Here is a 72,089-nt window from a genome sequence, read left to right as displayed (position 1 = left end):
TCTGTGCCTTCTCTGGTTCTTTGATTCCTTAGATTTAAAGTGAGATAACATCACCTAACTTACAGAGTTGTTTTGAGGATTAGATTAGATGTACATTAATACAGTGCTATCTACAGAATAAAACCCCAGGCTTATTGTAATTTCTTCTGCAGCTTCAGACCCTCCCTGGGTTCCCTCCTGGGAGTGCCCTTCACCTCCCGAAGCTCTTCTTTTTAAATATTCGTAACAGGGGCAAGTCCTTATGCTCTGAGGCCTTCACTTTTGAAAATGGAAGCTAAGTAGGATAAATAAAATGGGTGATTAAGCTAAGCAATATGGTTTTGGGTTACAATGAAGGCATGTTGATGACTTTGTGCAATGGTTACTTTCTTTGTGACTTCTCGCTTGAAACTCACTCCCAAAGAAGAGATTAGATCTGGTTGGATGATGATCTTTTGATTCTTGGAAAGCATGATTTTAAAAGAAAATTCTAAAAAGCTATGGGGTTTTTTTTGGCATTTTATTTGCAGAGTGCCTTATAAATTGAGTGTAGGGACATCTTCTCCTTGTATGAAACACTCCCTCCCTGCTCCCCAACCCATACTCTGCTGAGATAATTCCAACTCGTATTTCAGGTTTCAGTTTAAGCATCACTTCCTCAGGCAGGACATGTAACAGACTTTGATCCCTGTACTTCTTTTGTAACATTTACTGCCTTATAATCACTTATTAAATGTATGCTTCCACAACAAACTCTAAAGCCCCATAACATGAACAATTCCAAAGAACTGAATCCTCAGAAACTTGTCTGTTCCTCATGTGGGCAAGATATCCTCAGGACAAAAGAACTGCGGGAAGAATCTTAAACTATTTACAGTAATCCTGTTGGTGGTTATCAGATTATGAGATTGTTGTGTATATTTGGGGGAAATAAAACAAATTAGTAATTAAGAGTTTTGTAATTCTATCATTTCTGGAGTTTTTGAAAACTGGGACTATCAGTGTGGGAGAAATGAACAAAACTTTCGTAGTTTAAATTAAAGTATCAATGGGAAATCATAATTAATTTTATTGTGGGAACTTCAACTCTATCCAGTGAAAAGTCCTAGAAACAATGACCAACACAGAAACACTGAGCACCCCTAGTACTAGATTGTGGTGCTGAAATACCATCACTCACTAAAAGGAACCAAGGCTCCTTAGAGAAATAGCTGATTCCAAGTTCGGGACAAGGAATGTTCAACGTGTGCTTGTCAGAACTTCTATTAGGTGGCAAGGAGGTGATCAGAACCTATTGGGGTTTGGTGAAAAGGATTCAGGAGCCAGGTTGAAGAGGCTCCTGGCTAAAAATGGGACAATTTAAGCATCCATAAAGGTAATAACAGTAATTGATTAAAACCCATCAGGTATAATTAAAAATCATAAATTCACAATGATAGCAAAAAAGAAAAAGAAAGAGAGTAAAGGGAAGGGAGAAAGAGGAAGGAGCAGCAAAAAGGAAGAGAGGGAGAAAGCAAGCAGTGGATCACCATGAAAAGATGCCAGTGGACCAATATGCTGTCTGAAAACTGAAAATAAAAGGAAAGAATGAAGCATTTGGCTTGCCTTTTCTATGTGAATTATACAACTGGATAACCAAATTGAAGATGAAGGAAAGCTTCTTTTTGTAAATGTATTCCAGCTAATAAAGACAGAAAGATAGAAGGAGAATATCAACATTTTGCAACCTCTAATGAATGAATGGATTGAGGCATTAATTCAGCTACTAACATCACAAAAGAGAGACACTGATATTATGTCTCCTGACGAAAGGACACACTTTGCCAAAAAGAAAAAAAAAAGAAAAATCAAACTGGAAAATATAAAACAAATCCCTGTCTAGGCCTCACCTCGAAGGAGGAGCCTTTTCTTGCCACTCCAGGTGTAATCAAACACTACCTCCTCTATTCTGCTTTTACATCTTATCCATACATTCACTTATTTCGCAGATGTTCATCCATTTGATTATTGCATCGTTTTCTCGTTTCTCTTCTTGTCCTCGTACATGCTATGATAATATCCACTCGGCAACTAAATGATCATTTTCAAATGTAAGTCGGAGCCTGTTGCTCCTCTGATTAAAATCTGCCAGTGGCTTCTCATTAACTCTTGAGTCAAATCAAAGGTCTTTACTGTGACCACCAGATCTACAGACTCTGGTCCAAATTCTTCACCTTCTACTCTCTCCCTAGTCACTTTGCTTAGCCACACAGATCTGTCAACACAGAAGCACACTCCCATCTCAGCACCCTTGCATAGAATACTGCTCCTGCAATATCTGCACGGCTTGCTCCCTTACTACCTCAAAGTCTCTTTATAGCCTCTGACTAAAGAGGCTTTTGTTGGCTATCCTATATCAAAAACAACCTTGGCACTCTATTCCCTTTAACCAGTTAGTTTTTTTTTTTTTTTGGAGTACTTCTCATCATGACTATGTCTTATATTCATTTGTTTATTATCTCTCCCCCATTAGATGGGAAGCTCTAGAGGCAGAGACTTTGTTTATTTCATTCATTTCTATATCTCTGGTGCCTAGAACGGTACCTTGTATATAGTATGTGCTCAAAAAATACTTGTGGAATGAATGAATGGGTGCATTCATGAGTTGCTGTGTCACAGTATATTACATTGAACATTGAGTCTCCCATAAAAGTTGTTGAGGGCAAGGAGCATTTTTTTTTTTAACTTTTAAGTTAAGGGGTACATGTGCAGGTTTGTTACATAGGTAAACTTGTGTCATGAAGGTTTGTTGTACAGACTATTTTCATCACAGGTATTAAGCCTAGTACCCGCTAGTTATTTTTCATGTTCCCCTCTCTCTCCCCACACCTTCCACCCTCCAACAGGCCCCAGTGTGTGTTGTTCCCCTGTATGTGTCCATGAGTTCTCATCCTTTAGCTCCCACTTATAAGTGAGAACATGTGGTATTTGGTTTTCTATTCCTGGGTCAGTTTGCTAATGATAATGCCCTCCAGCTCCATCCATGTTCTCACAAAGGACATGATCTTGTTCTTTTTTTATGGCTGCATAATATTCCATGGTGTCTATGTACACCATTTTCTTTTTTTTTTTTTTTAGATGGAGTCTTGCTCTGTCGCCCAGGCTATGTACCCCATTTTCTTTATCCAGTTTTCCATTGATGGGCATTTAGGTTGACTCCACGTCTTTGCTATTGTGAATACTGCTGCAATGAACATACATTTGCATGTGTTTTTATAATGGAATGATTTATATTCCTCTGGGTATATACCCAGTACTGGAATTGCTGGGTTGAATGGTAGTTCTGTCTTTAGGTCTTTGAGGAATTGCCACTCTGAAGGAGCATGTTTTATTTAGCTTTTCACTGCAGCATCTTACATGATGACTGGCACTCTGTAGGTCCTCAATAAATGCTTTTTGTACTATTAAACATTTTTACCTAATGATTTTTACACCTCTAGCTATATTTCTAAAATATTAGGAGATTTGTATTGTGTATGTGCTGGTGTGTTAGAGGTCTTCTTGGATTCCTAAGTTGTATTTCTGTGAGGAAAAAGTCTTGAAATAAAAATCCCATAAGAAATAAAATCATCCCATCATGAAAAAAATAGAGTGAGTTCTAAAGACCAATAAAGGTACAGAAATAAAGCATGTCAGTAATTGGTCAGACATGAATGGAGGATACTGTGTGAATGTTGCAACCTCTCATAATCACACCTCCTATAGATGTTGATATGAAGATCTCTGAGAATGAAAATCTCTGAGACAGTGTCCACAGGATGTGGATGAGGGGAAATAAAGGATCTGCAGCCACACTCTCTGGGAAACACTAGGTGGTGCTGTCAAAGACAATGATTTTCATTTGTGGATGTGGGAGGCGGAAAATACCTTGCTTTTAAAGTGTATTACTTCTATTTTTTATTACAACATTGCATAGTTATTGTATAACACTTAGTAAATACAAATAAGCAAGACGAAGAAACATTCACCCAGAATGTTTCCAGAAAGTTCCGTGGAGTCAATAGCAGTGTGTATACTCTAATAACAGGTGACAACAATAATAATAATGACTTACATTTTAAGTGCTTACTGCATCAGATACCAGACCAATGCTTTCTACTTACCAGCCACCCAGTCTTTTTAGGAAATTTCTTTCTGTACAGTCACAAATGGGACAAAGATATAGTTATATAGTTTTATATATTGATAGGTACATCATATTGGTTTTTATTTGATAGCCCAGCATATAGTAGATGATCAACAAATCTTAGTTGAACAAATTCTTGAGAACTTAATTACATAATTCGTGAAAAGAATCTACCCCATATAGTAGATGCTTCCTTCAATAAATCGTAGCTATGTATTGCTACATGATTAACATTAATGAGTTTACAAAACAACCTTGAAAATGTTTTTTGTTGCAGTTGCCCAAAAAGACCTAAGCTTAATTGGTTGAGTGACCCAGGAACAATAAGAAGTCTAAATTCAGCTTCTCAATGGACATTTTTGCCCCTTTATCCTTCTGCACTTGGTCTCTAGGTTGCTTTGGGCTCAAGGAGTTGTGTCCCAGACTGGCAGAGGTCTGAAAAGTGAAGCCAGCATGGAATCCTAGAGTTTCCTAGTGACTGCTATCCAGGGTCACACTATTAGTGGGGCTTATAGAAACAAAACTGGGGCTGGGTTCGCTGGTTCATGCCTGTAATCCCAGCACTTTGGGAGGCTGAGATGGGTGAATCACTTGAGCCCAGGGGTTTGAGACCAGCCTGGGTAGCATGTCAAAACTCGTCTCTACAAAAAATACAAAAATTAGCCAGATGTGGTGGTGGACCTGTAGTCCAAGCTACCTGGAGTCTGAGGTGGGAGGATCACCTGAGCTGGGGGAGGTAGAGGCTGCAGTGAGCCCTGATGGTGCCACTGCACTCCAGCCTGGACCGTGTCTCAAAAAAAAAAAAAAAAAAAAAAAAAGAAAGAAAGAAAACTGGGTGCTGGGGCTGGTTCGGGGCAGCTGTGCCTAATAGAATTTCTTGGGATCACTAAATGATTAGCAGACTGTATTTTCCTTTTGCCTGTATCTCCATTTCTCTTTCTCAGCCACTTCAGTTTCTGTGTCATCTGAGCCCTCTTTAAATTTAACTTAATAAATACTTTTGAGTTACTGCGAGCAAGGTACTGTGTTAGGTGTGTGGTGAGAGAAAGAATAGAGAGATAATGATATCTCTGCCTTTAGCAGCTTTCAGACTAGTAGGGAGGATAAGGGAAGTACCTGTCTCCAAGATGAGTAACCACTTCCATGTCTTCTGACTTTCAATCAGTAAAACAGAGAGTTTCTCAATGTGTGATAAAGGGGCATCTGCATCAATTTCTCCTGGAGTGTTTGTTAGCATCTCAGATCTGTTGGATCAGAATTTCTGGGTAGAAGAGGCAGAAGTCTTTGGAATCTGTATACAATAAGCATCACAGGTGCTTTTTACACTCACCGAAGTTTGCAAACTACTGCTGTCGCTTCCCAGGGTGATTGCAGACAATAATGGAGATTGAAAGGAAGAAAGAGTGTGTGTTTAACATGCTTGCTACATGAAACTCTACTAATCACCTTTCATCTTTTGACTCCTCTTAGGTGTACCAAGAGAAGCTATTATCATCCTCATTTCTGTGTTTTAAAGATGAGGAAATTGAGGTACAGAGAGGTTAAGTAACTTGCCCAAGATCACACATAGAAAGTGGCAGAGGCAAGATTTGAATCCATGTGGTCTGATTCTAAAGTCTATGCTTTTAACCACTGTGTTCACTGCCTCTCATAGATGGTGGCTTTCAGAAAAGACTAACAAAGACTTGGAAAGGTGCAGAATTCCCAAGTGAAGAACATGGGCAAAATGATTGATTTTGAAATGTAATAACCATAAGAAACTATTGGTTCTCATTAGTCTCTTTACAATAGATTATATGGTATCGTTTTTATTCTTCCAAAGTCACATGGATAGTTTTTAAAAAGATCATAACAGCAATCTACTGAACACCTTCTCTGTATAATGCTATTGAAGGGCATTATCTCATCCTTGTGACAACTCTGATGTAATATTTGATTCAATGTAGAGATATAGAAAGTATTCTCAGAGAGTGCAAGTGATTTTTTCCCAAGTATATGCAACTATTAAATGGTAGAATGAGGTCTGTTTTTACTCAACATCTGTTGCAGCAGTGATGTGTTCAGCTCTAAGTAACAGACATCTCAATGCAAAATGACTTGAACAATACAGAAAGGTGTTCTTATATATATCTCACATGTCAGCAAGTCCTGAGGCAGGATGGGTTTCAGAGTTGGTTAATTCAGAGGCTCAGTTATGTCATCAGGGTCTTAATGTCTACTCCATCTTGGTATTTGCCCAAGTTTGAACAATTTACGGGTTGAATTGTGTCTCCCAGTAAGAAACATTGAGTCCTAACCCCCCAGTACCGTAGAATGTGACCTTATTTAGAAATAGGATCTTTATAGAGGTAATGAGGTTAAAATTAGGTCTTTAGGGTGAGCCCTAATATAATATGACTGGTGTTCTTATAAAAAGGGGAAACTTAGACACGGAGACAGAAAAATAGAGGGGAAATGATGTGAATACACACAGTGAGAAGATGGCCATATGACTGGAGTGATGCACTTTCTAAGCCAAGGAACCCAGATGCTAAAAGAGCAAGGAAAGATTCTCCTCTAGAGCCATCAGAGAGGAAGACTCAGCTGACACCTTGATTTCAGACTTCTAGTTTCCAGAACTGTGAGATTCTGTTGTTTTAAGTCTCTCAGTTATTTTGTTTTGGCAGCCCTAGGAAACTAACGCTGTGTTCTGCCATCATTGGTGTTGGTTTCATCCTATGATGGTAGTAGGATGGCTACTTCACTTTCAGAGGTCACATCCAGATATCAAAATGTCCAGCTTCTTTGGTTGGCCAGAATATTCTTCTCTGCTGTGGCCCCAGCCACCTTCCTCTCCTACTTCACTGGTCAGAGTTCCATGCCTTTCCTCAAACTCACAAATGGCAAACGGAATAGGGTTGCCTATGACCAGTCAAACCCACCTGGGGAGGACTGGACTGTCTTCCCTCCAGTCTGTATGTTGCAGCCCTATCCCTCAATATGATTGTATTTAGAGATAGGAATTTTAAGAGTAATTGAGGTTAAATGAGATCATAAGGGTGGATGGAGTTCTAATCCAAAAGATTGGTGACCTTATGAGAATAGAAATCTCTCTCTCTCTCTCTTCTCTCTCCTCTCTCTTTGTGTGCATGAACTGAGAAAAGGCCATGTGAGCACACAGCCATCTGCAAGCCAGAAAGAGAGCCCTCACCAGAAACTGACCCTGCCAGCACCTTGTTCTTGGGCTTTCAGTCTCTAGAACTGTAAGAAAATAAATTCTGCTTGTTTAAACCACTCGATCTATGATATTTGTTATGGCAGCCTAAGCTCACTAATGCACCACTCTTATAAACGAAGGGATCAGCTTCCCCTGAGATGCATGGCTGTGTATAAAAATAGGTTCTTGAACAAAATCAAGTTATGCCAGGAAAGAAGATGGTGGGGAGAAGAAATGCTGGGTAGGCCACCAACAGTTTCCACTATATTCTAAATTTTGTTTATCATGCCATAGCTTTTCTTTTCTTTTCTTTTCTGTCCTCTTCTCTTCTCTTCTCTTCTCTTCTTTCTCTTCTCTTCTCTTCTTTTCTTTTCTTTTTTTGAGGCAGAGTCTCACTCTGTCCCCCAGGCTGGAGTGCAGTGGCACGATCTAAGCCCACTGCAACTTCTGCCTCCCAAGTTCAAGGAATTCTCATGCCTCAGCATCCTGAGTAGCTGGGATTATGGCATGTGGCACCACGCCTGGCTAATTTTTTGTATTTTTAGTAGAGATGGGGTTTTGCCATGTTAGCCAGGCTGGTCTTGAACTCCTGGCCTCAAGTGATCTACCCACCTTGGCCTCCCAAGGTGCTGGGATTACAGGCATGAGCCACTGTACCCAGCTGATAGCTACCTTTTCCTTGTCCTAGTTTCTCCTCATAGGATGGGAATGATTGCTTTTGTCTTACTTGATGATGAGAGATGTGAACTTGGATTTATAAGTTAATTCAATTTAAACAAATATTGGTCATTATAGAACCTGAAGCTCAATGCTTGACTCAATGCCCAAAACACAGTAGACTCTCACATGGCAGGCAAAATTCACCATCTGCAGTCCTTGACTCTCAGAGTCCAATTTTTGTGACCGTCCTATTGAGTGGAAGGGCTCTGGAGAGGGTTCATGGTTTCTTTTGGACCTAGAATTTCAGGAGTAATTAGGAGGATACCTTCACCTCCATCCCTTATGAGGAGCTCCTGACTTCTGCTTCACTATGAGAAAGTCAGATATACAGTTGCTGTGTCTGTCACTCAGGCCTTCCGGTAGTTTCTGTCTTTTAAAGCAGATACGGTTCCTTACTGCATATATAGGAATGTGAAATCCATTAAAGGGTCCTGAATATGTTGGGGAAAAATATGACAGGATAAGTGTGATGTAATTTAAGTATTTTGGCACAGCAAATGGAAAGAAATTACATTTCCTATTATCTTCCAACAGTTATTGAAAATGAAATGAAATATATTCTATACTCCCCCAAAAAGTCAAGGGTTTTTTTTTCCCCTTAGATGCAATTTTGCCCGCAGTTTGTTCATTTGGTATGCATTCCCCTCCTTTCACGACATGGAGGCATTCTGTTATGAAACATTCAATGAAAAAAAATGAAAAAAAAAGTATACTACTTCTTTAAAATATATTGCAAGAATACTCATTTTCAGCTTTTTATTGCAGCACTAGCTGGTATTCTTGCATGCAGTTTTGTAATTTATTCTGAACATTCTACTTAAACCTTTTTTCAATAGCATGATTTTATTAGAGTCAGCTCACTGGACTTTCCCAAAAAGGTATTTAAGATCAAATAAAACCAGTGCTTGGAAAAATATCATTACAATATGGAAGCAGTTACAAAAACATTAGTACTGCAAAGTTTTATTTCAAATGGCTGAGCTTGCTGTACCCTGGGTTATGGTACTTCTACTTCTGCAGGCACACTTACTGGGGAAATGGGAAAAACTGTCATCTTAGCAGTTTTTGCGCAGGTTAGGGTGCAGTGCGGGGAGAAGAAAAGGGTATAAAAATTTAAAGTGAGGCAGCAAAATTTTTAGATGCTGGCATCAATAGGAAAAATCAATTGTCCTCCATCCCGAACCCCGCCTTCTCATCCCACACTTCCTAACCACCCTCCGCATGTCACTTGTCCCAGTGGATATGATAGGAACCTTCAAGTTAGCCTTTACTCAGAGACAAAGTGCTGTCCTTTCTAAAATATGGAAGGTACCTTTTGAAATATGAGTGGCTTGATTATTGAATTTAGATGTGTCAGAGTATTATATGCCTTTTGGGGTTTTGTTACATACCTAATAAACTCTTGTCAACATGGTGTCTTATTGGTCAACTGATGTCTTTTAGCACCTCTGTCTGGTCAGGCACAGAGAAAGTTCCTATCTGAAGGCTTAGCCTGGACACACCTTTGGCGGGGTAGGGCGAGATTTATAGACAAGCTGGTGAGTCCTCAGGCTCCCGTGGTGAGCACTCTGCAGCCCAAGTCCTTTCCCGAGTGCAGTTCCCCGAGGCCACTCCACACTCACCTTCAACCAGGCTAAGGAGCAAACCAGCACCCTCCTCTCACTCAACTTCGTTAACAGAGCACCAAGTACAAATATTTTTTCTTGTTCGCCTGGGAATGCGTCTCTCCCTTTCATGGTAACTGACAGCCAGTGTGGCTGGAACTCAGCCTCAGGTAGGGGAGAGTCAGCCCTGTCCACCCCTGCAATTTGATGGGCTTTAGGAGGTTGCTTTCAATTAAAATCTGATGTTTATGAGGAAAAACAGTGTCATTTGCCACAGGATACAAATTGCTCTTGGATCTGGTGTTTACATTTTAAAGGAAGTAATCTACTATTGGTTTTGCAGTACAAAAGGGATGCTTAGTAAAGATGAAAGAAATTCGCATTTCTAGGCATTGGTATTTTCCTGTAGGTGATTATTAATCAACACGCAATTCTCCTACCCGATATTTCTTGCAGCCCTTTTCCTGCAAGCATTAAATCCATGGCAAAACACCCACATCCCTTAAGTTTGCAGATTGGTGGTTTCTATGTGGACTTTCAAAAGCGATTTTTAAATTGCAAGTTACTATTCGTATTACTTTTCTAACGAGAAATATGCTTAAAAAGTAAAGTCTTTATTGCTTCTTAAAAGGCCCAGCACTCTGTGATAAATTCTCATATTTTGACTGTTAATATGTTTGAATGAAAATTATTTATACATTTGGGTGAGGTTGAGTGGTTTTCATTTGATTGCTGCCTCTGGAAATGAAAGCAGAGTAGCAGGAAATTTACATGTCATGCTGTGATGTATATCCAGATTATGAGATGATTGTGCGGCAGACGAACCCCAAGTAAAATCATTCCCATCAAACTGTGACAACTGCAATTCCTGACAAGGCCTCTTAGTTTTGGGGGCTATTATCATTGTACAAGAATATAATCTATTGACAGCAGGGCTGTTTAATACATTTAAAGGCAGACAGTGGAAGAAATCTTAACTGTTTTCATTCGCCACTGCACAAGGGTGCAGATCCAAAGTGAATTATATTTAAAAATATGCATGTATGATGATAAGATGCATGACATTCATCAACCTGTTTAGTCATGGTTAGGCCGAGGTGGGGAAGAGCCAATATTACTGCCATATGTAGTCTGAAATAGAGACGTGAGACCGGAAATTATATCATTGCCCAGTCAGAGCGAGCAAACGGGGAGACATTCCTTTTTAATCCCTGCTCTCTGCCTGTCTATGCGTCAAGCGCCATCCATGTCTGTAGCAGTGACTTTGGCTTACCCGGGGTAGGGTATCTGTGCCCTCCTTTTTTGTAATGTGCTCGTGTATATGACGTGCAAGCGTCATGCCAGCACTACGGGTGTTATGGAGATGACTAAATCATGAACCTTATAGAAGCTTCTAGTTGAGAGAGAGACTGGTGTGTGTGCTTACATAAGCTAATGCTGTAGGGCCTGGGGAAAAGTCTCAGAAGGGACTGAGCATAGAATTATTCAGCCTCAAGGGTCCACATTACTCGACTGGTGTGTGGCTGGAGAGGGGCTGCTTTTGTGTCCTATCGCACAGGTGTACAGGTAGCAGTGAGGGCTGTTCTCGATTTCAGGCTACAAAAGCTCACGCAGTGGGGTGGTGATATTAGTGCCCAAAGCCAAAGGACTTTCCCTTTTTATGGGAAAACTCTGGCATGATTGTGAGGAGCAGTATGGTTTTCTTTGTGATAGGCCTGAAAGTCAGCCACAGCGAGGGTTTTGAATTCCCATGCTCATCAGGACTCTGCAAACCACAGCACAGAATTCAGTCATTTATTAAAACGAAAGATGTTCAAAGCCAGTTTAAAAAAGTGAAATCAAGAGGACTGACGAATTAATGACATTTTTCCTGAAGGAAGTAGCTAATCAGCTAATATTCAGTTCACAGAATTGAAATGACTGAATGGAGACTCAGAAGGGAGAACGAAGAGGGTGGAAAAGGGTTAAAATGTCCAAATCTCAGCTCAGCTGCCAAAAACTCCTTCTGGGTCTTCTATCCCTCTCCATTGCTTTAGGAAAGCAAATACTTAAATAAGCCACACCCATCTGTCTTTCCCCTTAAAACCTGAACTGTTAAAGTGAGTGCAAAATTATTTTTAGTGCCCGTTCCAAAGGTTAGTCATGACAAGAGGCTCTTATCCTTTGAAAGGTTTTATAAGACTGTCCTGAGAGAAGCAACGATAGGTCCCCTAAAGGGCATAAAACACTGATGAGGTCTAGGTCCCATTTGGAGTTGCCAGGCCAGGGCTAAAGGATTATTGGAAGGCAAATCCTTCAGAGGCTAGGCCAGGCCCCTTTCATGACCTCTTAAGGGTTGGTGGTGGCCACCTGGGAAGGGACTAACTTGCTCAATAAGAAGAAAGTGGCTGGGCTTAGCGGCTCACACCTGTGATCCCAGCACTTTGAGAGGCTGAGACAGGAGCATCACTTGAGGCCAGGAGTTCGAGACCCACCTGGGCAACATAGTGATACAAAAATTAGCCAGGTGTGGTGCTGCGCACCTATAGACCCAGCTACTTGGGAGGCTGAGGTGGGAGGATTCTTCAGCCCAGGAATTCAAGGCTTCAGTGAGCTAAGACTGTGCCATTGTACTCCAGGCTGGGTGACAGAATAAAACCTTGTCTTAAAAAAAAAAAGGGGGAGTGAGCAAAAGGAAGTCATCCATGTCTCTGTGTCCAAGGACAGTGACCCCATCAGATGTGACAGGAATGTTAAGATGGGGGCCTCTCTTGTGAGTAATAGACGTTAGTTCACATCAGCACAGATATACTGACTGCTTACTGTGTGTCAGGACTGTACTGGGTCTTGACAGCTTCCCTTATCTCAAAGGGCTTGCAACGCATACTGTGGTAGGTAGAAAAGGACAGGGTAATTTGAGAAGGACTTTTTGTTTTAGTTATTGCAGTGTCTAAAGTACTCAGCATGGTAATTGGGGCAGAGTAAGCACACAATCCTTTGTTTTAATAAACTTTTTATTTAAGATGAGATTTAGATAATGGCAAAGATAGTACTGAGTTCTTATGTACCTCACACCGAGTTTCCCCTATTTTTTTTTTTTTTTTGAGAGAGGGTCTTGCTCTGTTGCCCAGGCTGGAGTGCAGTGGTGCAATTATAGCTCACTGCAGCCTCGAACTCCCAGGCTCAAGCAATCCAGTCACCTGAGCCTCCTGAAGAGCTGGGACCATAGGCATGTGCCACCATGCCAGGCTAACTTTTATATTTTTTGCAGAGATGGGTCTCATTATGTTGCTGAGGCTGGTTTTAAACTCCTGGACTCAAGTGATCCTCCTGCCTCGGCCTACCAAAGTGCTGGGACTACAGGCATGAGCTACTGCAACTGGCCCAGTTTCCCCATTATTAACATCTTACATAAGCATAGTGCATTTGTTACAATTAATAAACCAATATCAATACATTATGTTTAACTAATGTCCATACTTTGTTCAGATTTTCTTAGATTTTTATAATATCTATTTTTTTTTGGTCCCAGAATTCCATCCAGGGTACCACATCACATTTAGTTGTCCTACATCCTTAATCTCCTCTTGACTGTGACAGTTTATCAGCGCTTTCTGGTTTTTTTATGAACTTGACAGTTTTGAGAATTACTAGTCAAGCGTTTTGCAGAATGTCCTGCATCTGGGATTTGTGTGATGTATTTCTCATGAATAGATTGAAGTTATAGGTTTCGGGGAGGAAGACCACAGAGGTAATGTGCCATTTTTATCCCATCGCATGTCAAAGATACATACTTTCAACATGATTATCACTGTTGATGTTGACCTTGATCACCTGGCTGAGGTGGTGTTGGGCATGTTTCTCTACCCACTAGGCCCCTGCACGCTGTACTCTTCGGAATGAAGCCACTATACATAGCCCACACTTAAGGACACAGTTAACCCAAGATGGGCTAACCCAATCAGATACCATCTTCCTGGAATTCAGAATTGGGATGTAGAAATGCTAGTCAGTCTCCTTGGGTTGCTTAAACTGGTATAACGAGGGGTGGAGTGGCTGTCTCCTGCTTTGTTCATGGAGAAGCAACAAAAGCTGATCTAAAGAGAGAGCAAAATGAACACAACAAAGAGAACAAAGACAATGGAATACAGCCAGAGAGAGAGGGGGAGAGACTCTGTCTTGTTGGTGGAGCTTTCTGGAACTGGGTTTCAGTCCCTTGGGAGACCCACTTTTGAGATATCAGTCTATGCCTATAATAATCTCTGTACCCAATTTTTTCTGTCTTAAGCTAATTTGCATAAATTTTGGAAACACATGTTTAATGTTACCTAAGGTATTTTAGGGTATTTTTAACTTTTATTTTATTTTAATTAATTAATTAATTTATTTATTTATAGATGGAGTCTCACTCTGTTGCCCAGGCTGGAGTGCAGTGGTGCGATCTTGGCTCACTGCAGCCTCTGCCCCCCGGGTTTCAGGGATTCTCCTGCCTCAGCCTCCCGGGTAGCTGGGAGTACAGGCATATACCACCATGCCAGGCTAATTTTTTGTATTTTTAGTAGAGACGGAATTTCACCATATTGGCCAGGCTGGTCTCGAACTCCTGACCTTGGATGATCCACCCACCTTGGCCTCCCAAAGTGTTAGGATTATAGGTGTGAGCCACTGTGCCTGGCCTTTACTTTTATTTTAAGTTCAGGGGTACATGTGCAGGTTTGTCTTATAGGTAAACTTGTGTCATGGGGGTTTGTTGTACAGATTATTTCATTCCCAGGTATTAAGCCTAGTACCCATTCGTTATTTTTCCTGAGCCTCTCCCTGCTCCCACCCTCCACCCTCAGGTAGGCCGCAGTATCTGTTGTTTCCCTCTTTCTGTCCTTGTGTTCTCATCATTTACCTCTCACTTGTACGTGAGAACATGCAGTATTTGTTTTTTTGTTCCTGTGTTAGTTTGCTAAGGATAGTGGCCTCCAACTCCATCCATACTTTTTTATGGCTACATAGTATTCCCTGGTGTATATGTACCATATTTTCTTTATCCAGTCTTCCATTGATGGGCATTTATGTTGATTCCATGTCTTTGCTACTGTGAGTAGTGCTGCAGTGAACATACATATGCATGTGTCTTTATGATAGAATGATTTACATTCCTTTGGGTGTATGCCCAGTAATGGGATTGCTGGGTCAAATGGTAGTTCTGTTTTTAGCTATTTGAGGAACCGCCACACTGCTTTCCACAATGGTTAAACTAATTTACACTCCCGCCAGCAGTGTATAAGTGTCTCTTTTTCTCTGCAACCTCACCAGCATCTGTTATTATTTGACTTTTTAGTAATAGCCATTCTGACTGGTGTGAGATGGTATCTCATTGTGGTGGTTTTGATTTGCATTTCTCTAATAATCAGGGATATTGAGTTTTTTTTTCATATGCTTGTTAGCTACATGATCTCTTCTTTTGGAAACTGTCTGTTTATGTCCTTTGCCCACTTTTTAATGGAGTTGTTTGTTTTGGGTAACTTTTTAAACCACTGTTGAAAGGGAAGCCTGGCAGGCTTTTCCTCAGCCTGTGAGACAAGCATGTGGAGGTGTTGGGGAGCCAAGGAGGACCTGGCCTCTTGTTGGAGGGTGTGGGCTTTGGGATCCAGGTTTCACCTCACCAGCTTTGTGACCTTATGGAAGTTATTTAGGCCTTGGCTTTCTTACTTGTGAAGTAGATATAAACCACTCCACAGGGCTGTGTGACCACAAAATGACAGAATGTGGGTACATCCTCAGAAGAGTGGCCAGCATTGGCTCTCATGAGTATTTGAGATGGTCCCCCCTTTCTCTCACGAGTGGGCCCCGCTGTGAAGCGGCCCTTGCTCGCCTGGGCAGAATGTCATGTTCTCAAAACCCCTGTCACTGCCTCCATTATAGAGTACATACTTCATCATATTATAATTATTTGTTCACTTGTTTCTCTCTCAAACTACAGCACAATTTCATTCTTCACTGCCATAGTGTTTACCACTGGGACTGCTACACAGAAGGTGCCTAATACATGTTGGATGAATAAATAAGCACACACATTTATTATTCAATTAAACTATTTATTAAGCTCTTCCTATCATGTTTAAAGGACAGGAGTCCACATTATAGGAGAAAATGTAAATCATAGTGAATAGCACCTGACAGTTTGCGGCACTCTCTCAACCCGAGCTTACAGCCAGTGTGTGAGATAGAAAGGCAGAATTTTTATCTCTATCCCTCCCAAATGTGGAATTTGGCTATCGGAAATTAAGTGAGTTGCTTACAGTCACAAGTTCATAAAGAAATAGGCAGAGAGGGGGTAAATACAGAGGCCTTTGGAGTTCAAGTTTAGTGCCCTTTCCACATTGGAGGCACTGGTATGAGGGACTTGTCTGCAAAGGATTCCTTTAGGTTAGGATGTGCAAGTGGCAAATGGCAGATGCTACCATGAAGAGGGAGGAGGAGAAGAGGGATGCTTCCTTGCTGTGAGGGGCCCATCAAAATTATGGCTTGAAGCTTATTTTTACAGTGCAATAGCATCCCCCGTCTCAGCTGAGCAGGATCCTGTGAAACACAAGTTTAGCTCAGCAGAATTCATCACCAGCTAAGACTTAAAAATGTGTCTGAGCTCTGTACGTATTGAACATACAAAGAGTATGAATATCAAGTTATTCGGCTGTGAAATAATATCAACAAAGTTAGTTATGTTTAATTTAACTGTTGAATGGAGGTTTAGTAATTTGCGACCGAAACCTCGATGAGGAATGGAAAATGGGCAAATCAAACACCAAATTCCCTTCTCCTAATAGCCCAGGCTCTGCCGAGAGGAAAAAGCTGATCTGTGCTTTCTCACCTTTGCCTATCATCATTAAACACCAAGCAATACCTGGCTTGGGCCTTTCTATTTTTCCTAATCTCCTCCAGGGGAGAACAAATTGCAAACAATATCAGGTCCCAAAGTCCTGGGGGAACCCTTTGAAAGCCAGAAAGAGTAAAGATCTACACCCATGCCTTTTCTTAACTACTTCACTCGAAAGGCAGTTTAAATAATCTTGTCTGTATATAGGACATGATATAAATTGTGGGTTGGGAATGAGAAAGTAGTATGCATAGGGTTGTATCCCATCATTGAGAAGTATTATCTGTCTTCCGTTGTTTGTGATGTTTAATGACACAATGCTCTTTCCTTCCTTTCCCCTTCCTTCCTTCCTTCCTTCTTCCTTCCTTCCTTCCTTCCCTGTTTCTGATTAAATAGTTCCCATAATTGTCATTGAATGAAAGTCAACAAGGACACTACTGGCATTTAGGGATTGGTAGGTCTTTATTGCACAATTTCCTGCACATTGGATGATGTCCGTCAGCCTTGACACCCCCATAAACATCATGATAACCAAAAACACTTGTATTAACTCCCTTTGTGATCTGGTTGATTTTCATAAACCAGGAAGCAAAAGGAGGAAAGGGTCTTTTTGGAAGCAAGTTGCCAAGGTTTTTGTTTTAAGAGCTGAGAATCAAATGGAATAGAATAATCTGATAGAAGGTGGGAAAGATCCCCAATTTCCCTTGCCTGCTTCAACTCTGTAGGCTGGAAGAAGGAAATACTCACGTTTCCAGATGTCCTTGTACCTAGTGTTGATCATAGACAGAGTCTAAGCAGGAATTTATAAGTGGAAGTCTGCTAAGGGCCCTGGGAGGGAGTTGACTTTTCTTGATTAAAAAACAGATAGAAATGGCACATCCTTTTCCTGTCCCTCCTGCCTTGAATATAAATGTGATGGTAGGAGCTATAGCAATTATATTGTAACCATAAGCAAAAACCTGTTTGAAGCATGTCAGCAACCACCTATCTTCAGGCTTCTTAGGGGTTAGAAAAATAGCCTTCCAAGCCTTATTGTAAGTACCAGCAGAAAGTGTTTCTGATACAGCACTATGTAAAATGGCATTTGTAAAGTTTACTTGATAATACAGAAATATTTTTATAATTTAATACTGGTGAAAAAGCAGGATACATATGAGTATGTAAGGGTATTTCCACTATTTAATCCTTCCTTAAATGCTACAATAACTTATTCACATGCAAAAAGGTACTCACAGAAATTATTGCAAATTGTTCAGAGTGGGTTTTTTTTTTTTTTGCATGACTAAGGCTTATTTTTTTTACATTTTTCTAGTCTCTATTTTCCAAATTTGCTTTCATAAGTCTATTACTTTTAAACAAAAGAACAATGTGTGTATATAATACACACACAGACACAAATGTGTGTATATTTGGAGCTAGTGCAGCCTCTGGGTGCAGCAGTGGAAGGAGAATGTCTAGATCCTAAGAGGCAATCCTCTCACTCTATTGAGCTCCCTTGGGTGTGAGTGCAGGGCTGTTGAGGGGTCTACAACTCAACATGATGAGAGTACGGGAGCACTGTGATCATTCATCTTGTGATAATTAAATTGTGAAGCAGAGAAGCACAAGAACTATCTTCAAATATGTGCAGGACTCTCATGTGGACATGGATATTAGTTCTTTCCATCCTTTATTCATTCACGCCAAGTATTGACAGGGGCCATATGACAGGTAATGGGTGAGCCCACTATTAACCCCAAGCAGCTGTGGTTCCCTGCCTTCAAAGAATAGGCAGTTTATGAATGGAAATAATAATTTATCACATAATTACAAAACTATACCACTTTCAGTAATGATAAAACCTATGAAGAAACAGTAGAGGGAGCTGGGAGAGGCAGAAACCTAATCTAGTTTGGGGAGTTAGTCTAAGACTTCCCTGAAGAAGCCTTGTTTGAGCTGAGGTCTGAAGAGCTAATTAGAAAAAGCAGACAAGAAGAGAGTTTCAAACAAAGGCATTATGCAAAGGTCCTGGGGCCAGTAGGAAAGTTGCCTACCTGAGCAGAAAGAGGCCTGGGGCCTCTGCAGCACAGAGCATGAGGGCTTAAGTGGCCTGAGATGAGGCTGGTGAGGCAGGCAGAGGCCAGATCATGCAGAATAAGGATTCTCAGCCTTAGGCTCCCTAAGAACTGTGGGTCATCATGGTGGGTTTTAATCGGAGGGGAAGGATTATTTGGATGGTGAAAAATTTCCTTTGGTTGTACTGGATGTACAAGTGGGCGGGGGTGAGTAGAAAAACTTCGGTTCTTCATCACTCTAGAAGGGACTAGAGTCCATGGAAGGAAGTGACATGAAGAAAGAGTTTGGCTAAATATGAGAAAAAACTTTCTAACGATGAGATAAATAAGAACTCACAGATTCAGCCATGACTAATTGGGAGACACTATACTGAGTTCACACACCAAAAATTTTTTTCATTCAATTCTCACAACAATCTTAGAGGGCAGAGACTGGTGTCATGCCACTTTACAGATTAGGGAATGAGGCTCAGAGAGGTCAAGTGACTTATCAAACATCACAGAGGCAATAGGTGGTAGATCCAGTACTGGAACTGAGTTCTGGCTACTGCTAAAGTCCTTTCTTCATCGCTAGGCAACAATGCCTCCCTCCACCAAAAAAAGACCTGCTCTCCCAAGTGGGAAGGCAAAAGCGGTGACCTCCTCCTTCAAGGGCTTCCTGCCCTGGAAGCTTTTGCATTTCCAAGAGTGACAGTGCTTGACCTGCTTCACTCGCACCTGGACGTGGCTTGGACTCTGAGAAAAGGAGGCTTTTCTCCTTGTGTCCCTTCCTAGGGAGCTGCAGATGTCTCTGTCCTCCTTCCTGCCTAAGATCACCCCCCACAAAATCGTATTCTTCTTATAGCTTGGAGACCCCCTCTTTCCCACAGTCCTTGGAGAGAAGCCAGGGGCTAAGAGCCCTGCTCTGGAGCTTTCGGGAAGCCTCCTTGGAGGCTGCCTTGCCAGAGAGCTCTGCCTTCTGCTTTCTCTCAGGCCCTGGGGGAAAGCGACTCCATTTCAGGGCTGAGGAGATGAAGAAGAGGAGGCTCGTGAAGGTAGACCTTCTGCGGACCTGAGCCTATGCCAGTATAAACTACCTGGATGAAAGGAGCAGCATCCTTTGCTATCAGATGTCATTGGTTCACAGGAGAAAAGTGGGAGATTAAGTTATCAAGTGGCTGGGCATGGTGGTTCACTTCTATAATCCCAGCACTCTGGGAGGCCGAGGGTGGATGGATCACCTCAGGCCAGGAGTTTGAGATCAGCCTGGCCAACATGGTGAAACCCCATCTCTACTAAAAATACAAAAATTAGCCGGGCATGGTGGTGCACACCTGTAATCCCAGCTACTTGGGAGGCTAAGGCAGGAGAATTGCTCTAGCCCAGGAAGCGGAGGCTGTAGTGATCCGAGATCATACCACTGCACTCAAGCCTGGGCAACAGAGTGAGACTCCGTCTCAAAAAAAAAAAAAAAAAACAAAAAAAGAAAAAAGAAAAGAAAGAAAGAAAAAAGTTATCAGGCACTGTTGACTTCCTTTCTGAAGTCATGGAGCAGCTGCTGCCCCATAACAACCCCGAACATGATGAACATTCTGGGAGAAGAGATAATTTTTAAATAAAGAAAAATGCTGCTTCTCTGCAAGAAAATTTGGCCACTAACTTCATTTGACAGGTGTGATAGACTATGGTGGTTTTGGGGGGATACTTGGTGTAAAGTAAAGCAAGAGAAGTAATAAGCATCTTGGCATTTATTCTTTATGTAGGAATATTTGTTCCTCAAAGTCAGACTACGTGGAATATTAGCATTTGAATAAATTATTCAACACCTTCTAGAGAAAGCAAGGGGAAAAATCTTTTCAGCATTATAACATGGCAATCTACAAGGTAGTAGAAAAAGAAGGCTGTCATTTTTTCTTCAATTACAAAAGGCAAATATTTATTATTTATAAGTATTCGCCTTGTATAGGCTTAAATGTTATTTATGAACCTGTTGCACAGTGATTTTCAATGTAACTCATTATTTTTAGCCTTAGGGTGTTGTAAAGGAGCACGGATATATTTAATGACACTCTGCTAGTCAGCGCAATTACACTGTAATCATTATGTAAAATGTGCTATTAATTAAACCAATTTCTAGTTAGAACATTCGCTTCTGCAGGGCTTAATCTTAATCTCCAGCAATCTTTCTCTCTGTTTTTCACCTATTAATTATATGATTACTCTTTAAGTTAGACGTGATATGTTTTTATTTTTAAGCTTAATACCATCAAATAGGAATATTTGGCAAATGAGTCTGGTGTTTATGGGTCAAATGTTTCTATTTGTTGAACTAGAGAAAGGTTTAGTTTAAAGGTTATTTTTTGTGAAGTTGTATTTTTTTAAAGAAATCAAACCCTTAAGGCTGGGTGCGGTGGCTCACACCTGTAATCCCAGCACTTTGGGAGGCCGAGGCAGGTGGATCACCTAAGGTCAGGAGTTCGAGACCAGTCTGGCCAACATGGAGAAACCCCATCTCTACTAAAAATACAAAATTAGCCAGGTGTGGTGGTGCATACCTGTATTACCAGCTACTCGGGAGGCTGAGGCAGGAGAATCGCTTGAACCCGGGAGGAAGAGGTTGCAGTGAGCCAAGATCGTGCCATTGTACTCCGGCCTGGGCAAAAAGAGCAAAACGCCGTCTCAAAAAAAAAACAAACTCTTGTATGTTCTCTTTTCTGTCTAAGTAGCACTATTCACAAAAATCCTTAGCTTTGTGACTTACAAAAATACCCAGTTTCACTTGAGTCATTGCTGTATTGAGCTTACATGCTTTGAAATATCCCTTTCTTACTGAAAGGTGGTAAGATGTGGTACTATTTGACTTCAGCATTACATGATATGTCACCGTTTTGTAAAAAAAAAAAAAAAAAAAAAAAAAACCCTCATTTTGTTAAAGTAGGTTAAATAGTTGACATTTCTGGTGGCTGGAGGAGGTAAATAGCCTCTCTTAAGGCCTCTCCACTGCTTCTCTTCCAAAAGCCATGTTTTACTTCTACTGCTGTGTTTCCAATAATGGGGAGGGGGAAACAGGTTTCCTAATCTTTACTAATGATTCTTGCTGATGAAGGTTATAACAGCATTTCTTCCTCTTTTTTCTTTTAATTCATTCTTCTTTCTCTTTCTAGAATGACCCCTTGTAGAAGGGAACTAAGAAAGAAAGGAAGGGAACAAGCTTACTATACAGAGGCAAGACAAGCAGGAAATGGATAACGTTTCATTGTCTCCTTTTGTACACCATCCATCTCCTGAGAGGTGGAGAGAGTGTTTTAAAAATCCTGAACAACTGAATAGAAGTCAGGGCCCACCTTGAACCAGTCAGAAAATGCATCCCAGAGGAGACGCTTTTGAATCACACGTACAAGTCCCAGAAAACTTCTCTACAACCTTTACCTTTGTCCTTTAGGTGGAACAAAGTACTATATAAAACTGTGTGGGGATTATTTTGACGAGAGTTGAAAAATGAAGGCTCTTATCCATTATTTAAATTCCTGTGTGCACCGCCCCCTTCACAAAGTGTGGGGGTAGGTCTTCTACATCAAGATGCCTGGAGTTTGGTTCAGTGAAAACCTTTCGGAGGGCCTGGGGATCTTGATTGTCTCTCAGTGCCCTGATGAAATGTTTTTATTCATCCTGCTTGCTGCCTGGAGTTGACACTGGTAATATCAATCATTCCCTGCCAGCGTATTAACATGGCTGCACCTGCTTAAACCATCCACATGTTGTAACTCACAAGAAGTTGGGAATCAAATGCAATGTTATTTATGTACTCCCTTAACTTGTCCCATACTACAAAAATTTCCACTCTGACACCATCTGCTAGGGAAAGGGATTTATCTATCAATGTGAAACACCCACTGAACCGGTATCACATCCAGCAAACAGTTATCACCTTATGAAGCATCCATTGAAGCCCTATGGCCTTGTTTCCAAATGATTAATTTCCCTCGGTTGCTGGTTTTAGTTACAACATAGACTCACTGTGAAAGTTATGTGGTGTCAATGTGAGAAGTTCTCTGGCTAAAGAGGAAAGGACGATGGAGCCAAGTTCAAAAGCCTTAAAAGAAAAGGCTGACAAATTGATTAAGAACTTTGTATTATAAAAAATACTACAATTAATGATAATGGGGGGAGTATTTGCGTGATATATGACAAAATGCTAGTGGTTCAATATACAAAGAGCCTTCACAAATCAAGAAGAAGGCTAACCTAATAGAAAGAAGAAGGAAAGAAAGAAAAGCACGAACAGCATAGGAAAAAAGTTCTACATGGTCCTGAACATATGGAAAAGATACTCAATCTCACACCTGTTTTATAAAATGCAGATCAAAACAAGGACATACCCCACTTATCAAAGAGATACAATTTTTAAAGTTTAATAATACCGGAATTAGACAGAGAGAGAGCACAGGGAAACAGGCACTCCCATGCCAAGTGTATGTATGTGATTTGGTGTGATCACTTTAGCTGGAAACTTAACAATAACTCTTAAGATGTAAAGTGTGTACATCTTGGACTTAGTTCCATGCCAGGATGAATATATTTTAGCAAGAAAGTAACACTATAAGTGTAAAGGCATTTATTGCAGTCTAATTTTTACTTGCTAAAAACTATAAATACTTAAATGTCCATGACAAGGGGCTGGTTAAATAAATCATGTTACAGCCATTCAATGGAATACTATGTAGCTATTAAAAAGAATAAGGTAGATATATATGTAGAAACTTAAAATAATTTCTATGGTGTGTGATCTTAAGCAAATTACTTAATCTGTGTCTCAGTTACTTCATATGTAAAATAACAAACTTTAATAGTAAATAATAATAGAATGATAAATAATAAACATCAAAATTTATAATAATAGTACCTACTTTAAAGACTACTTTTTTTCTTTTTTTGGGGGGGGGGACAGGGTCTCACTCTGTTGGCCAGGCTGGGACGTAGTGGCGTGATCAAGGCTCATTGCAGCTTCGAACTCCTGGGCTTAAGCAATCCTCTCACCTCAGCTTCCCAAGTAGCTGGGACTGTAAGCATAAAACTGATATGGTTTGGCTCTGTGCCCCCACCCAAATTTCCTCTCAAATTGTGATTCCCACAATCCCCATGTGTCGAGGGAGGGACCAGGTGGGAGGTGACTGGAGCATGGGGGCAGTTTCCCCCATGCTGTTCTCGTGATAGTGAGTGAGTTCTCAGGAGATCTGATGGTTTTATGAGGCAGTTTTCTCTGCTTTTGCTGGCTCTCTCTCGCCTGCTGCTGTGTAAGACATGCCTGCCTCCCTTTCTGCCATGATTGTAAGTTTCTGGAGGCCTCCCCAGCCATGTGGAACTGTGAGTCAATTAAACCTCTTTATAAATTACACAGTCTTGGGTATGTTTTTGTAGCAGTGTGAAAACAGACTAATACAACAACCATGTCTGGCATTTTTTTTTTCCCCCATAGAGATAAGGTCTTACGATATTGACCAGGCTGGCTTTTAACTCCTGGGGTCAAGCAGTCCTCAAGCCTCAGCCTCCTAAAGTGCTGAGATTACAGGTGTAAGCCACTGTGCTTAGCCTAAAGGACTATTATGAGGAAAAAAATAAGTTAATATATGTATATAAAATGCTCAGACTAGCTGGCACATAGTAGATGCTATGTGTTAGTTTTAAGTATTATTTTATTATTGTTGTTTCATATTTCTATGTAAAAAAGGAAATTTCAAGAAGGTATGTAGAGTGTGTAAAAGCAAATGCATAGACGTCTCTGAAAGGATATACAGGAAACTACAGATAGCAATTAATCTATGGAGTCAGACTTCTACTGTTCACTTTATACCCTTCTGTGTAAGCTTGTATTGGTTTTACAATTTTTAAAAATTCAAGAACAAAACAAAAAACAAACACTGTATGAATTAGGGATTTAAAAAAGATAAAGAAAGATGTTCTTCTGGAAGATATTTTTCATCATTCATTCAAAGAACATGCATTGTATATCTCCTGTATTTTAGGCACTAGTTATAAAAGATGAATAAGATATGGTGATAATGATTCCTCACAAGTGCACTGTCTAATGGGGGAGAGAGACACATAAGAAAAATACTCAAATTGCTGAGGGAGCCCAGGGAGGGAAGTAATAAATTCTGGTGGTAATATCTGGCTGGGTTTTGAAGGATTAATAAGGAGTTTTCCTGGTGGGCATACAGAGTTGAGAAGGCAAAACTAATGTATGGTGAGAGAAATCAGAACTGTGGTTGTTTCTAGGGTAGAAGGGGGATTGATCAGGGAAGGGGAAGAAGGGAACTTTCTGGGGTGATGGAAATCTTCAAAGGAATGTGGGTTATATAAGTAGATGCAGTTGTTAGAACTGACCACACTGTGCAATGAAGAGATGTGCATTTCACTATATGCAGGGATACCTTCATTAAAAAGAAAAATAAGAAATAAAGGACGAATATATGAATGAATAAGATCAGAAAGGGAAATAGCAGTGTTGTTGTGTATACATAACAGACAAGAGGAATATCCCAGACAAGAGAAGACAGAAGACTGAATTGAGGTACAGATGAGGTAGGCCATCATTGTAGGTGCATGGTGCCAGCCCTGGATACTTGATAATGCGTGGTAATCCAACCCAACTGAGGGCTTCCAACACCCTGATAGGAAGGCAGTCTACTTCCTACCTTCAAGGAGCCTCCATTGCAAAAGCAGGGAGCCTTCTGGTACAGGGAAAGGGAACTTGCTCAGATTCAAGCCCCTGAAGACTTGGAGCCACCCATTCCAAGCGGTCCATCTCTGCCTGCACCTATAGGAGAGGCTCCATCACTAGGTCTTGCTGACCTTGGCATAATGGCTAATGTAATCTTCACACAAGGGCGGCTTGTCCTTGAAAAATTTCTCCAATACATTAAGCACAAGCATTCTTGGCTCATCTGTCAGGCATGGGCACACATCTTTTTGTGGCCTCTCTTATTTCATGTGCAAGCTTCTGTTATAGACCACAGCGGCAACAAACTCTCTTCTTTCATTTCTGAGCCAGCCTGTGATGAGATTCCTCTCTGGGCCTCAGTGGAGTCTAAGTATTGTCTTCCTGTATCATCTCTTTTAGTCCCTAGAGGGTTTGCTTGCTTGTTTGTCTGGTTTTGTGTTTTTAGAGCAATTTTAGGTTTAGAGAAAAATTGCACAAGAAGTACAGCATTCACATACTCTGCTCCCACAGTTTCTTTTATTAGCTTCTTCCATTAGTGTAGTACATTTGTTACAATTGGTGAACCAATACTGATATGTTATTATTAACTAAAGTCCGTAGCTTACATTAGAGGTCACTCTCTGTATTGTACAGTTCTATTGGTTTTGACAAATGTACAATGTCCTGTGTCTACCATTACATCCCTCCTATTTATCCCTTCCCTCAATCACCCCTGCCACTGATCTTTTTAATGTTCCTGTGGTTTTTGCCCTAGAGGGTTTTAAGTTCTTTGAAAAATTTGACAACCTTTGCAATCATCTGCAGAGATTATTACAATATATAAGCTTTTAAATACATCTGTTTTTGATTTTTTAGGTTGTATTCTTAAACATTACAAAGAAAAGGGGAGTATTTGTATTATCCAGTTAATTCCATGTATAAATAGACATGTATTTATTTATTCATTCACTTATTCATTCAACAAATCAACAAATATTTGTCATAACTTTTTCTGTGCCAGGTGTTGCACTGTACCAAAGTCAAATGAGATAATTCACTCTGGAGGCAATAGCATGCAATGGAATAAGTAAGTACCTAATATTAAGAAGAATGATCCCTGACATTTATTGCGCACTTACTATGTGCTACATAGCCCTAATAACTTTTAGTTGCATTATCACATGTAATGCTACACCAAAAAATCTTTAGGAGGGAGATATTATGATTATTCCCATTTCAGACTCAAGGCAACTAATCAAGTTTCAAAAGGCTCACAGCTAATAAATGGTGGAGCCAAAACTTGACCTCATGCTCCTTCCAACTTCAAGGTTCACACTCCTAACCACTGCTCCATACTACTTGAGAATGTGTTGCTCCTGGGTTCAAACCTCTTTACTGGCTGTCTGACCATAGGCAAACAATTTACTTTCTCAGAGCTTCAGCCTGGTCCCCCATTTAGTTGGAGTGCCTTTTTTTCTCATTTCTATTTAGAAAACTCATACCTTCTCTCAAAGTCTAGTGCACCTGCTACCTCCTGGAGAAGGTGGCCTACCTGGACTCCTCATCTCCACTTGTCCCTTCTTTTCCCCCAGCTCCACTCCCCACCCTGACAGCAGTGACTGCCTTCTTTCCTCCCATCCCCTCCCCACCCCTGGGCTTGTTTGCCCTAAGTACAGTCCATGGCCCAGCCTGTACCACTTTGTGTTCTGGATATTCATGTATCTTTCACTTTACACTAGCATTTCTCATACAATTTCTCCATATTCATGCATCCTCTATATGTTATTTTCTTTCATTGCTTTCTCTGATTTAGTTCATTTTTTTGTTTGCATAGCTCATTCCAGCAATAATGAGCGTGAATAATTAGTTATATGTTTTTTTCTAATACATATTAAAAGAAATACTTAGCTACTTAAATAAAAAAAAATTGACGGCTATGCTGTCTCTAACCATCTCACCACCACCAGAGATACACACACAACACTTAGGGAAAACCGACTTTAGTCTAGCACCTTCCTGAAGGCTGAGACTTCAGATCCCCGGAATCCAGCACAGCTGTTGGCACATAGCACATGCTCAATAAATGTTCAACTAAATGAAGCAGAGAGTGAGTAAATGAGTGGGATTTCGGAGACAGTATCTAGACTTCCATCAAAGCTTTTCTGATGCTTATGGAATTGGTGGCCATGGAACTAGAGCTTAATAGGAAATTGTGGGTTTTAATGACACAGTTAGTGCAAGACTGGGGTGTAGTGGTCATTGGGTGAGAGCCTGCTCTCAAGGGAGAAATAGGCAGCTATCCACAAAGAGTGTGCAGGCAGGACAGCCTCTCTGAGTAGAACCCATGCAGGCCACTGGCAGGTGCCCACATGGCATGAGTTTGAGGGGTCCTGGAAGGCCATCTGTCCCCACTGATGAGGGGTCCATTCCTTAATGGGATGCATTGCCTTCTACCTTTTAAACTGTGGATGTCTCTAATTCCTTTATAATAAACTGGTCTTTGATTGTCCCAAGGTAAAGCCCCTTTGTGGATGTTTTGAGGAAATCTTACTAAACACAGACTCACTCACTTCTCAATTTTGTTTAGGGCTGGCAAACAGGGAAAAAGGAAGAGAACATTTATGGAGTACCAGGAACTGTGCCAGACATTGTGGCCATTTTTTAATGCCTTATTTCATTTAATCCTTACAGCAGCCCAACTTCATGTTAGAGGTGAGGAGGCCCAGGCTTGAGAAGCTTAAATGACTTGTCTGAGGTCATTCCAGTCCCAAGTTGGTGGAGCTAGGATTTGAACATAAGGCTTATGTTCTTTCTGCTATACATCACACCAGTTCTTTTTTAGCCTATGTAAGTAAACAACTTCCATGTCTACAATGGCAGAAGGCCCTGAACTTCAGCGAGTCCCACATGCCCCCCATTTATAGAGAGATTGGATAAAGAAAGTAAAGTACTTAACTCATTGCCTGGTACACAGAATGTGCTCAATATATGGTTTGATTATTAATAACGTCAGCTATGTCATCAGTGGCATGGGAATACAAACTGAGGTAATTATAGGGAAATCTTGGGCTCAGAGTAAATGTCATTAAGTAACAAGTATCATTTTCTTAGCCTTCAGTTAAGTAGCCCATTTAAAGGGCATTGGCTGTTACTCTCAATGAAATGGGTGCTGCCGAAGGGGTTGAGCAGAACAGTAGATTGATTTATGTTATGAAAGAATCACTTTTGGCTTTTGTGTTGACACTAGGAGGAAGGGTAGGCTCAGGAAGACCTAGTAGGTGCTATTTATCACAAGATAGTCAAGAGCTGATGGGGGCTCACAACTGCATGGTAGCAGTGCAGGAGGTGAGAAGTGGTCAGCTTCTGGTTAGACTCTGAAGGTAAAGCCAAGTGGATTTCCTGATGCTCTGAATGTGGATGTCAGGAAAGAGAGATGCGAAGAATGGCTCCCAGGTTCATGGCCTGAAAATCAAACTGCTATCAGCCAACTCCCTTCCTTCAGTAAATACGTATTGAGGGAGAAATCTAGTCATTCTTTCCTTAGCAGCCAGAGATCCAAGGAGGCACCTGGTAGAGTCACTGCCTGGAAAGAAGTGCCACTGTGTCCTTACCCAAAAGAGACACCTTGGCCTGAAGAGCAGAAACCCTGAAGAATGGTAAGGCGGGGAGGAGAATCAAGACAGCTCCAAACCAACATTGTCCTGGAGCCCAGGCCACACTCTGCCTTTCCTCCCGGTATTTATCAGTCCTGCCCTGGGGCAAGCTCCCGCCCTTACTCCCAGTGTGTAGAGAATACCTGGGCCTGATCCTTATGAATATACATTTAGGAAATATTTTCTCCATAACAATCTCACTTGGAGTGTTTTGCAGGTCCAGGCACTTGGGAAGCAATGCCTGTTTCCCGAGGGTGGCAGGCGTTTTCTTTCCTAACTTTATTTCCAGCCTGCTTCTTTCCAGATGAATCTGGTGAACATATTCAGGCTCACACAGAGGAGGAAGCTTTCTGAGGAAAGGGCAGGCAGCCGGCAAACTCCAGCTGGTGAACTGTTTGCGGTAACTCTATTTTTAATATACACTGCTGACCCTAATGATGGTCTATTGAGATGAGGGCAAGAAATGTCTGATCAAGTGGAGATTAATTTTTGACTCTGTCGCCCAGAATGCATGAAAATGCACTCCTTTTTCTATTTAGACTCCCAGGATGCTTTGATTGATTGACTAGTTTACAAATGAAGGTGATAAAATTAGGTTGAAGACCACATACATTTCTTAAAATGAGGCTGGCTGGTCGTGGAGACAATGAGGTTTGGACAGATTGTATTGCTGGTTTAGGCAATCTTCTGAGCATGTCAAGATTTATAGACCTGTACTGTAATGTTACAATTGCAGCTCACTGATATAGGTTTCTTTTCAAATTCTTTCTCATTTTATTTGAAAAAGGCCATTAGAGAGTTATAGACTATTGAAAAAGCTTTTTCTTTGCTAACCCTTAATAAACTCTTCCAAACAAGGACTACTGCATTTTTATATTAAATTTAGACCAAAATCTATAAAACATGCTATCCCATGTTGGATAATTTGATTATTATTATCTAAATGGAGTTATGGTTCATATTGGTTTGCAGTAATGTACATAGTAAATAAAATGTAAGTTGAGATTTGTATAAGATCACAAGACACTGAGTTTTCTTGTTGTTTTTTCTGTAAGCCCTTCTTTGGGGGAATTTCAGCCGATTTTCCCTGAGATGAGAAATTAAAAAGAAAAAAAGAGAGGTTTTAGTGGTGAAATTAATGCTGCATAGTACTAAAAACAAATTGCTATTAATATTTACTTGTTTTCATCATCATGGAAGAAAGCTACAATGTCTTAGGAGTTACCCGACTAATAAGATTTACCAAGGAGACCAAAAAAGCATGAGAAAATACTCAGCAGAATTAGAAACAATTATTCCATTGTAAGTTATGATGTGAGAAATAATAGATGAGACTCTGAAGTTATTTATGAATTAGTCAATTCTGTTTCATACATTTTTGCCATCAAAATAACTTATGAAATCATTTTCTAGGCCCATAGCATTTTATGAGAGTTCTGTACTTGCTTAAAGATTTTCTTCTAGGGCTTTCTGCAACTACTCTGAATTCTTCGGCGATGCTCAGATTTTTGACCTGTTTTCCAACTCTGAAGTCAAACTACTGGCAGTGCCAGAACCTTCCCTGAAGTCAGCAGGCTGGAGTTGCATAGTATACAGAGAGGTTCTAAGGATTTTATGAGTTTAGCAAGAGGGACCCAAAGAGGGTGGAAAGTGTCAAACACAGTGATGTGGATGAAGGGCTCAGCTAGGGCCTGGCACTCAGTCGGTGCTCAGAAGGTTATGACAATTACTGCCATCACTAATATTATTTTCACCATGCCTCTTCTTTTTAGGCGGCAAGATTAGCACAGCATGAGTCCAAAAATCTAGACTGTTGCTAACACGTTGTATGACCTTGAGTAACTCCCTTACTATCTCTGTTTCTCTGTCCTTAGGATGCTCAGCTACTTCCAGGGGCTTTTTTCTCGGGAGTCAAATGAACTAACAGACACAAAAGCTCTTTGAGAAGTACAGAGTGCCATAGGAACATCAGTAGTCCTTTTAAAATCATTTCCAGGTACCTGCTCTCTGGCCCTTTTAAAAGTGGAAAGTGGACCAGTGAACAGTCAGTAAGCGTGAGGGGGACCTTCTCTAACTGCCAAGGGCAGTTCACAAGGGGCTTGCCAGTGTGAGCAAAAGGATTTAAGGGGGCTTAGAGTCAAGCGATTTGAGAACCCAGCAGAGAACCAGACTGCTGCCCCTGATTTAGTTTAGAAGTGGATGAACTTTGAAATGCAGAACATCATTTCTGCAGAAGGTCGTCATATTTCTTGGTGATTTACACGGAGAAGTCTGGGACTGTGCCGGGTTCGTTTTAGATCCTCCAGTGCCAAGAGAAAATATGCTGATGGAAGGGATAGTGCCTGGGTGGCTGGTAGAGACTCCGAGTGCCAGAATAAATGGCAGATATGGGCTGAGTCACTTTCAGTGAAGGTGCTGATGGCATCTTCAGGTCTTCTCAATCTCTTTCTGGAAGACTTTGCAGTGTGGGATTTTGGATAGAAGGGTGCCTCAACTGACTTTTACCTTTCTTAAGCACCTGGCAGAAATATTAGTTTAGGCTGCAGCTGGGAGACAGTGGAGCTTCCACAGAGGTGGCTGCCATAGGAAGAAGTCCTGTCCGTCATCCCTTGCTGTGGAGGTCCCACATGTAGCCTGCCTGTTCTCAGGAAATGGTCTGCAGCCTAACCTCAGGACAAAAGATTAAAAAGCTGCCTCTGGTTGCCACTTCTCAAATATATTTACATATTAGTATTTTAAGGGTTCAAAGACAGTGCCAATTTTCTCAGTGACATTCTATAATTTAATTAAATATCTCATTTATGTGTAAGAAAATACTTCTTTTGGTTTCTTTTTCTTTTCTTTTCTTTCTTTCTTTCTTTTTTTTTTTTTTTTTTTTGGAGATAGGGTCTTACTCTGTTGCCCAGGCTGGAGTTCAGTAGTATGATCATGGCACACTGCAGCCTTAAACCTCCCAGGCTTAAACTATCCTACTGCCTCAGCCTCCTGAGCAGCTGGGACTACAGGCATGCATTACCATGCCTGGCTAATTTTTTTCTTTTCTTCTTCTTTTATTTTTATTTTTTGTAGAGATAGGGTCTTGCTATGTTGCCTAGGCTGGTCTTGAACTCCTGGGCTCAAGTGGTCCTCCTGCCTCGGCCTCTCAAAGTGCTGGGATTATAAGCATGAACCACTGGGTTCAGCCCTTTTTTTCTTTTGAACCCATGGGTCTTAATGAAACTATTTTCATTTTAAATGAAAAGAAAGACAAAGGCCGTATACATTTTTGTTTGTCATGGGCTGACTCTTACAGAAAGAAGGCTGCCGTCACTGCAGCATAAACAATGTAGAATCCCACCTGGCAAAGGCTGGGCAACTCAGGGAAATCATGCTGAATGGGAGAGGACTAAGTCCAGGCCTCCAGTGGCCGCACACCTGGTGGGCTGAGGGCTCTGGAAATGTGGGTGGGAGAGAGGCAGGGAGTCATCAACCCTCTGGGGGTCCTCCCACCAATTGTCCTAGCAGGTGGAACACATCTAATGTGGTGTCTGCCACATCCCCATGTTGAAGGAAAGTAGCTGTTTCCTTCTTACTCCATCACCCTTCCAACCCTCCTGTTGGATACAGTGACGCCATCAATTGCAGTGATAAGAGACGGTACCTTCCACTCTGGCATGATGTCATTAGCTTATTGGTAATCTTTCTAAATGTTTGCCAGAAAGATATGAAATCTTAGCCACAGAGGTATTTAAAGGTTTGGATAAGTTTGAAACACAGCGATTTTTCAATTTTGTAAGCTAACCAATCCAGGGCCTGTTAGTCTACAAGTGTCTGCCATCTTTCTCAGGGTGTCAGAGAAAATCGAGTGACGGATCACTTTTCGGTGTCACTGCTCGAGACTGGTGACAATCAGTGAAATGACTGTGTCTGCCTCTACACATATCTGTAATTGATTGCCTAAACCCTACGACTCTCTTTCCCAGTTGATATGATGGAACATTGGAGTGAAATCACTCTCGATGAGGAGGAGCCAGGTCCATTTGTTATTTACTTCCCTGGCTGCTTCTTTCTCCCCATCCGGTGCCAATTGTCCCAGAAGAGCACATTATGGTAATCAACCAGAATGTATGTATAGGAATCAATCAAGGTGAGAGCCGTCGCAAGAGTTATGACATTACAAAGTCTGTTTGTAACTTTTGATTTATGGAAGATTTTCCATTTTATAAATTGGGAGTGAGGCATGTTGGGATGGCTTAACCCTTAAATTCCCCTACAAGGAAAATGCATCAGGCATTAAAGCTAATAGACAATAGGGCATTTTAATTATCTAGTGCTTGCGAATAACTGGAGTTCTTGCATGTTTGGCTTGTGGCTTTAGAAATACTCTCCCAGTCTCTGAACACATTCCCTGTTTTTCTTGCAAAATTGGCTCATTTTCTGGAGGGTAAAGACATGACAAATTGCCACTTAGGACTGATCCCCACACACAGTGCTTTCTTCTGCCATGAGCCTGAGAGTCAACCATGCCACAGTAGTGTTTCTGGGGACCTTTCCTGATTGTCAATCTCAGAGAGGGTGGCTCAGGGAAAAACTCCAGATACCAACTCTGAGGCCTATAAGAGACTTGGCAAGATAGTCTCATCCCTTTCTAATGTTTTTTTTTTTTTTTTTTTTTAGACGGAGCCTTGCTCTATCACCCAGGCTGGGGTGCAATGGTGTGATCTTGGCTCACTGCAACCTCCACATCCTGGCTTCAAGCGATTCTCCTGCCTCAGCCTTCCGAGTAGCTGGGATTACAGGTGCCCTCCACCACGCCCCACTAATTTTTGCATTTTTTAGTAGAGACGGGGCTTCATCATGTTGGTCAGGCTGGTCTCAAACTCCTGACCTCAGGTGATCCACCCGCCTCAGCCCTTTCTAATTCTTTACAGAATTGCTGAAGACAAGGGCAAAGGCGGATTCAAGCCATTTTTCCAACACGGACAAAGCAGTATATAGTGTTTTGTTACTAACTGCTCCTCTTTCTTAGGCTCAGCAGCTATCACGATCATAAAAATCTTATGATCTTTAAAAGAGGCCAGAAATAGGTTACTATTGTCAGCTGATCATATTAAAATGTAGACCTTTTATGTTCATCTAGTGCATCAGTCATGACAACCATTTCACAAAGTATGTTGGGCTCATGTTGATAGTCCCATTTTGCAGATGTGGAAATAGAACCAGAAATTGGAAAGTCCTTATCCAAGAGCATACTGCTGCTATCCATAGCACAGGACTTGGGGGTGGGGAGGGGGTGTGGGGCAGGCCTCCTGATTCCTTGTCCAGTGCTTTTTTATTTAATTGAATTTAATTTGTATTTGGGTTACCCATCACATGCAGAGCACAGTGCCAGATGTGTTTCCTTCTTACCCCAATTTCTGATGGCCAACTATCCCCCAAGTCATGAAAGGCTGCCCAGCTGTGAGTTTTAGCTTCTGTCATTCTGTCTCAGTAACTCCCTGTCCTCCTTTACAGGGCAAGTCCCTCTGCATTGCTGGGGCACTGTGGGAAGAAGGATAAGACATGGTTTCCCCTGCTGAGAATGAGCTCAGGGAGGAAAAATATTTGTCCTGTTTCAAGGTCACTGGATCTGCTTTTTGCCTGAGTATCTGAACATATTATCTTGTATAGAACTAAAGTTCTGTTTCCTTTTTTATTAGCATGGTGGACCTATTCTGCTTAAGCTCCTATTTTTTTTTTTCCTAATGTGAATCTTAAACCTAATAAGAAGCAGATCCCAGCAGACCTACTCTCTCTCTTATAATCTATTAGGAACATGAGATTGCCGTCTCTGGAAAACTTAAAAAACCATTTAAAAACAAAAAGATGAATAAATGAAAATGTTATGAACCTGGAAATGTTAATTAAGCCATTCTCAAAGAACAGGCTTTCCAGCCCAGATTAAAACATCCCATCACTTTTAAATAGTTAACATCTTTCTCCTTGAAATAAGTCCAAATTAAGGACAAAATCATTATAAAAAGAAACAGTAAAGGGACCAGAAGATAGTGTTAAGAATTTGGCTATCAAACGAATACTCAAGTTAGAGCAAACCACGAAGGCCAAAGCCATAAAGTGAAGTCTATTTCCAGACATACTGCAGTTATTGCCAAGCAATAGTCTGGGTACCTTGACATAGATTCATAGAACATGAGGCTCACAGATCATCCTGTTGAATCCTTTCACTTTTTGAGATTAGGGAACTGAGACCCAGAGAGGGTAAGTCATTTTCTTGAAGTCATTTAATAGAGTTGAGACTAGAACCTAAAACTCTAGACTCCCAATCCAGTGCTCTTTCCATGGCATACACGGCCCCGCAAAATGATTACAAAGCAATAGTAACACTAACAACAATGATAATAACTTTTAAAAGGTATTGTATCTATACCATCTTATCTAGAGATGTGTCTCCCAGATTGTTTTCTTTTTCAGTAAAGAAATAGAATAGAGCTTTGCTTGTTAGGATATTATTCCATTAACAATCTTAGCCCTCTGAAACACAGACACAAACTGGAATACAGAGGTAAAAAGACCGAGTCCCCAAAGTAGCTGCAACAAAGTCTGTGCACTGAATGTCATTCACTGAGCCCCGTGGGAGGCATCTTTAGGTTCTTCTCGGTATTATTTATTCCATTTGACATATAATTCCAAGTAGATTTGAAGCAGAAAGTTGGTTGGTAGCAGCCTGACACGCAGGAAGAGGCAGCTGTCATTTCTTACTGATGGCCATTAGAATTGACAACTGGTAGCCTACCAGTGGGGAAGCAAGATGGGAAAACTGTAAGACAAGAAATAAGAACTAAAAGTACAGAACTAGGGGACCACTTCATTCGGGGCAAAAAGGTCTACAAAACTATCTTCTGGGGCCGGGCATGGTGGCTCACACCTGTAATCCCAGCACTTTGGGAGGCCGAAGCCGGTGGCTCACCTGAGATCAGGAGTTCCGACCAGCCTGGTCAACATGGTGAAACCCTGTCTCTACTAAAAAAAATACAAAAATTAGCCAGGACTGGTGGCATGTGCTTGTAATCCCAGTTACTCGGGAGGCTAAGGCAGGAGAATTGCTTGAAGCCAGGAGGCAGAGGTTGCAGTGAGCCGAGATTACACCACTACACTTCAGCCTGGGTGACAAGAGCAAAACTTTGTCTCAGAAAAAAACTGTCTTCTGAGGGCACCATTGTACTATGTCAAAGTACAACAATAATAACTAACAACTATGACTGAGGGAAATGAGAGGAGGAATTAACTTTGCCTGGAAGATAAAATAAGTAAAAATAAATATCAATTTTAATAGAGTTCCTGGCAACAAAACATTAGAAATGTTCAGTTTTTTGCTTTCCGTTAATGAAAAACAGGCAGCACAAAACAGTAATCACTATAAGTGAGCAACTCCTATAATGATTCAATACGAACCTGTGCGGTCACTTAATGATTTATCCTTTGGCTTCCTGGAGTTAGATGGAATACAGGCTCTATTCCTAGAAAAAAATAAGCTGATTTTCTCTCACGTATGTACATTTTTCTGGATCTTTGTGATGAACTTGTGAGTAAAAGTATCATTCTTTTTTCTTATGTGTGAAAAAAATGAGGACCAGAGAGGTTAAGGGACTTCTTAAGGAAAAACAGCTGTCCAGGATCCAATTCAGAACTAGAATGTAGGTCTCATGACTACTGGTTACTGAGCTTCCTCTTTATAACTTGTCTTGGTTTAAATTTCTGCTTATTCTTTCCCACCCTTGCCAGAAAGGATGCAGTTTCTGTACTTGCCTTTGTACACCATGGTGCATCTCAAAGGTTAGGCTAACGTGCCATTGCTCAGTTTCATTACACCCACCCTCATTTCCTGAAGACATCCTTCATTCATTCAATTAAATACTCTTGACACTGTGATGAGTACTTGCCCTCAAAAACTCACAAAAACAAAAAAGTACCTTATGTTCCAGGAGGAAAAATAGACACATATACAACTAAATGTGTACAAAAAGCAGGCTTTGGTAAATGTCAGCTATAACAGAGACACAAGCAAAATACTAAGGAAGCACAAAGGAGAGATTTATTCACTGGCGAGGCAAAGAGATGATGTGGGAGAATCTTTAAACTCTTCCTAGAGTTCACGACATTTCAGACAGACCTTCACAACTGAACACTTTATTTTGAACTGTTCTGTATTAGTCAGCAATTGCTATGATAATTTGGTATAACAAACAACCCCAAAATATCAATGACTACAATAGCAAACATTTTATTTTTTGGTTGTAGGTCCATGGCTCCCTGGGACTGCTCTGTGTCCAGCTACAGGGTAGGTGCAGGTTAGCTCCACGTGTTTCTCATTCCAGGACTCAGAGTGTAGGAGAAACAGTCGCCGGTTGAAAGCATGCTCTTCTAATAGTGTAGGGCAGGACACAAGAGATGATACCCATTTCTTAATGGGAGAAATGTGCCGTGTTTCTTTTCCTTTCCTTTCCTTTCCTTTTCTTTTCTTTTCGTTTTTTGAGACAGAGTCTCACTCCATCACCCAGGCTGAAGTACAGTGGTGTGATCTTGGCTCACCACTGCCTCCTGGGTTCAAGCAATTCTCATGCCTCAGCCTCTGGAGTAGCTGGGATTACAGACATGTGCCACCATGCCCAGCTAATTTTTGTATGTTTAGTAGAGATGGCGTTTCACCAGCCTGTTGGCCAGGCTGGTGTCGAACTCTTGACCTCAAGTGATTCGCCCGTCTCGGCCTCCCAAATTGTTGGGATTACAGGTGTGAGCCACCACGCCCAGCCAAAAACATGCTGTGTTTCTTAAAGCCTCTGCTTGGAACTAGAACACTGTCACTTCTGCATACATCCCTTTTGGTCACATGGCCAAATGCAATGTCAATGGAGTAGGGAGTATATTTCAGCTACAGGGAAGACAGGCAAGGGCAGCGAGGAAAGGAAAAATCATGAGAACTAATGCAACCTAACATGTGTTTTTGTTGTTTCTTGGGCTTTAACTACTTAATATGAACATATGACGCTTAGCAAAAAAAAAAAAAAAAAAAAAGTGCCTCTCTTTCCCTTGCGTTCCTCTACATTCTCCATATAACACTGGCTGTGTTGAAAGACGGGTGAAGAAGGTGGGGTGGGGCGACAGCATGTTGTTATATCACAGTTACTTTGACCTGCAGGAACTCTGCCCTGGCAAGGAGAAGCTTCATGAGTCTCTTTGATTGTAGCCGCTCCAGCAGTTAGCACAATGTCTGGCACCAAGAGAGTACCCAAATAATGTCTGTTAAATGGATGAATCAATGAAAGAATAAAACTGCTATGTCTACGGCTTTCATTGCCCTGACTCTAAACTGCGGTTCTGTTTTACTGATAGCTGAGATGTGTAAGGCCTCAGTCAATAAATACTGATACATTCATGTAGCACAATACTGTGCAGTCATTGAAAATTGAGATTGTAGGAGAATAGGGAATATGGAATGACCCTGTTTTGGTCAAATATATCTCATATACTATACATATGAGTGAATTTGTTTTTCTTTTTTTTTGCTCATTTTACTTTTTTTTTTTTTTGAGATGGAGTCTTCCTCTTCTCATCCAGGCTGGAGTGCAATGGTGAGACCTTGGCTCACTGCAATCTCTGCTTCCCGGGTTCAAGCAATTCTCCTGCCTCAACCTCCTGAGTAGCTGGGATTACAGGCACCTGCCACCATGCCCGGCTAATTTTTGTACTTTTAGTAAAGACGGGGTTTCACTATGTTGACCAGGCTAGTCTCAAACTCCTGACCTCTGGTGATCTGCCTGACTTGGCCTCCCAAAGTGCTGGGATTACAGGTGTGAGCCACCATGCCCGGCCTTCATTTTTTATTTTCTAAAGTTTCTATAACAAGTGCACATTTGTTTTGCAATAAAATGTAAAGTTATTCTGAACATAAAATAAATGTACAGCATCACATATGAATAACATATTCTAACTTTAGCTGCTGTCTGGAAAAGCACCATTTCTTGAGATATAACTGCACATTTGCTTTCCATGCCAAGATATTCTAAAAAGTGGACCAAAAAATAGTAGTCAGTAAATTGAGCTTTGACCTGAGTCTGTGTTCACATCAGAGGAATATAAAAATTAACCCCAAAGTGAAAATGACTAAAGTTTTTTTTTTTTTCTAACACAACACTTAGCAATCAGCTGTTTACTTTCTTACTGATACAACTTGAGACTCAGGAGGCCTGGACTAGGGTCTCCCACCAATCTGTTGTACTGCATTGGACAAATCACCTGACTGTTTGAAAACTACATTTTCGGCCGGGTGTGGTGGCTCACGCCTGTGATCCCAGCACTTTGGGAGGGCGAAGCGGGTGGATCACCTGAGGTCGGGAGTTCGAGAGTTTGAGACCAGCCTGACCAACATGGAGAAACCTCGTCTCTACTAAAAATACAAAATTAGCTAGGCATCGTAGTGCATGCCTGTAATCCTAGCTACTCGGGAGGCTGAGGCAGGAGAATCGCTTGAATCCAGGAGGCGGAGGTTGTGGTGAGCTGAGATCGTGCCATTGCACTCCAGCCTGGCCAACAAGAGCAAAACTCTGTCTAAAAAAAAAAAAGAAAGAAAAGAAAAATACATTTTCTCAAAGGGAAAGTAAAGCTGATTCCTGCTGTACATTAGCTTAGGTAGGTACCCAAAGACCCTGGTGTAACAATGATGGTGTTCTCCTGAAATAACAGATTTTTAAAAAACTACATATTTTACTCGTAAGCAGATAGGATTGTCTTCTCTTCCAACTAAAAACAGTATGCTGATATTGAGGATTAGTATTTGTCATTTATCACTGACAAATGGTGTATTGGTTGGGATAACACTAGCTACAGTAACAAATAGATGCAAAATATATAATGATCAAGCAGAATAGAAATTTACTTCTTGTTCATGTAATAGGTCCTAGTATTCCTGGTCAGCAGGCAGCTCTCTTCCATGTACTCATTCAGGGATTCAGACCCCTTCTCTTCTGTGGCTTCACTATCCTCTAAGGCATTCTTGTTACCTGAATTCTATTGGTAGAAAAGAAAAGGGCAGGGGGATGCGTACCCATTTCTTAATTGCTTTGGCCCAGAAATAGCCCATGTCTTGCCTTCTCACAACCCACTGGCTACAACTCAGTCAGATGGCTGTACCTAAATGCAAGGAAAGCTGGGAAGTATAGTAGTGTCCAGGCAGAAAAGGAGAGGGATTTCAGAGCAGTAGCTCACAATCTGTATCACAAATGCCTACCATATGCCAGTCCCAGTGCTAGGTAGTAAAGATATTGAGATGAATAAGACACTTTTTTTGCCCTAAGCTATCTCCCAATCTAATGGATGAGACTATGCTATGTTTATGTATACTTACAGTTTAGTAAAGAATGTGTTATCACAAAGCAATGAAGGCAAGCCAGTGAGAACATGTATATGAAAAATAATTAACCCTGCCTGTAGCAGAGGGGGGTCATGAAAGGCCTTGATTATGTCAGTTTCATAAATGTTTATTGAGCATCTACTAAGAATCAGGGACCTATTACATTCAGATTGCTGGAGATACAGTTAATAGGACATAATCCTAGTCCTTGGGGCTATGGATGTACAAACAGGCGAGTTCAAATGGATAACTACCCCTATAAATGGGGGATGGGAGGAGTAGAATGTGTATGCTTGGTGGGTTAAGTGCTCTGTATTTGGAGTCAGGCATACCTGGGATTGAATTCCAGCTTTAACACTATCAAAGTCACTGAGTGACTTTGGGCAGCTCTTCCAGCCTTTCTGAATCTGTGTCCCTCATTTTTTAAACAGGAATAGCAACTCCTTGTATAGTCTCAGGAGCCAAATTGCCTGGGTCCAAAGCCTTGATCTTCTCCATACTAACTTTGCAATGTAGGGAAATTCACTGAACCCTTCTGAGGCTTTAGTCCAAAGCCTGGATCTTCTCCATACTAACTTTGCAATGTAGGGAAATTCATGGAACCCTTCTGGGGCTTTAGTCCAAAGATTGGATCTTCTCCATACTAACTTTGCAATGTAGGGAAATTCACTGAACCCTTCTGGGGCTTTAGTTTCCTCATCTTTAAAACAGGGTTGATAATAGTATCAAACTCATACAGTTGGTAGGAATATGTGAATTCAGAGAACAAAAATTATCTGAACTGTGCCTGGTACCTAAAAGTTGCTCAATCAGTGTTAGGTCTTGTCACTATCTACCTTACAGTTTACTATAATCATTAAATGAGATAATGCCAGTGCCTGGAAAATATTAAGTGTTCAATTAATGGTAAAGATTATGTTTAAAAGTGACAGTCTGGAGGTAGGATGACTGCAGTGTCCTAAAAAGAAGCTGCTGAGAAAGCAGATGGAGTGAAATGAGGCAAAAATTCCTGACCCACAAATTTATTCTTCATTCACCCCAAGACAGGTGAAGCAACAAAGGCAGGTGGCTTTTGGAGGGACAGTGCTTCCAGTTGCAGGTAGAAGGCTATTCATTTCCTTATTTGCTTTCTCTGTCTCTTCTATTGGTGAGAATTTAAGAATATGCCATAGAATTCAGGTTAAGGAAGGGAGGTGTAAATGATTTGTTCCAAGAATGCAGGAGGGAAGTCTTCCTAAACACAGCATTCATTAGTAAAAGCTTCCAGAACCTTCCAAAATTCTGTTTCCTTTTATAGCATCCCGCAAGTCCAAAGTAATGAAATAAAAGCATGGTAATAGGTAAACACAATTACGGCGCTCGGATAGCTCCTTGGCAGGCAGGGGGTGTTTGAGAGCATTGACTGGGGTCTCATTTTCCATAATCGAGCCCAGCCCTGCTGTGATCACTATAGTATTATGACCTATGGGGCAAAGACGGTACCATACGTGATATTTCATTTTTGGGTAGCTGGGGGTAGTAATGAACCAGTTGCAGTCAAGTGAATTAATCTCCCTAGCTATTCAAAAACGAAACTTCATGTACTGCAATTTGTTCTTCATTGCTTTTTTTCCCCACTGTACTCTTTTCAAATTACTCTTCCTACAGAAAAATGGAGAGAAAGAAAAAGAAAACTCAATGAAAAAATATTTTAACCTTTGCTGAATGTTGATGTCTTTTCTGATCATCAATAATAATGATAAATGTATCCTATAGATACACAGCTTAGAATTCACATTGCGGTTCTATTAGCCTCATACTGACCGATTATAAATCTTAAAACATGGAATAAATATTCAAAGAGTTGGTATATAGATTTCAGAGCCAATTTCAAACAGTTTAAATTATCAATTGGTATTTATCCAAACTCCAAGGAGTGCTCTAATCAATCTCACTCAGTAGAATTACTCAATTACTGTACATTTAATAAATACAAGTTAATGATCAAAACACATTATTGAGAATGAAAGACTTTGGCATAGGTAGGTATAGACATGTAACACAGCTGTTAATCCTCTATAAATTTGTTTTTAATAACACTGATGTTTTGGTTGCATATTAATAACTATTTCATTAAATCTAAATTAAATGCATGGTTAAGCATATTTAAAACATGTAAATGTAATGTATTGCTAATGTATTTCATTTCATATTTCCGTGCAGTTCTAACGATTTTCCAAATTCAAATTGACTGGGTGTAGGGAAGTCCTTGGTCATTTATATGATACCTTTTTTTCTGATATCATTAAGCTGCAGAAATTTAATACCTCTGAGTTCCAAACACATCGCTAGTCAATCAGTGTTCAGGAAAGACAATGTGTTTATCTGCTGGAAAGAAATGCTTATGGACTCAACTGAAAGGGAAAAAATGCTTTTAAATAATAGTAAAATATGTGTTTTGCTTTTTTAAAAAAGTAAAGCAAAGACTCTAATACTAAAAAAGCTATGTTGCAATAACAATCAAGAGTGTGTTGCTGTGCATGATTTTTCACTTATGGATAGCAGGAGACATTAATATACTCGCCTATGGCTTGTGCATTACTATTCCCAGCTATGCAGAAATGGAACGTGATTTACAGCAACACATTCTTTGTTGCTGTTCCAATATACCTATTGTCTTCCCTGCATTCTGACTGGCTGGCTGGCTGGGAAAGGGGATGGTGCTGGACCGCACTCAGTCATTATGGGTGTCTACAAATAGAGTAGGTGTATGTGAACTGAGATTTTTCAGCTTTGTATACCCATCAAGCCAATCAGAGCAAAGAAAGAACAATAGCTGAAGGTTTTACTGCTCTTTAAGTTTCCCCACTGATTCCCATTGAGACTGATTATATCACAGAAGTTATATAAAAATCACATTAAATGCCAACTAAATCAAGACTTTTCATGCCTTTTTTTCAAAGCAATGAAATTCAGGACAAATACTATACTATGCATGAAGATCACCACCTGGAGATCTAAACTCTTCATTCCAGACGTCGTATTTGAAAATGGAGCTAGAGAAAAGTGTAGTTTATTCATTTTGTTATTTTCTGTGGTGCTTGCACTGCTGTTTTGAAAGCCCACCATAGGAGAGCTCAATTAAGAGCCTTCATAATTTTCACCAGTTAACTTTGATTAAATAGGCTGTCTTGGAAGGGAATTCAGTAAATTTAGGCTATAAATTACCTACAGTGAGTTTTCAACTTTGGAATTCTGAAATATTAGTGCTCGGACAGGCCATTTCTTTCAGAAGGCTTGTACTTTACCCGCTGATTTGGAATGATTTTACTTCATTCTATTCGAGCAGAGAAGACAAGGGAAAAACTTTCTTCTACTGGTTGGAACAACAGGTCTCTTGCAGCACATGTGGAAAAAAAGACATTCTGCTTTCCACTGCAAGTTGGATTAATACAAGAGGTTAGAGGTTCCCTTTAACCATGTTCTTTTAACTCATTGTTACACTGATTTTCAGGTCATATTTGTTGCCAAAGATTAGAAAAAGGTGATGAAATGAACAGGTTCCTTCTGATGTGTTGCTTCTTAGACAAGGACTTCAAAATTCTTTAAGATAAGCAAACTCTCACTGAGCAAATGGGAAAACCAAGGCCATTTCAGCTCAGGATCAATCAACCAAGGAGTTGAACCCCTTTTAAGAGATATATGGCAAATAACTGTTCACACCACTCATTTCAGGATATTTTTACTGGTGGGGCTGAAAAATCCGATAAAATCTGCAAGTATCTACACTGTAAATTCTATACAGTGATAATGAGTTTTAGTTTCCTTCTCTATGACTTTAGGCAAGCTATGAATTTATCCAAACCTCAGTTTTCCTTCTCTGTAAAATGGGCTTAAGAACAACACTCACCTCATTGGGATTTTCTATAGATTCAATGCGATAGTGCATTTAAGGCACTTACATAGGGCTTGGCAAATGTAATACAGTACTCACTAAATGTTAGGTCTTAATACTATTCACATTTTACTCAGATGTATCTTCATTGTTTAAAAAACATGTCTGTTTAATAAAAACAGCTTACATTTGCAAGTGCACCTTTTGACTTTTTAAACCTTTTAACATCAATTAATTCTCTTCTCTCCAAACATCAATTTTGTGAGTTGAGTGTAGAATTATTTTATCCTCCCTTGATTACCAAGAAGGGTAAGATAAAGAGGAATTAAGTGGCTAGCCTAAGGCAGTGCTAATGCAAGTATTAGAACCTATGTTCCTGACTCATTTACTTCTATTACATGAGTGGGGTTTCAAACTTTTCTCCCCAGGCAGTGGGGAATGGGCAGTCGTGGTTTGCATCAGAATGCAAAAGATGTTTTCTGCCTTGCAAAATAGTTTGCAGACTAGGGTTAGGGATTGTGGAGAGGGCAGAAATGCGTTGGCTAGGGGAAGTGGCAGCATTTACAAAGGCATGGCTAACTTTCCCTGAAAAAAATAATAATGTCAGCAGCATTCACACTTCTGAATATATTTGGTTTGTAAATCCAGGGTGCAAATTGTTTGTAGAATCTCAATTAAAGCCTTTATAATATTGTCATTCGTAATCAGCTCACTATGAAAACAGGGCTTCCAGGGGGCACCAAAATCATTTGAACTTGCGATCTGTAATAGATTTGAATATTCAGATAAGGTCAGCGGTCAGAGCAGAGGCGACAGTTTTGGTCAATAAACAGGTTTAGTGAGACAAAATCTTTTTGTCTACGTGGGAATGACTTGGAGAAATTGGTTCTCAAGGGGGAATCAAAAGATTAAATTCAGCTGCGTTGCCAATTTATTTGCAGGCCAAACAAGTGTGTGGTGGAAATCTTTGGAGGGGGAGGTGCCTGCCCCTGTGAGAAGCCCCTGTTGACAGCATCAGAGGGGGCTCCCAGGCAGCTGTCCTGACCACAGCTGAGACTGAGCTTAATGGAGGGAGATTTGTGCGGAGAGAGAATGAGCATCTCAGTGCTTGACTGAGGCTATCCTGGATTCAGCCAAGTGAGGGTGAAGGATCTGGGCTGCAATGTTTTACATCGTTCCAGCCCCTGCTTTCCTGTCCCCCACCCTTAAAATTGCTTTCTCTGAATTGTGCCTTGGCATGAAGCTTTAGCCGAAAAAAGCCATTACAAACTTCTCTCTGTGAAGATCCACAGGAGAAATTTCTCTCTGGCCTCAGTACTAGAAAGACTTGTGTTTCTCTTGAGTGCCTGTTTACCTTACAGACTCTGTGAATAAGATAATTCCATCGTTTTGAGCCTGTGTTCCCAAGAGCCGTGGTGGGGGTGGGGGGTCTTCCAGACTGCCTGAGGAGCTACTATGGGCTTGGGAATGAGAGCGAAGAGGGAGGTGGACATGGGCTCTGGGGACTTGGATTCTGGCTTCCACAAGAGCAGCCCTGCTTTTTTGTTTTCTGCATAAATTTTATATGAAGAAAGGATTCAGTGGCCAGCAAAGAGGTCTGGAAACCACTGACTTAACCAATTGCTTCTTGCAGCATTTAGAATAAACTCTAACCCAGAACCAGAGTGGTCTGCCCTTGTACATCCTTTAGCTCATCCTGTGTTGTCTCCCTTCACTCATTACTTTATTTATACTGATCTTTCAGTTCTTGCAGTAAAAGCCGTGGTCCTTCCAACATGATGGCCACTGGCTGGAATCTTTTCTCAACCTTTGTCTGATGATCTCTTCACCGTAGAATCACTGGGGTTTATGTTCAGCTACATACAACAGTGATTCTCAAAGAACTGTGGCTTAAACAAGACAGACATCTGTATCTCTTTTATGTCAGACGGGAGTCTAGGGTCCCTGTGGTGTCTTTAGAATGTCATCTGGATTTGTCTTTCTTCTCTGCCACCCTCGGACATGCCTTTCATCTTCAAGATCCCGTCATGGTCCAAAGGACTTTGGAGCCATTAGTAGGAAGAAGTGGGAGCTACAAAGCGATTCTTCTCCCAACCAAAGCTGCTGTCTTTAAGCAGTTTCCAGAAGCCAAGAGTGTTTCCACTTACATTTTATTGGCCAGAACTTAGTCACGTGGTCATCTCCCACTGTAAGGGAAGCTGGAAAATGTAATGTTTTATTGGGGCAGTAAGGTGCTTCCTTAAAAACTGGAATTCTATTATTAACAAAGAAGGAGGAAATGGAAATCAGGAGGCAACTCAGAGGTTTCAAGTTCAATGTCACTCTCCCCCATCTAAAGTGTGATCTCAATCTTCCCAAATATTTGCTCTCTTAGAACACTATTCATTTCCTTTATGGAATTTTCATAATTTATAACTTATGTCTAACTGTTAAAATTTGTCTTCGAAGCTGGATGGTAAGTTCTCCAAGGGGAAACACTGAGTCTTTGTTATCCCACGCCATATAACCTAGGTCCAACAAAATGCCTTTCACCTACCATGTGAAGTATTTGTCATACAGATAAACAAATGAGTGAATTTCTCTGATCGTATTTGTTAGACAGTTCAGAGCCAAATTTATGGTTTAACTTCAACAAATGTTCAGGAGTTCCTGAAGGGCATTTAGGGTACTAAGTTCATTCCAGGCTCTTATTTATTTTTCCATTCCTACTTCCTCTTTAATTTCCTAATTTATTTAGATTTGCTTACATTGTAGGGGATTATATATTTTAGAGGTTTCTTTTTAATCCATTTGGGGATGAAGGGGGTGGGGCAAATATAAATAAAGACTTAGTAAAGAACAGACAAAATTTAACTATTCAACAAGAATGTTCTAAACAAAAATTTTTAAGTGTGAAAAAAATGTCCAGCAACAATAAAAGATAATAGACATCTCTTTCAGCATATTGTTTGATGGTCCCAGTTCTGGGATGCATTAATGTTAGCAAAGAATAATTAACTAACCATAAAACAGGATGCTGTTCAAAAGTCACTAGTAAGCAGCAGGAGTTCGGTTAAGATCACACTTAGGAAGCTAAGGATGATTAACCTTTGCCTAGGTTATAAAATGGCCCATTTGAGAACTGTTGCCACTGGATATATTACCTGGATATCAATTGGATTATTGAGTGAGAGGTTTTACATGATGTTTAGTATGATGATATATATCTGGTTACAAACTGTTTATGACAAGTGGAAAAGCCAATAAAAGATTAATGCAGACTTAAATAGATTTTTCTTCTTTACTTGAGTTTCTGTTAATTTATGCATATATAACTCAATACCTGTATATTTGAAAGAGATGCTACTTCATTATTTGTAATGAAGAAAGATGGCTGTTGAATATGTAAGTGAAATTGTAATGCTGATGTTGGAGCTCCTGTTTAAAGGGGGTTTTCAGTTCATTGAGGTTTTTGTTTTGTTTTGTTTTGTTTCGTTTTTTTTGAGATGGAGTCTTGCTCCGTTGCCCAGGCTGGAGTGCAGTGGTGTGATCTCAGCTCACTGCAACCTCCACCTCCCAGGTTCAAGAGATTCTCCTGCCTCAGCCTCCCAAGTAGCTGGGACCACAGGCATGCGCCACCATGTCCGACAAATTTTTGTATTTTTAGTAGATGCGGGGTTTCACCATGTTGGCCAGGCTGGTCTCGAACTCCTAACCTCAAGTGATCCACCGGCCTCGGCCTCCCAAAGTGCTGGGATTACAGGCATGAGCCATGACACCCAGCCGACATTTTTCATTGGAATTTTTATTTGGTGCAAACTTTGCCAACTGAACCTCAGTTTAATTTAGCAATGTTTACAGGTTAAAAGAGAAGTCACCCTCTTGAATTCATAATAAATTAACATGTATTTCCTTGTAATTTCAACTTTTTTTCTTTGATTTATCATAAAGTATATACCTGACAGCAATCATTTTTCTTTAGATTTTTTTTAGCTGAAAGTTTTATTTATGGTCTTTAAATTATTTTATTAAAAATCTTTTGGGGACTGGGATTGTGTCTTGAAGGCTTCTTTTGCATTTCCCATAATGACTAGCACACATTATGCACCTAGTAAGGGCTTGAGAAATTCTTGAGTTTGAATCTTTTTCCTTCTTTCTTTTTTTCCTTCATCCCTCCCTCCCTTCTCCCTGTCTTCTTCTCTTCCTTCCTGCTATATACTTTCTGCCTTCTTTCCTTCCTTCAATAAGCATCAATTAATTGAGTAGTTACTATACTCTGGGCTCCTTACAGGGAATTAGTATACAAAGATGAGTATGATATGGATTTTAGGCTAAATAAAGGTTTAGGCACAGCAATATGGATGCTGTGGTGAGACCAGAACTGAAGCTGTCTTGGCCCTAGAGTGCTTGTTATGGTATCACTTTGTGAAGACAAAATAAGAGAATTCAATGAGAAGACACCCCAGACACTGCCCACCATGGACACTACCTCTCTGTGGTTAGCTGAATAAAGCCATGTGGGGAAACTGGTCTGTAAACTCTAAAGTGCTGTGCAAATATATCATTACCATAAATGATGTACATGTCAATCCCCATCTCCACCAAATTATGAGTGGGGACATTAACTTATTGATCTCTGTTTCTTTAGTACATTATAGGCACACATAATAAACAATATATGTGTGTGAGTAAAATATTGAAGATTCACTTTTTAGTATTATAGTCATCATTACCAGCACATCAACTTGTATCTTGTTTTATTTTTTTAGGATACTGATATAAGAAACTCAAGTTTATTCTTCCTTTGTGAGTGCTCTGATGACCCTGGCATGCCCAGTGGAGCTACCTGTGTGGATTGAACTGGAGCTCCTTTGCTCTTCACTTGAACCCTAGTTCAGAGTTGGGGGAAATTGGCCAAAGCAATAACCACAAACCAAAACCCAAGTAAACACAAATCCAATAGAAATCAGTTGTGGTTGAGTAGATTTGGTCAGAGATTATAAAGACTTAGACAACTTGATTCCACCTAAACCAAACTTCTGAGTTGTTAGTTTTTTTTTTATATAACATCAAGCTCAGTTGTATTTATACAAAAAATATGGCAATAGAAGGAAAAAGCTTCCATTGTTTTGAATTCCTGAAAGCTTTACAGGTTCTTCCTAAGGTTCCCATTTTGTGTCACTTGAGTAGATTATTTTTTTACTCACATGAACTGTGGGCAGGCACTGTGATGGAGGCTTTACACACAAAATCTTCTTTTGATCCTGTACAAAAGTGTGTGAGGTTGGTAATATTATCATCATCACCATTTTGATGAAGAAACTGGGAAAATGAGGCTGGCCCAGGGTTATACAACATTTAGGCCATATAACAAGCATTGAAGTCTCTGGCTCTAAAACATATATTCTATATTATGATTATTTTAATACATGCTTCTTTGTTTTGTTTTCTTATATTATCATTTCAAAGGATTCTTAAAAAACTGTATCAAAACTTTTTATTTTGAAAATTTCCAAACATACTGAAAAATTCAAGGTATATTATAATGAATATCCATGTACCCTCCAAATAGTTGAAGCAGTTATTAACGTTTTGCCACATTTGCTCTCTTTCTGTTTATACACACATATACACATTTTTCCCTGAACCATTTGAATGGTTGTGAGTTGAGGGGTTGATGACGACACATCATCCTACATTTTTCAGTATGCATCCCCCAAGGAGGAACAAAATTCTTTCTTATAACTGATAATACCATTATCCTAAAAGTGACAGTAATTCCATATCATCTTATATCCTGTCCATATTCAAATCTCCAAATTTTCTTTAAAATTTTTTTTGTGACTGTGACACATGTGTCTGTGACTATGTTCTCCCTTAGATTTGACCCTCTGGGGACTTTGGAGGACTCAAGGTCTCCAAGCCTGGAGCCACACCATGGCCAATTAGAGTGACTATAGATTCCATCTCTGGTTTTACAAATTTTAGTCCAAGGGCCTTCTCCTTTTCTTCTCCTCCTTTTCCTCCTCTTTGTCCTCTTTCATTTCTTTTTGGCTTCTGTGTACTTAATTTTTGATAGCATCTAAAATATCAAATAATACTTATTCATGAAATAATACTTGAGATACTTTTTTATGCCTGTACTTTAAAAAAAATATATTACTTTCAGGCCAGGCACGGTGGCTCACGCCTGTAATCCCGGCGCTTTGAGAGGCCGAGGCGAGTGGATCACCTGAGTTTGGGAGTTCCAGACTAGCGTGGCCAACATGGTGAAACCCCATCTCTACTAAAAATACAAAAATTAGCTGGGTGTGGTGGCAGGCACCTGTAATCCCAGTTACTTGGGAAGCTGAGGCAGGAGAATCACTTGAACCCGGGAAACAGAGGTTGCAGTGAGTGGAGATCGTGCCATTGCACGCCAGCCTGGGCAACAGAGCAAGACTCCGTCTCCTTCCTCAAAAAAAATTACTTTCATTATAAAAGCCATACATTCTAATTAAAGAATGTTTAGAAAACCCATAAATTAGAAAGAACTACTTAAAATCTATTCTATTCCCTCCCTCTACACTTAATAGCTCATGCATTTTCTTTCAGGCTTTTTTCCTATACACAAAATACTTAAGAAACAATTAGGATAACATACACATGTAATTTTGCACTCTGCTTTTTTCTCACAAAATTTTGTAACAAGCATATTTATTCCACAATAGTGTGGGCTTTGGAGTCAGACTGTAGGAGCCCAAATCCTGATTTTGCCACCTATGAGTTATGTGACACTGGGTCACCATATAACTCATCACTAAAATGAGAACACACAGGAGAGTCAAAGGGGGCCCTATCAGTAATGAACCCAAGACATCAGGCATAAAGTGAGACTGTCCCAGAACTTATGGTCACCCACATTGGCAAAATTGCTGATGTTAGAGGCTCAGTTTCTGCATCTCACAAAAGATTCTTGTGACACTCAAACGAAATAAAAGAGCACATAGCCCAGTGAGTGTGCAATAGACATTAGCTATTATTATGGTTTTTGTAAACATCACTTTATATGGTGGCATGATACCCCACTGGAAGATGCTTCCCAGTTCATGTCATATAAAGGGGCATCTTTTTTACAGTCGTCTAGTACTTCTCCCTCTACTCTTCACTGGTAGACTGAGCCGTGGACCTTGCTCTGCATGAGTCCTGCCTGAGATTCTTGTGATATCTTTAGTTGTAATAGGGTTACCCTTGGCTTATGCCCATTTCACAGAGTGTGAATCCTGAGGCTTCAAGGTCATAACTTTAGAAAGTGGTGGAGTAGGCAGGCAAATCTGCTGTCTTTATCTCTATGCTTATCACAATTTCTATCTAATAAAAAACACTCATAAGCCGGGTGCAGTGGCTCAAGCCCGTAATCCTAGCACTTTGGGAGGCTGAGGCAGGCGGAACACTTGAGGTCAGGAGTTTGAGACCTGCCTGGCCAACATGGTGAAACCCTGTCTCTACTAAAAATACAAACATTAGCCGGGCATGGTGGCGGGCGCCTGTGGTCCCATCTGCTTGGGAGACCGAGGCAGGAGAATCACTTGAGCCCGGGAGGTGGAGGTTGCCGTGAGCTGAGATCGTGCCATTGCAGTTCAGCCTGGACAACAGACTCCGTGAACAACTCCTTTCAGAAACAGGGTACAAGAATTACTACCTCTAACAGCTGATGTAAATAAGGCAAAAGCATAATAGGGTGAGATGGATTGGCATTCCCCACTTGTCTACTCCTTCTTCTAAATAAATCAGTTTCAGAGCTCTGAGCGTGGAATCCATGCTCACCACCTCTGAGATTAGCCTTTTACACTCCTCACCTACCCACCCTATAGCTCCAACAGAAGTTGGAGAGTGGAGGCCTGTTAGCTGCTGCTGGGCCCCACCCACCACTGTGAGTTGTCTTTAAGACTTCTTTCCACTTTGGTTAAGGATGTGTGGTTTGGACGGTATATGTAATATCTACACATATATTAATATATAGTGTCAATTTTTTTTCTTTTGATAAAATATAAGATCCCAGAGGGCAGAGATAGCCTCACAACCAGCATTTTATCGCCATTGCCTAGGATAGGACATGAAACTGGGTATCCTCAATAAATATTTGTCAAATAACGAATGTATCCCCGAAAAAAGGAAAAAAGGGAACTGTATCAGAGGGTGTATACCTTTACTAGATCTTCTAGCTGGTCTGGTCATTGATGGTGACCATGATGCTTTTAATCAGTGAATATTGTTTTGAAAATAAAACAGGATTCAGTGTCCTCTTTTCCCATTGGGATAGACTGTCATCACAATGCCATTCCAAATACAAATGCCATTCCAAACACAGGACCTGATGCATAACCAATACTAACACATACCATTTGAAGCTTTAACAAGACAGTCCTCCTTCAAATTTATAACAGTCTATGTTTAAAAACCTGACAAAACCAAAATGTGTTCTCCATAAATTATAGTGGCACCATTCCTGCTGCCGAAGTGAAGGTTGTGTCAGCATTTCCATTATTCTGTGGATCGCTGTGTTTCAGGGCTTTAGTTCTTGGCTATAAAAATGCACCTTGGGTTTAAAACTGGCAAGGAACACCTCAGCCTTGGAACAAATTTCCTTCACCAAATTTTGAGAGCAAAACCAATTTGTTTATTTCCCCCTTTGTCAATGACTTTTGTGAAGGGAAACATCCATGAATTTCATTTCCAATTTCATTTTTTAAAAGCTGGATAGTTTCAGATTTTTACTGAACAATGGTAAAGTATTGTTTTTGGTGTTAGGAGAAGAAAATAAAATTTGTAAGCCTTGTTTTTAAAGAACTACATGGTTCTAAAACCAGCCACCTCCCCTCCTCCCCATTCTGATTTCATTAAGAAGGGTTAACAATGGTTTTATTTTGACATGGGCAAATCAGATGGCTACGGTTGGTGGTGAAATTTGATTATGTGATTAGGTTAATAACCTCTCAACAACAGACCTTATTCTGTAGCTACTTGTTAGGTATAATTTCCCATTGGCTTCCTGGAGAAATCATTTAGTATAACTGTTCATACACTTAATTAAATTTCTTTAGTTTCATTTAAGCATGTATTTATTTGTGGTCCCTTGGGCAAGTAACATTTTTCAATATGGTTCTTGATAGTGTTAAAGAATTTCAGTTTTTAGAGAGGGAGCTGCAACTAGTAATTTAGTGCAATAAAACATTTAAATGGCTTTAAGGTTTTGATCTTAATTCCTCTAAACCAAGGTTTCCTCCAAAATCAGAAGTTCTTATGTCAAGTTTTATTGATTTTTCTTGAATTTTATCTGTAGATGCGTGTATATATTGTATATACTTCTGCCTTAATTACATTGTTTGGTTCTCAAAAAGCACCCGTGCTATCCAATTACAAGGCACGGAGGGAAGGGACATAGCCCACCTCAGTAGTAGGGAGGACTTCCCAGAGGAGGCAATGCCTGGGCAGAATCTCATAGCATAGGTAGGAGTTAGCTAGGCTTGGAAGGGAAAATTGCATTATAAGTGAGGAAGACAAGAGATATTCTTAAATAAAACGTCAAAAGTTGTCATGAGAGCATTTATTTTCTAGGTTTAAGCAAGATACAATTTTGGGGATATGCAAATTAATGGCTTACTGCGAAGCCATTAGAATTAATACTTTTATTTTTCTTAATCAGGGATTCTGTACTGCTGAGATCATTAGAGAAGCAACAGTAGCAGGTGGCCTGGCCATACAGGGATTCCTTACTCGCAGCAGAGAATGTTGCTGCCACTCAAAGTCACCAGGGGCTGAAGAGCTCCTGTGGAGACCCACATCATCTAACAACACACATGCTCAAAACAGGGAAATGTGCATTTTCAGGAGAGGAAGAGACAAACCTTTTGTTTAGCTAATTGGCATGACAGAGTGTGACATACACGTGCTCCTGGAAGAACGGTGTCGGGTGTCTGCACTCAAAATCTTGAGCATAGGCAACTGGATGAAGGGCTCTGTGGCATTGATTTTCATTGTGTGTGTGTGAATATTTATATTTGTAATTAAATAATTGAAATTATGCAAATGACGAGTTAATGGGTGCAGCACACCAGCATGATACATGTATACATATGTAACTAACCTGCACGTTGTGCACATGTACCCTAAAACTTAAAGTATAATAATAATAAAATAAAATTAAAAAAAGAAATTATGCTGAATTGAAAAAAGATTGTGAGGTTTAACGGGACTCTGTGTGTGTGTGTGTGTGTGTGTGTGATTGTTATTAAAGAAAAGTTCTCAAGGTGATTAAACTGTTCACATAAGGATAAATATAGTGTCCCCAGCCCCACCCTCCAAAGTGTAATTCTTGAGCAGTTTCTCATGCCAAGTTCCGGATGGCTGAATAATAAGAGATAGTAGTTAATCGCCACCTGGGAGAGGGAGTGGGCACTAAGGCAACAGATGTAAAAAGTTAAGCAGATGCCCTGCACATGGGGAGGGAGTCAATGTGCCTAATGTTCTATCTGATGGGCGGAGGGCCTGGGGCTGTGGCTGCCACTCCCCGGGTGAGAGGTGAGGGGCCTGAGAACAGGAGCCAGCTGCTTTCACTTGCTCCCAGGCCTCACTGTCCCAGAGTGGCCAAGCCCACTTCTTGAAATAACCAGCTGCCAGGACCCCTGGGACGGCGGGAGACGGGAGAGGCTTCCTGCCCTAGTGTGAGGAACTGAGCCACCGACCTGACCACTAGGAGGCAGGATCACATTACCTAACTCACTGGCAGGCTCACCCAGGGGCCTGGATGCCTTTGAAAAGAATCTGCTTGCTCTGGGTCCAAGAGTAACCCAGCCCTGGTTCACCAAGAACAATAAAGAGAAAGAGTTTGCCTTTGAATTCTGGCTCTGATGCTTACTACCTGTGGGACCCGAGAGAAGTCACTAACCTTTGCAAGCTTCAGTTACCTCGTCTGTAAAATGGAGGCAGTGATGTCTGCCCCTCAGGGTGGTTGTGAGGATTAGAAATGGCACACAGTGGGTCCTTGGTAAGTAACAGCTATTATGTGCAAAAAGGGTGCTCATGAAATTTGTCCCCACAAACATGCCTAAATCCTCCCTGCCCACGTACCACTTAGGCAGATACGATTCGGTTTGGGCAGCTCAAGAGTAACAGGGTTGGAAACTTGAGCCCTTGGTACGAAGCCCCCAGCTGCTCCCTTTGGAACATGCTGAAAGGGATGGAGAAAGCTGCAGGGGCTCCATATGCCAAATGCCCTGGCAGGACCCTGCCTGAAGAGTCGCAATCTCTGTCCTGCTTTGGAAAACAGAATCGTGTGTCCTTAATCCTCCTTATGGGAAAAAGTTGGGCAATGGAGTCCAGGCGAGAACACCAGAGCTTGGACTTTACTGGGTCAGTGAATGACCATGTGCCCCTCAGGGGTAGAGTTGGAGGTTGAAGAGGCATTTGAAGAAAAAGACCCAGTGGGTGTAGGTGGCCCCTGCAGGTCAGCCACCTGAGGCCTGTCTACCCTGCTACTCCCCTGTCTTATAAGTGTTAGAGCCAGAAGAGACCTCAGGCTCAGTGGTGCCCACAGATGGGTTTTATTTGACCTGTGTTTCCCACACTTCCTGGCAGCTCAGGCTCTGGATAGGGATTCAGAAGACAGCTTTTGCCTTACATTGCCTTTCAAAACTATGACTTACTCTCATTGACGCAAACTGATTTGCATCCAAAACCCTAGCTGTAAGGAAATGAGAAATGTGGTATTTGATATTGTGGTCTCTGAAGGACAAAAGGCCTCCCAGAAAAAGAGGGGGGTGGGAAATGTGGGAGCCAGCACCCCCATATCCTTCACAGGTGCCAACATGGAAGGAATCCAGAGCTTTCACAGGAAAGTCCGGGTTTTCTGGGCAACATAGAAGACCTGATAGCAGTGGGCTGTCACTCTCACATCAGCAGTCTGCTGGTGTGAAGCGGTGGCTGCGCCCCAGCTGGACTTTTGCTCTCCTGTTCTCCCCAAGCACCACCAGCCTGGCCCCTGACAGCCATGGAGTTTGCAACCCCCACCTTAGAGACTGAACCCCTCTTCAGGTGACGGCTTGGTTTAGCCTCTTGCCTTATGGATAAAGAAAGCAGGGCCAGGCGAGAGGACTTCCTCTGGGTTCTGTGGCCCTCGGTTGCCACTGTGGAGGCTGGAGCTCATCCTCCTGATTCTCCAGTGCCCCCTGTTTTCACCACATTGCTCTGCCTCCACTTGGTGTTGCATAAACCGTGGCCTGAGTGGGGGACACGAATAGTGGAATCCCATGGATGCATTTTCCATGGCAAGCTTGGCAGGACTCACTTTTGGGGTGGCCACACAGTATCCAAGTGGTGGTCGTGAGTTTTCAAACAACAGTTAAATTATGTTCTTTATTCTCTCTTTTAAAAGGCAAGGAAGAGTGTAACATATTTCCCACAAAACGATTAACATTTAATAAAAAGTTTTGATGTTATCAGGAAGATTAGGCTCTCCAGAATGATTCATTCCCAGAGGGTTTCAGATGGCCACAGTTTTAGTAAAATTGCTGTCATCTGGAGAGCACCTTTCACTTACCCAAAGTATTTTCATGTGTGGCGATGCATTGCAATCTTTAACATTTTTTTTGTTTTAATGTTTAAATCATGTAATCCTCCTTTAAATGAAATCTTACTTGAAACCTCAATATATAATGGAGATACAAACAGAACAGTTCTGGGTGAAGCTGGGCTGGGAGACTCTGAATCCCACCCGTGGACTCCTTCGCTTCCCACCGACACTGGAGGCACCACCACGCAGCCTCGGTCCGGGCTTCTCCACACCTGCTGTCTCTCATCCACAGAATGCAGATTCCACGGCCTCATATTGCCCCGTTGATTCCAAACTCAGAGTTGAGGCCTGGGCATCTGCATTTTAACAAGCCCACACAAGGTGGTTTTTATGCATTCCAAAGCTTGAGAAACTCCATCCCACGCTTCCAGGGAGCATCGTTTGTAAACTCATTCCTTCTGTTTTGACATAAATTGAGTAGGTATTATTATCCTGATTTTACAGTTGACACTATGTTTGCCCAAGGTTGCACATTTCACTGGTGGAGACAGAAGCTAAACCCTGGGCCCCTCAACATGGTGTACCCCCTGCATTCTTCCCATCAGACCATGCGGCAAGAATGGATAGAATTGGGGTAAGCACCTGACGCCGTGTGAGCCCAGGCCCACATTCTATCGAAGGGGGTATCAGAGGCCACCAGATTGTCTCTAGCCCTTTAAAGGAGAAAGGTGTCACACAATGGATGGAGTATGCCAGTCACAGGGGTCTGAATTTGGACCCTCCCCTTCCATTTCCCAGTCATGAGCCTCAGTTATAAAGATAAGAAAGCATACAGTTGGCCCTCTGTATCTGTACGTTTCAGATCCATGGATTCAACTACCTGCTGATGAAAAATATTCAGAAAAAAGGAACAAATAATAATACAACAACAAAAATTAATACAAATTTTAAAAGCAATGTAGCAGCTATTTACATAGTATCTACATTGTATTAGGTATTATTAGAAATCTAGAGATTTTTTTTTTTTTTTTTGAGACGGAGTTTCGTTCTTGTTGTCCAGGCTGGAGTGCAATGGCGCAATCTTGGCTCACTGCAACCTCCGCCTCCCAGGTTCAAGCGATTCTCCTGCCTCAGCCTCCCGAATTGCTGGGATTACAGGCATGCGCCACCACGCCTGGCCAATTTTGTATTTTTAGTAGACACAGGGTTTCTCCATGTTGGTCAGGCTGGTCTTGAACTCCTGACCTCAGGTGATCTGCCCACCTCAGCCTCCCAATGTGCTGAGATTACAGGGGTGAGCCACCGCGCCCAGCCAGAGATGATTTAATATGTGGGAGGAAGCATGTAGGTTACATGCAAATACTTTACCATTTGATATTGGGGACTTGAGCATCTATATCTTGGTATCCCTGGGGTTCTTGAACCAATCCCCTGGGGATACAGAGGAATGAATGAACATGTAAATGGCCTAGCAGATGCCTCACCTCAAGTGCTTAATAAATTGAGAGCTGTTATTGCTTTTACCCTTAAAGTGTGGCCTCGTGCAAAGAGGGGCCCTGTGTAGATGACTGTCCTCTTGTACCTCTCTGGGTCAGATCCCTGGTAAGCAGACTGTGTCATCCCCAGCAGTAAGGTCCACAGGCTTAAATGTGGGACAACTAGGGTCCCACAGGACACTGCTAACAGGAATGTCCTGGTCCGGAACACAGATTGTTCAGAGAAAGAGCCATGTCCATGAAGCAGAGGGATTCGTTCTCCTCTGTGTGTTGGCCTCTGCCTGCGGGGAGACCTTTGTTTTGTAAATGGCTCATTTCCCTCGCAGCATCACCCCCTTCCCCGAGTCACTGCCACCTTTTCATATGGATCATCAAGAGTTGGAAGGGGGCCTGGGGATCCCGGGCCTGGCTCCACGCCTTTTGGATCCTTCAGCTAATCCCCGCAGTGGGACGGTGGCCCAGGAGAGAGGCTAGCAGGCCCCAGCATCTGCCCCAGGGTCCTGAACCAGGATGACAGGCTCTGTAAGTGAGCCTCCTTCCAGCTCCAGGCAGCCTTCTGGTGGGTCCTTAAGGCCCACTACCCTATGCCCTACAGCTGCATCTCCACACTCTGATGGGTGCAGTAGCCTTCCTGTGAACTGGTGTCCCTGAGTGGGAGCCTTCCAGGGTAGCCTTCCAAGGCTGCCTCTCATGGCTGTGACCCAAAAGGGGAGGATCTGCATCCCAGACCCACAGGGGGGCGTGGACGATACCGGTGCTCAGAGTGGGCCACTCCCAGATTGAAGAGAGACGGCATTTGGGGCAGTGTGAGCCTGAAAGAGAAACTGCCTCCTGGGAAAAGAAGGCAATTGGGCCACAACTCAGAGAGGATGTGTAGAAAGGAGGAGAGGAATAAGAACGAGGATCCCAAGCTTCTCCTCGTCCACTGTGCTGGCCCGGGGTCATCTCTGCAGCAGGAAGCTGACTGGTACTTCCTCACTCCCCATATGGAGGAGTCACACTGGTCAGCTTTTCCAAGTCACCTCTCCAGACCCCCAGCCCTTCATGTACCCTCTACTTCCCTCATCAAATCTCTGTGCCCCGAACACCATCTTCCCTTTCACAGAGAACTCAACCCACCCACTGGACTCCAAGCTCTGGCCTCTGTGGTGAACCCCAGGGAGGTGAAGCCCTCTCTCCTCCCTGCTCCTAGAGCCTGGGACCCTTCCAAGCTATAACACTCTCACATTGTTTCATACCTCTTGTGTGTGTGTGTGTGTCTGTTTACACCCTTGATTGAACTTCTTGCCCTATTATTTTGGTATTTCTGGTGTCTACTACAGAACTTAGCACACAGTAGGAACTTAATAAATGTTTGATGAGAGGCCAAAAATATATGGAAAAATATTCCACATCACTAATCATCAGAGAAATGCAAATCAAAATCACAACAAGATACCATCTCATACCAGTCAGAATGGACATTATTAAAAAGTCAAAAAACAACAGATGTTAGCTAGGCTGCGGAGAAAAGGGAACGCTCGTACATACGCTGTTGGTGGGAATGTAAATCAGTTCAGCCACTGTGGAAAGTAGTTTGGAGATTACTCACAGAACTTAAAACAGAACTATTATTTGACCCAGCAATCCCATTACTGAGTATATATCCAAAAGAAAACAAATCATTTTACCAAAAAGGCATGTTCTCACATGTTCATTGCAACATTATTCACAATAGCATAGAGATGGAATCAACCTAGGTGCCCATCAATGGTGGATTGAATAAAGAAAATGTGGTACATATACACCATGGAACACTATGCAGCTGTAAAAAAGAATGAAATCATGTCCTGTGCAGCAACATGGGAGCACTTGAAGGCCCATTGTCCTAAGCAAATTAACACAAGAACAGAAAACTAAATACCGTGTGTTCTCACTTATAAGGGGGAGTGAAACATTGAGTACTCATGGACATAAAGATGCAACAATAGACATTGGGACTATTAGAGGGAGGAAGGAGGAAGGGAGGCAAGGGTTGAACAGTTGTTCAAACCCAACTGTTGGTTGGGTACCATGCTCAGTACCTGGGTGATGGGATCATTCATACTACAAACCTCAGCATCACACAATATACCCAGGTAACAAATATGCACATGTATACATTGAATCTAAAATAAAAGTTGAAAAAAAAGTTTAATGGATGGATGAAAATATTTTACATGGAGCATCCCAGAACCTGTGCCACACAAAAGGATTGTATTCAGAGGTAAATAGGAATGGCCCTGCTGCCACCAACACCCCCCAGCACATTCAGCAGAGAAATAAATGCACAGATACGGACTGGGGCAAGTGCTAGGACAGCAAACAACAGGAGGTTATGAGCCAGGAACAGGAACTCTGCTGGCAATTGGTGGGTGAGGAGGACCACTGGCCCTGAAGGGCCATGTGGGGAAGGAAGCTGAAGAAAGGGCATGTGAGGGGTCAAGGCCCAGGGGGCAAGAGCTGGACCACCTGAAGGAACTAAAGGAGGAGCGATGTAGCTGTAGCCACATGATCAAGAGAGAGAGACCTGGAAGGGCTAGGAAGGACAAAGAGGCCAGGTCATTACGGCCTTTGAAAGAGAGTTTACCCAGGACACTGTGATTGACACCTGTTGTCCCAGAATATTATTATTATTATTATTTTGAGATGGAATCTCGCACTCTTGCCCGGGCTGGAGTGCAATGGCGCAATCTCGGCTCACTGCAACCTCCACCTCCTGGGTTCAAGTTATTCTCCTGCCTCAGCCTCCTGAGTAGCTGGGGTTACAGGTGCACACCACCACACCTGGCTAATTTTTTGTATTTTTAGTAGAGACAGGGTTTCACTATGTTGGCCAGACTGGTCTTGAACTTCTGACCTTGTGATCGGCCTGCCTCGGCTTCCCAAAGTGTTGGGATTACAGGCATGAGCCACCGTGCCTGGCCCCCGGCATATTATTAATAGCATCTCGTTCACCCTCAGAACAGTCTCAGTTTGGAGGATAAATTATAAGGTTGCCCTGCTCAGAGGCCATGTGAAGACATGGATACAGTTGTCCCTTGGTATCCTTGGAGGATCGATTCTGGGACCTCCAGAGGATACCAAAATCTGTGGATGCTCAAGTCCCTGATATGAATGGCATCGTATTTGGATATAACCTGTATATATCTCCCTGTATACTTTCAATCATCTCTAGGTTACTTGTAATACCTAAGACAATGTAAAGGCTATGTAAGTAGTTGTCATATTGTTTAGGGAATGATGATGACAAGGGAGAAAACTCTGTACAGGCTCAGCACAAAAGCATTTTTTTCCCTGAATATTTTTGATCTGTGGTTGGTTGAGTCCACAGCTGCAGACCCCACAGAACGGATGAGGAACCTGTGGATATGGAAGGGTGACTGCACACATATGCTAAGCATAATGGAAAGCTAGTGAAGGGTTTTAAGCAGGGGAACAACGTGACATTCATTGAACGAATGAGGATTGGTAGAACTCTTTTAATCACAAAAAAAAAAGTAGGCCGAGGATAATGAGAAAAAGGAAAACCCTGAGGAAAAGGAGCACTGGTACCTAGCTGGGAAGTGCTGGAGTCGGAGTGGAAGTCACTGCATGCTGAGTGCATCATGTCTGGAACAGAGCTGGGGGCAAGTGTTAGGGTGAGGTTGCCAGATGCCTTTCTAAAACAAAGAACTAAATAAATTCTAAAAGAGAATGAAGTGAGGCATTCTAAAACCGAACGGGAAGTAGGAGCAATCAGGCCTTACATTTTATTTGGATTTGTGAATAAAACCTGGGCTTCAAGTTAACTTCACTTATTGAATGCCTCCTCTAGGCTAGGTGCTACAAGAAAGAGAAGCAAGCACCAACTCAGGACCTGATGCAATAAGTATAGAGATGGAAACGATGTCTACCAATATACACATGTTATCACCTAATATAACCATATAATGATGTATAGTATCATTATATAAAAATATTTATCTATAAAGCTACATATTGAATATTATCCACACAATTATTGTACATGCTATTATACATATTCTATAAATAGAAAAATTATTTCAATGTATGAGAAAATGAAATAGAAGTAAGAGGGCCAGGCCGGGCACGGTAACTCACGCCTGTAATCCCAGCACTTTGGGAAGCCGAGGTAGGCGGATCACAAGGTCAAGAGATTGAGAGCGTGCTGGCCAACTTGCTGAAACCCCATCTCTACTAAACATACAAAAATTAGCTAGGCGTGGTGGCATGCGCCTGTAGTCCCAACTACTCTGGAGGCTGAGGCAGGAGAATTGCTTGAACCCAGGAGGCGGAGGTTGCAGTGAGCCAAGATTGCACCACTGCACTCCAGCATGGCGACAGAACAAGACTCTGTCTCAAAAAAAAAAAAAACAAGAAAAAAAAAAGAAAGAAGAGGGCCAAAGGAGAGATTGGAAGGCCAGTCCCATCTGATGGCTGATATAGACAGCGAGTGTGGCAGGAGTGGACAGAAGATCCATTCTCTGAGGTGGGAGGTCAGGGGTCAGGAGAGTGATGTTGAGGTCATGGGATAAAGGGCTGATCCTGAAGGAAGGGGATTGAAGAGAGTGCAAAGATTTCTAAGGAGAGACATGGTGTGATTAAAAGCTCCAAGGTGGATCACCTGAGGTCAAAAGTTCAAGACCAGCCTGGCCAACATGGCAAAACCCTGTCTCTACTAAAAATACGCAAATTAGCTGGGTGTGGTGGTGTGCACCTGTAATCCCAGTTACTTGGGAGGCTGAGGAAGCAGAATGACTTGAACCCGAGAGGCAGAGGTTACAGTGGGCCAAGATTGCATCACTGCACTCCAGCCTGGGAGACAGAGTGAGACTACATCTCAAAAAAAACAGCTCCAAGGCTACAAAATATCACAGGTTTAGCCTGAATGTATTGAGCACTTACCATACTCCAGGATTGTTCTAAGTGCTTCGTAAATATTTATCTATATATTCTCACAACAACTGTGTAAGATAGGCACGTTTAATTCTCATTTTATAGGAGAGGGAACTTGGGCAGTGAGAAATTATCTGACTAAGTTCACACAGTGAGGAAAGGACAAAATCAGAATTCAAACCCGGGTGGCCCTCTGCAGAGACCACGTTCTCAGCAAAGACATCCTCTTGTACTCTGCAGAGTGTTTGGCAAACAGGGAGTGGTCATTTTAGCTGGGCCACATGGGGTCATTGCATGGGGACAGGGTGACTAAAGGACAGAGAAAGGGCTTTGCAGTCAAATAGTCTGAGTGTGCTTTCCCTCTGACAGTGAAACCTCCTGAGCCTCAGTGTGCTCAGTGTAAATATGGGAATAATGGTACCCCCCACACAGGGATACTGTGAAGATTCACCAAATAATGTCTATGAAGTGATGTTCATTAAACCATAGCTGGAAAGCTACATGTAAGCACTGAGGATTTTTTTTTTAAAATTGAGACAGGGGTCTCACTCTGTCACCCAGGCTCGAGTGCAGTGGCGTGATCTTGGCTCACTGCAGCCTCCGCCTCCTGGGCTCAAGCCATCCTCCTACCTCAGCCTCCAGAGTAGCGGGGATCACAGGCGTGTGCCACCACACCCAGCTAATTTTTCATATTTTTGGTGGAGTTGGGGTTCCATCATATTGTCCAGGCTGGTCTAGAACTCCTGAGCTCAAGTGATCCACCTGCCTTGGTCTCCCAAAGTGCTAGGATTACAGGTGTGAGCCACTGCACCCCGCACACTAAGGATTTTGAAGAAAGGGCTACAAAACTGAGGCTGGTCATTTGGAAACTTGGGAGAGACTGTGCTAGGGCAGGGAGAGCCTAAGGCAGGAGGGGAGGCAGGAGCGAGTGCAAGTTTGTCCCTGTCACTGTAAGTGAGGAGGACTCATGTGTTTTTCTGTTTTCCCTGCCTGGGATCCTTAACTCTGTTACACTTCTTCAACCAGGCTCTTCCTAACAGAGTGACCCTGGCCCTGGCCTTGAACTGTCCTCTAGACTTATTTTCAGACTTTCACTTCATAATCCAACAGTATTAAACTTCATGGTCAAAAAAGGACTTGTCAGGCATGTGGGTTTAGTTTGTGCGTGCGGATCAAGAAGGAGGAGGAGAGGGTTACTGTTTGATAATCCTCAAGAAAAAGTACCTGTTCTAAGTACAAAGTGGGAGCTGCCCAGCACGTGCCAAGAGCTTCTAGAAAAGGCACGGGGGGTGCTCTGCAAACCCACCCTTCCTTCTCCCTCTCCCCTACTTCCTCCTAACCCCCACCTCCCTAACAGGATCCTCTAAGGTCTTGAGGGCAAAAGGCAGTGAGGAATAGCAGAATTTCCAAAAGGTCCAAGAGTTTGTGGAAGAGTCTACCTGTATGATTAGGGGACATTTATTTATTTACTTATTTATGAGACAGGGTCTTGCTGTGTCACCCAGGCTCGAGTCCAGTGGCAGGATCATGGCTCACTGCAGCCTTACCCTCCGCAGCTCAAGGAATCCTCCTGCTTCAGCCTCCCAAGTAGCTGAGACTACAGGCGCATGCCACCAGATCTCGCTAATTTTTATTTTTTTTATTTTTAGTAGAGACAAGGTCTCACTATGTTGGCTAGACTGGTCTCTAACTCCTGAGCTCAAGTGATCCTCCTGCCTCAGCCTCCCAAAGTGATGGGATTACAGGCATGAGCCACCATGACCAGGCAATTTTTGTTATGTTAAGTCTGTGAGAACATCTTCCTCTACCATTAAAACTAAAATTTTCAACTGATGTTTACAAGTTATTTCCCCTGCCCCACTCGTTTTTTTACAAGCCTGGCAACCAAACCTTAGCCAGGTTAACTGACTTGCTAGTAACAGCTCAAGATTCAAACCCAGGTTGGTCTAAGCCCAGAATCTAAGTTCATAACTGCTGCTCTGCTAAACTCCTTATAAGATGGTATTTTGTTAGAGGTACAACTATTCCCAGTTGTTTAGAATGGTTATATTTTCTTTTAAGCAAATCAAAATGCTTTTTATTGTGGGTGATGGTGACGGTCACTCTGTGCAATGCTTGGAAAAGCCAACCTTGAAAACCTGGATCTGTAGCACCTCCTGTCTCTTTGCAGTTTAGACAGGCAGGAATTCAAATCCTGACTCACCAGCTCCTGGCAAGTCACTTAACCTCTTTGCTTCTCAGTCTTTTTATCTATTAAATGGGTATAATAATACCCACTTTGCTGGATGACAGGCGGGATTTGAGATAATGAATACTGAGCACCTGGCGTGTAGCAGGGTAAAAAGCAGCTGTTATTATTAGCAGGGTCTAGATTGTGTCTGCAAAACGTCACTGGTGAAGACCTCCTCTTTTTGACAGTGAAAGTTTCCACAGTTTGTTGTCACTGTTTTCAAGGCAGGCTGCCTGTGAGACTGGCCACCCCACCCAGCTTCTCTGTTATTGCATCTTCTTGCCTCCCTAACACAGTTGGCTGCTTGAGCCAGTGGCAGGCAAGACCATAATCTTCCACATTTGTCATCAGACTTGATGGATAGTATTCCCAAGTTAATGCCATAAATGCTGTTTGGAAATTACAAGTCCATGCTGCTGGTGGTCTAGCCAAAAAAAAAAAAAAAAGAATTAATTTATAATCATGCATATAAATTTCCTAGATAGTGTTATTATCATTCAGGGGTTGAGTTATGGTGCATATGGGGAGTGGCTACTGGAACAGAAAACCATGTCGCTATAACTCAGTGTAATTCCAATGACAATAGTTATATCTATCACTTTGTTATAAATCAATTGATACCCTGTGTTAAGTGAGGAGGCCTCGCCTCCCCAAATGCATAGGAGGAGTGGCAGAGAGGCTTTGGAGCTTTGTTTAAGGTGTTGCTGGCCATGCTGACTCACGCTGATGGGAAGGCAGAAAAGAGAAGCTTTGGGAAATTCTTGCATGGACTCCAAATGCCTTGGCCCACTGGACAATGTATCCCAATGTATTCCAATCTATTAGCATTTTAAAAAGTGAATGACATACCTATATCTTTAAAGATAGGTCTTTTGCTTGCATTTTGTCTAAAAAGACTAAATTTTCAGAACTGGAATTATTTATTAATTGAAGACAGGATTCTGACTGAAACGGCATCAGTCCCAGAAGAGCCAGTAAGCATTTGAAGGCCTCTCTAAATGCCATGAATCAGGCAGTATATCTTTCCTGTTAATCTATATTGGTTCCCTCCCAAAGGCAATTGACCCTGGGGAAAGGTAAAACAGAAGAATCTGAGTACCACTGACCTAGCATGTAACTGGCTTTGAAAGTGCACTGCTGGGGAGAAGAATGCGGAAATATCACAGGGAGCAATAGCTTGCGGAGAAAAGACGATGGTTTGAAGTCAGTGGAAAGTAATTTTGCCAAGTGCAGAGTTATCTAGTTCACCTATTGTTCAATCTAATGAAAAAGCAGGGCTATTCTGGAGTGTGTTACAGTATGTAGTTTGTCAATTACCCAATCAGGGGGCATTGCTCATTCAGCCAGGATTGAGGGCAATACCCATACTATTTTATTACTATGAAGCTTCAACTTGGCATATTTTTATATAGACTATAGGGTGTTTAATAGCCATGCAAAACTAGGACTTTTTCATCCTTTCTGGCCTAAGTCCATTGTCAGTGGGCTACATTAGTTTATGTCACTGCAATTAGGATGTTACAATATGCAGTTTTAAACTCATAAATATATGGGAAGGTAGAAGGTGTAGAGTTATGATCCCTCAATTTTAAAAAAGGCAGGAACAGGTGATCAGTTTATAAGGAAAACAACCTGAGAGGCTAGGGTACCTGTCTACTAAAAATCTAGAAGGTGCCTTAGAGTCTGTGGGGGAAAAATCTCCGTTTACAAGCTTCCATATGCATCCTAAAATCTCCTTCACCCCCATAGAATTCCAGCCCTCAATAGAAATAAGAGTGCATTTGAAAAGCCCCTTAGGAAAAGCTCTGTTATATCCATGTTAACATAAAGGCAACTTAAAATCATCCTTGTTTTAAAATTTAATTTAAAATTTAATTTTTAATTTAGGAAGTTCGCACTAAGATTGGTCAATCCTCCAGTTTACAAATATCATTTCAGAGCATACTTAATGTACAACTGCTGTTAATCATTGGGAGTCCTACAAGCTGTTATTCATTTAAAAATGCATATATTTTGATTCTTCTGTTTTGAAGAACATAGTACACATTTCCATAATAAAGCATTTCCCCTTTTGTGCCTGTGATAATCTGTTCAGTGGTGTCAAATATTTTTTGACTTTGATAAAAATGTATTGAGGGTCAAGATCATCTCTTAATAGTTCACATTTCTATTTAATAACCTGCCTCAGTGTCAAAAGACAACCCCATCGTCTCGCAGTTCCAGGAAGTATTATGCGCTGCCGTCCCATCTCCAGATGTACATCAGACATGTCCATGTTATTCCATATTCGGTCCATTCCAGAGAAAGGCTAAAGGAGACAAAGGGTACGGATCTTGTTAGGTGCAGCCTCTGACACTATCACTATCAATTGTCTTTTGCCGAGGCTGATCATCACCTCAATTATCTAGTGTCCAGCCTACCTGATAGGTTTTTGCAAACTATGACTCTTCTGTCGATGAGCATGGAATAATGACAATCAGGAGCAAATGGACAGAATACAAAAGAGATAAATCCAGAAGTAAAATACATAAGTCTATCTCCACATATAGACATACAATATGCTTCCAGTATCAAGTGATTCAACATAATGTATAGCTAGTGGTTTTTTTGCAGGCTTATTGAGATTATGCTAATATGCTAAGTAAATTAGATAGAGCTGTTGGTTTAAATGTTTTTCCCATTTTATCATTTCAATGGAAACATACCTAATATTTAAAAATATTGCAATACGTCAAATGAACATAAATATATAGAATTTCCCCTCAAATCATTGCATTTGTAATTTATAGTAAAAACCATTTTAAAGTTAAATAGGGATATTTTGTTTAAGAGAAGATATATTTTTCTAAATGATTCCAATTGAAATTCAATTTCAAACTGAAATCATGAATCAAGGAGGAAGTAAAATACACTGGTAAAGTATGCTGGGGATCATAGCAGTATGTATTTTTTAGCCATACATGGTTCCACACAACACAAGAAAATAGATTTTAGTGCAATATTAATTGAAGTTTTGCCAGTGTGTGGTTCAGGAGGTTAATTTGAAAAGAATACATTACCAATATATTTATAGCATTTAAATAAATTAAAATTATGCTTCACACATCAATAACGCAGCTGTTAAATAATATTTTTATTCTATGTAAATCCCATCCATTCATCTCAGTTGTATAATAAATGACCATAATTACAGAGCTTCATTGGGAGGAAGGTCATTGGTAATCCTGTAATTCCTCATTGGTGTAAAGAGAGAAAACAGAACTGTTTGTGATGAATGTATTCAACCTTTGCATACTTTGGTACTTTGGACCATGCATTAAAATGCAGTCAGAAATTAAGTTCTTCACTTCCACAGCATTTTTAATCTGTTGTGTTGAATTTTTTTTTTTTTTTTTTTTTTGGTAACTAGGGCCTTCTTGAAGTGCTTATTTTTGTTCTATACACACCACCTCCCCCCCAAATTCAGGCTGTCCTATGTCCCATAAATCCAATTTGAAGTCATTTCTCTATAAATAATTTCCTTAATTTTCAGTACTTCTTTTTACTTCTAAGAGGAAACATGATCTTCACATTCCTCTCAAGCTGCGGCATTCTAAACATGAACTCAAGTTCTCGGTCTTGTTTTTAGATGAGCTCTTCTCTTGGCAGATCTCTATTTTCAGGTCACCAGGGAAGGCATTTAGTAAATTTTTTCCCTTGAAGAATCTTTGGCTCTAACTTGGAAGATCTTTGGCTCTAACCTGGTTCCCATTCTCCTTTAATGCAAGGATGTAACCTGTTTTTCCTAGAGGGATTAAAGATACATAAAAGTGAATGTGAATGTTAAAAGTAATGGACCAGTGACAAATAAATTACAGAGAAGATAACAAATTAAGACATTAACAAAGATAGCTCTGGTTTAATTTCTCTGTAGACCGTGTGTCCTTCTAACCCTAGAGGCTGTGCATTTTCTGTCCTTTCTAGGAGCAGACAAGGCTTGGGCTTTGCATATGGAAATAAGGACAAATGACTCTTAATTCCTAATGAGAAAAGTATCAAAGTGAGCAGTATTCCCTATGTGTGCCATAACGGCTTATAATTGAAAGGCCTGCGGAAGAAAGGGTTCCAAGCGGAGGGAATTCTTTTTAATGAAGCTTGGATTTAGTCCCATTATTCTAATAAAGTGTAATCAATTGGTGCCGACAACCTGGAGGTCTAGTTCAACCTCTGATTAGATCTTGGTTGTTTTTAAGGCCACAGGCATGAGGAAGGGAAACACAAGTTAATAGGCTTTTGGGTCAGTGATCCACACTTCCTGAAGCGAGCTGGAGTTCGAAGGAGGGCAATTTGGAAGCTGTCTTAGCATAAATCTAAAGCAAGGCTCTGGCTGTCCAGGGGGAACCAGGCCCTCAGCATTCCCCAAGACATGCTTTGAGCCGATTCTACTCTTAATCCAATTTACTCAGCCGAATAAGTCCCACTGCTTCAGCTTGCCAACAAATTAAAATCCAGCTTCATAAAAACACCTTGAATTTGGAAGGTATTGGCTGGCCCACTAGACTCGAAACTTCATTTATTCTGGCTAACTTCTCAATTATCTTCCCAGCAGTGGAGATGTGTAAAAGTGCAAAAATCAATAGGGTTCTATTCCCATTCTATTGGAAAGGGAAAAATTAATGAGATAGGACACTCTCTTAATCAGAAATAAATGTTTTAATTCAGATAATGACATAGTTTTCTCTCGCTGAAGGATGACAAATGCTGGGCTGTGCCCCCAGCAGAAGCAGTTTCAATTTTATTGTAAATATAAAAGGTATTGATCGGTGAGATGTACAAACCCCATTGCTTACAAAAGCCATTCAGGGGGACTGGGAAAACTATTAAGCACTGGGTCAGAAATCAATAAACAACACTGAAATGTAGCAGAGGTCGCCCTAGGCATTGTGGCATCTTTGAAAGCCAAGTGGCAGGAATAGTGACAGAAATGTCTCTTGTGGAACAATGTTGGGGATGAAGAGGGTCAGATGTTTAATCTCTTCTGTGGTTTGACAGGTCCTGGGAACAGAACTAATGCAGTCTTTCACTGCTGTCTTTGATTTAAATACATGCTGATTCATCCCCTTGCTGACAACTGTATTTATTGGCTTTGGGGTGCCTAAATGTATTCGCAGGGAAGAAATCAGGGCATATTTCCAAAGACAGGGCAGTTGTGTTTATGCAAATGGGCCACACCTTGAGTCCCCTTCTCTCTTTTCAGGAAAAAATAAATAGACACCAAAACTTCCTTTCATCACGCCAATAGTTGGGAATACAAGTCTACCACACTGAACCTCCTATTAGAGCAATTACAAGGAAGATGATAGAGCATGAAGTATTTTTTGTAACAGCTGACTAAATGCAATATTTCTCCTTTTGGGGTTTTAATTTTAATACTCACTTTAAATTCAAATGTAGTATGGGCTTCCTTTTCTCCAGTCCTTTATTAGGAGTTAGCATATTCAACAATCTCTAGACCACCCTCCTTTCATATGTGGTATTGGGGGGCAAAGAGATTATAATCAATCATCATTTTTCCCAACCCATCCTCCATTCCCTAAGGTAGTTTTGAAACTAGATGATTAACCCAGATTAGAGACTTCCCTTACAGTTTGAGTGGAATTGGGTTGAAGCTTTAAATAACATGAAGATAGTCATTGAACTAAAACACAGCTTTTACTGCTGAAAATGCCAGGCAAGAAATACCCAGAGCTGAGAGAAATTACATAAGGGAAGAGATTCTATGCATGTAGGTGGAATCCAATTTTTCTAATAAGATATTGATTTGAAAGGTTTAAAGCTGAGTATTGAAACTTTTAACAACATCATTTCTGAAGCAGAGACAAAGCCTTCTCTCCCCTCCAAAATGCCAGGAGCTGCGCCTTGTGTTGCTGAAGACTGTTCCCCTCTTGACACAGGTATGATTATGAGATTGGTGAGGGTCAGGCTGCCCATCAGTAGGTGAAGTGTTCAGCTGCTGAGGATTTGAGTTTCATCTCACCTCAGATATTATGTCAGTTTCATGTCATTTTCATTCCTGAGAATGATTTGAGAGCACTCCTTGTCCCCTGTTATTGCGGTCACTTGACCTCAGATGTAACTTCTGTCGAATACCATCATTTTAACAAAGTCGAGGAGTTGCACATCCCTAGCCAAAGCTGACCTTTCCAGCCTGCAGCTCCCCAGTTGGCTCTGACGGCAGATTTTACTGCCCCCTCCATTCCCAACAAATGAATATTAAGGCCTCAATGAATTGGTTCACATTGGAAGTTACAGTTTTTCATTGCCATGAGCATTTTAAAAATTTAATCCCCCTCCCCTCTTTGTATTTGGTCCATAGTACTGGTATTTTTCTTTTTGCATGTGGATGTTCAAACATGGAAAACTACTTTCTGCTTAAAAACAATATTCTGACCCCCTCAAATGGCAATTCTACATTTGTCACCTAAAACAGAGATGAGACACCTTGATTTCCTGTCTGGAAGATGTGTTCCTTTTTCCCTCACAATCTGTTGCCTCCCTATCCTTGTCCCTTGTCCTTTGTCCTTTTAGCATTTTAAAGTTATTCTTAAATTTACAAGAAGAAGAAAAGTAATTGGGTCATCATGATTTTCAAAGGCCCTCAAACTAGAATACATGTCCTCATTTCCGGGCCCCTGGGCTAGTTCTAAGGAATTGATAGCCTCATAGTAAAAGGAAGTTTCTTTCCAACAGCTTGTATCATAGAAGAAGCTACTGGCTTAAG

The sequence above is a fragment of the Pongo pygmaeus genome, chromosome 1 (assembly GCF_028885625.2).
Source record: "Pongo pygmaeus isolate AG05252 chromosome 1, NHGRI_mPonPyg2-v2.0_pri, whole genome shotgun sequence".
NCBI classification, from domain to species: domain Eukaryota; kingdom Metazoa; phylum Chordata; class Mammalia; order Primates; family Hominidae; genus Pongo; species Pongo pygmaeus.
This window is presented reverse-complemented; position numbering follows the sequence as displayed.